This window comes from Alligator mississippiensis, chromosome 1 (assembly GCF_030867095.1).
Source record: "Alligator mississippiensis isolate rAllMis1 chromosome 1, rAllMis1, whole genome shotgun sequence".
In the NCBI taxonomy this organism is placed as follows: domain Eukaryota; kingdom Metazoa; phylum Chordata; order Crocodylia; family Alligatoridae; genus Alligator; species Alligator mississippiensis.
Genome location: NC_081824.1, coordinates 120,851,466 through 120,906,609, shown reverse-complemented (window position 1 = coordinate 120,906,609; position 55,144 = coordinate 120,851,466). Strand labels below are relative to the sequence as shown.

The following is a 55,144-nucleotide window of genomic DNA, read 5'->3' as shown; positions in this document are numbered from 1 at the left end:
AAATTCCTTGCAGAAAAGACAAGCTTAGTCAAGATTTTTTTTAAAATGGTTCCAATTCTGGATGCACCTTTTTTAATGCCTGCCGTGAGACCATTTAAAGAGACCAGATTCAGCTACAGAAGTCAAGCTACTTTATCAATGTAAAAATGAGGCACCCAAATCAGTCATCACTCTGGAAAATTTGTGTCTTTGTTATTTTTTGTAAAGTATTATGTACATTTAGAGTACCCTAAAAAGAAAGAGTCATATGCCTAGCTTTCAGTTCTTCTGCTTCTCACTCTAAACGTACTCCATAGTCATGTCTTTCAATGCAGTGGGAGGAGGTCTGCATTATCAAAGAATAGTGCCTCCACATTTCCCAAGTTAGAAGGGGGAGGAGGAAGGGCATAAAGCTATTCTCTGCATTTGATTACTGTATAGAAAGCAATGGCAGTTACTTAGAACTGCCTGTGCCAGGGATTATGTGCCAGTGCCAGGGAGGGACATTTATGTGTGGACCTCACTTTCTCATAAAGATAAGGTCCAACTGCTTTTTCAGCACCTTTCCCTTCAGATGTCACTGGACCCTCCATGATGCTTTCCATAGCAAAAGGGATTTGTGCAGAGGGAGAAACAAGCTGGGGGCATAAGCTGGAGGAGAAGGGGCAGGGCAAAGCATACTTCCTTTTGTGCCCAGTAGAATCTAGGTGCAAATATACAATTGCCCCCTCGATGTGTAGTCCCAAGGCTGCCACCAATACAGAAGTGCTGCCAGCATAATTGTAACAGAGCCACACTGACAAGTTGTTGGAGCTAAGGGTAGTTTCAAGAGCCCACTGAAAAAACAAAGGGGTTGTGCAGATAAGATCATCCTGCCAATCCTGAAATATGGGGGTAAGACCTAGCATCTGAAGAGCTACAGAGTGTGCAAACCTATTCTCCTCTCCCTGCAAGCTTTGCCACCACCAAGAGTGATCAGTTCCTCTGCAGTCATGCTTGGCTTTCTTCATCTTATCATGTGAAGATCTGGAATGTGTTCCCTGACTCATTACCCATATGTAGGCAGGGAAATGACAAAGAATAAGAAAGCAGCAGCTTTTGAAGCATGCCTACATCAGCCTCAGCAAACCATGCTAAACAGGTCCTCTGGTCTGTCTTATAATTCCAAAAATGTATGTATTATAGATGAAAGACTATTTTTGCTGCTGAACAAAGTACAATGTTCAGTCCACTGTAGAATAGTTGCATCTCTCTCATCAAGAAAAAAAGGTATCAAATCTCTTTAGGCAGTCATTGAGAAACACCCCCAAGAACAGCATATCTGAATAACATTCATGTAACCCACACCAGACCACCACTCTGAGCTAGCACAATTTACATTTCTGAGACTGGATGAGTGTTCACAGCTGTCTAATGAAATCAAATACATGAATAAGTCCAATGCTGATGAAAATTACATTTATCAGAGTACAGCTTATTAAAATATAGTCTTTATACTTCACAGAATTATTAGGAGATAACAGCCTTTCCCAGGCCTACTGGTTTCCAATAAGCACAAAGGTGCTCTTGGATTGGTTATAGCTCATCCTGAGGAGCTTCTTTGGGATACAGAGTTTCAAGAACCTCTTGTTAGCACTAATTCTCCTGTGATTACACGATTCTCTGATTGCTGGACAGGAGCAGGCGGAAGAAGTTATTAAATGTGAAGTTTTATAGAAGCAATTTTTTGTAGATGCATGCAAACTGCTTAACTGGAACTACTGTAGAGGACAGTATTTTAAAGGTAATGGAGTAAAGACATGATGAAATGTATTTAATTTAACTCTACTTATCACCTCTGCGTGATAAGTAGCAGGTTTATGCTGGTTTTCGAGAAAGCAAGGAGCAGAATTCTTTTTCACTCTCTGAGTCGACCTGGCAGTTTTCCAAAATTCAGAAGTGATATTTTTGGCAGTTACGTACAGGTTGTGTGATGCTATTACCCCTGCATTGTGGACATGTAAGTGTGTGCAAGTAGACTAGGCATGCACCATATCTGCTATATCAGAAAGTATATGGCTACATACGTGTGTGCAAGTGCATGTACATCATAAAAACATGACTAGCCAGGAGAAAACTCCATGAATACTGGAGAAGGGAAAAGAGGGAGGAGGATGACAACAACTGTAATGTTGTTTTTTAGCCCCAGTTGCTAAGTGGTTGATACAAAGCCAGAGGCCCAGGTTCTAGGTCACTCTCTCCCAGAGAGGGTTTGAATACGTGTCTGTCTGACTTTCCCGGACAGTGCTCTAACCCATAGGCTATAGGCAAGACTTAGCCAGGTTCTTCTCCCGCACTCTTTTTGAAGCTGGCCCCCAGGGATGCCAAGAGAGGGAGATATGTGAAACAAGATGCAATAAACAGGCTAGAGAATGTGTACCGCAGTGAGATGGATGATCCTCTGGAGGGGAGTAGGCTCTTGACTCTAACCTTGGTCTTTGCTTCCCACACAACAGAAACGTCTATACTAGTCTCCTATCTTTTCAATGACTTAAATGTAAGGTGCAATTGTTTAGCAGCAAAAGAGACACTTTAGCAGCAGAAGGGACCTGGTAATGCCTTCCCTGTGACTGAGCACTGTTCTGGGAAGTCAGAGAGGTACAGGGTCAAGCCCCTTCTAGGCAGCTTAGGGCCTAGAACTCAGCTCCCTGGGCAACTGTAGTAGCCATTCAGGTATCAGAGCTAAAATATGGGATGGCCCTCCTTTTTTTCTCCAGACTTCTACACACGTGTGCACATACCAGCCCTGTCAGTGCATAGCCTACTGCACATGTTCACCCTATACCAGGGGTGGGCAAAATGGTGGATCAGGCCGGTGGCCCAACTCCATTTTCCAGCAGCCCCTGCCTGTGTGGCTTGGGCTTGTTTCCACGGAGACCCCAGAATCAGCCATATTGTGATAGTGTGAGGCCGGGGTTTCTATGGAGACTGTCCCCAGCAGCACTGGCAGGGCATAGAGCTGCTCCAGAGCCAGGCTGGGATCTTGCAACAGTGACAGCGTGGTCCAGAGCCAGGGCAGAGCCACGATCTGCAGCCTGCACACCTCGGGCAGGGACATGCAGGCAGCATATTGCGGCTCTGCCCTGTCTCTGTCCTGGCTCTGGCCCACGCTGTCACCATTGCAAGATCCCAGCCCAGCTTCGGAGCAGCTCCCTGCCCTCCACATGCCCTGCCAGCAGGGGCAGTGCTAAGAGAGGTTTGGGGGGGCTATAGCCACCCCAAAGTTCCCCATAGCTGCCCCTCCCAAGAGCACTGCTGCTGCCACCACTACCTGCCCAACACAACCAGCGGCCGCTGAGTCCACCCCACTCCCGCCCACAGCACAGCCCCCCCAAATCTCTCTCAGCCTCCCCACCAGGAAGAGGCTGGTGCCGCTGTTGCCTGCCAGCACTGCTGGGGCTGGTCTCCATGGAAACCCTGGCCCCGCACTGTCACAGAGCAGGTGCTGCTAGGGTCTGCTTGGAAGCTGGCCCCAGCCACGTGGACAGGGGCTGCTGGGAAATGGAGTCCACTGCTGGGTAGACTTGGCCTGCCCCTGCTCTATACACATGCTTACGTATCCACAGGAATAATAAAATCACAACCCGTACTGAAGGGCCAAAAGCACCATGTATGCAACTGGAACAGTACAATTTAGGCCCACAAAGTAAAACAGAAATTCACCCAAAGAGCACAATCCAGTCACCTTGGCTTACCAAAGAGAGGAACATTATCCAAAGAGAAAACTATAAAGAGTAGAAGAGTAGCAAGGAGATGCTGAAAGGAAAAAAAAGACTCATTTCAATTAATTATCCAGGGCATACTAAGGAAAAGGCACTGAGACAAAAAATGCGTAAAGGGTATAGTAGCTGAAAATAATATGATGTAGGACTACTGAAAACTGAAGCAGAGGAGACCTTGACATAGGATATAAGAATTGCTGAGTAGCTGAATGAAAGGGGTTTTTTTCCCCAAGCTCATCATTAACATAAGCAGCTGATGAATACGCTGGAAAATTATGCTTTGAGCGTATGCATAGAAGTAAGAGATGAAGATGTTGGTGCCCATCCACACTGGGCTCAGACATGCTATGAACATAAACAAATTGTTGGATCTAAATGGTTCCTACTTCAGAATATTAAAGGAATGCTATCAAACCAATTAGCAGATGTAAGAAAGTCATGGTAGAATCAGGGGTATATTATGCAAGTGGAGATGACCTCCTATTTCAGTATCACCTTTAAAGAGGAGTTAATTGTGAAATGTTAAAGCATTGTCAACACTGGGGAGGCAGATCCTAAGTTGGTGTAAATTGTCATAGCTCCCCAACAGGCAGCCCCTGCACTGAAGCACCCTCATGCCCCGGCCAGCCCCGTCAGCATCTACACGTGCATTGCAACGAAGTCTCCTGTATATCAGTTTGTTTGCTAATGACCTTGGGCAGAGCTGTGTCTGCAGATGGGCAGATGACTCCTAAAGTGGATTTTTCATTAATGTACCATGTAACAGAAGGTATGCTTCACTGACTTGACTGAAATCAGAGCAGCCACACCGAGAAATAACTCTGGAGCTGCTCTGACTAAAATGCCATTGCACTCATGTGTGGTGCATAGACTTCTGGAAAGACATCCCATGGTTCCTTTACTGCAGCTAGCTGAGGTGCTCTATGTATTCTTTAATTGCAGGAGAACATACCTGTCCTTTCTGGGCACATTTCACAGCGTGAAAAAGTATGTGTATAAATGCCCTGGGAGACTAAGGAAGGTACTAGCAAGCTAGCATCACTCAAGTACAACTAGCCTGTTTGCAAACTGCAGGGTAATTGCGTTACAGACTAACAGTTGTCACTACCCTGAACTTTAGCCTTTACCCTCTAAATGGATGTCAACATTGCAAAAAAGACAGGTATGTACATAATGCAAATTGGCTAATCTGAGTTAGCCCACCTAAACTAAAACAGCAGCAACAACAAGATAACTTTGGATCAGCAGCTCAGAATCAAGTCTATAGAAGGAATCCGGGAGTAGCACTTCCACTGAACACCTGAAATGTCTTGTCTTTGCTGCTGTGTTAACTGAAATTAGCTAACAGAAGGCAACCCAAATTAAGAGCACCCTTCCCTTCCTTTGCCTTTTTTTAAGTGTAGACATATAGGCTAAGAAACTCAAGGTAAAAGTATCACTACCTAAGAGTTAAGGAATTGGGTGTGTGGGTGGGACTTGAGTTAGATGCAACCTTTGAATTATAACTTGAATTAATGCTGCAGTGAAGATAAGTCTAGACAATTCTTTAGAAGGATTTAGGCCTAAGTGTTTAAAACGTGATTTTAAAATGTCAAAAAATATACATATTTAAGGGGTTTTGCAGAATTGGAAGACAATATATAGTACCCCACATATAATGGCTACATAGGTACATACGTAGTTGGGATATGGTGATGGAATCTAGGATATGCAGTTGGTCATGCAGCCTACCCTGGTGCAGAGTAAAGTCAGTAGGAAGTTTTAGCACAACACTATAAAAAGAAGACTAGACCCGGCACATGGTAACCTTATTGATACAGAGTTGTCAGTTTGAAAGACATTCACAAGCAATGGTTTTAGCAAACAGTGTTTAATTGCTGGGGTGGGAGGTACTACATTATGAGCATAGTCTCAAAACAGTAAGGCAAACTATACATTCTTGGATAAAGAATGGGAAAGTACAGATATTTTAAGTGATTCATAAATTTAAATGACTGGTATCATGATGGTAGGAACTTCTTATTTAACTCAACAAGAAGACCAACAGAAAGTGCTGGTGCATCTTCTGACCTTACAATCATGACAAAAGAAGCTAATTATATCATCACAGCCAAAATGAGGCTCCTTTGGGCGTATCAAGTCCAGTTTAGGGCATGTTATAAATGAAAAGCTACTTAATTGTCAGCCATATTTTTTAAGGTAATTGCAGCTGGACAGTAGAATAACCAAAAAGTCCAATTTGCATACAAATAGCTGTTTATCAGCACAAAATACATACATCTTCTGTTCTGGGTTTAGTCCGTTCTGTATTCAAAAACTGGCACTAAAATTGGAGGTTTGTTCTTTAAATGTGGTACGAAATAAGATTTATATTTAACTGTAGATTGGAGTTTTCCTTTTATTTTAACTTTGGGTTTTCCTGATTTTATCCAGGTTTTCAAACAGAACTTGTCATGTGTATTAAATCGTTACAGACCAGAGGTCCTTCCAGTACTCAGCACTTACAGTCCCAATTACTGTTATGTTACTAAGCATTTTACTCTTCATTGGTTGGATCCTGAATCCAGTTATTTGGCTACGGAAAGAAAAGAAATGTTGCTCTTCTGTCTGTAACCACCAATATCACAAACATCTATCCCAGAGGTTCCCCAAATGTAGTCACTGGTGTTATTCAGACCACTAGCTGGTAGTTTTTGGAGGTCTAGTAGGTCATGTGGCACTGGATCAGATTCCTTTTGTCTCCAGCTGAAACAACAGATGGGAGAAAGAGATAAATGAGTAGCAAAAGGAGATAATGTGAGGCCTTTTTTTTCCTTTCCCAAGAAAGGACAAAACACATTAAAGACAGCTACGAATATATACCTGCATACCTTTGTACTATTATTTGACCTTGTAAAAATTGCTAGAGCTACCAAAAGAATCTTATATGGTCACAAGTGAGACAGGTATATTGGGAATGGGACGGCATGTGGCAAATGGTAAGGGAAGTTTCCGCTAAACAAACTGTCAATGAAGGTGAGGTCCACACTATGAAAGACCTTGAGATTTAGCCTATTAAGTCTAGTGCAGATTATTTGCATGCGTCTGCCTTCCATTCTAAAAATAAGCTAGTCAGAAGAAGCACTGTACTTCATATCATACAGCTTCTCTATGCAAAGTTAATCTATTATACAAAAGGTATCTTATAATGGCTACTCACTAGACATTAAAGTAATCTAATGAAGTTAAAGCAGCTGTTTTAAAACATATTCAAACAAAATCTAGTCAATGAGATTTGGCTGTCTGAATTTCATGTTGTACTAATAGGTATTTAAAATGTAGCTTTTAAGTTAAATGAATTCTTCACATTAAGTGAAAACTGGTTATTTGAACACCTCATTATACTACACATTAAAGATCTTTTTCATTCATATTAACCTAGTAAGGGTTATAGTGCTACCCAAATTGTATTCACTGCTACAATAAAAGGACAGTTGTAAAGCTGAAAATGATGGTTCTAATCCTGTAGGTCTTACTCAGGCAAAACTGTTTGTCTCAATCAGAGTTTTGTTAAGTAACGACTATAAGATCTTGTATTGTAACCCTGCTATAGCTGACCACTTGTAGAAACATAATTTTCTGCTGTGCCTGGAAAAAAAATCAAAGATTCAATCATTATTAAATACTTATGCCTGCTTATGCCTCTCCCTCTCTTCTGGCAGATCTCTTTTGAAGCAAAATGGGTGAATTAGCTTCAGGCTATTTAGCCTTAAAAGGGTCAACTTGAAAATCACATTTCTGTTACAAGTACAAAAACTTATATCTAAATTGGTTTATAATAACACCTAGAGACTGTTATAACTGAAAGGACTTAGCAAAAAATTGTCTGTCTCTTTGTGGTTCGTTTACATTGTGCATTTGACCATCATGTATAAGCTGTTTCATGATATAGTTATACTACTTGCATGGTTAAAAATTTAATTAGTTTATTCCTTTCTTTAAAAACAAACAAACAAAAACCTTATAAACATCATCAGTGGCATATAAACCTCTTATATTTTTAAGTATCTTTAACTCAAAACATATTATTTAAAGGACACTTTATTAAAACTGGATAATTTTAATTAACATATATACTTTTTTTTTAAAAAAGAAGCAGCTCATAGTATCTTTTTCAAATATTAAAAATAAAAGAGCATTCATCCAGGTTGCATAAAGCACATTTTATCTTGAATTATAGATGTTGGATATGGACAAAGATATTCCAGTTTCAACTATGAAAATAAATTCTGTTAATCCTAGTATGGAATAAATGGTGTTTTGGGCATTTAGTAGAAAGTCACCAACAGGAAATGCATGATTTCAGGGTAGGGGCATGATCCTGCCCTAATTAAAGTCGATGTGAGTTTTGACATTAAATTCAATGGGAGTGAGCTTCTCCTCTTTGGGGGGAATTAATTAGGTACAATGTACTTTAGCTAATCATTTCTGACACTCATAGAACTACTCTATGTCCTGGGAGAAAACAATCAGCTGGAAATATTTATGTACCACAATACCATGTATTGTCCCTCTTTTTCCCTTAATTTTTCCTATTTATTCCCATCACCTTCTGAGGCAAGCATGTAAAGGGCTAAATTAATCAATGGTGTAATTCCAATAAAGTCAATGATGTCACATTGAGGTAAGAGTTTGCCCAAGGCAATCATTCTTATAGGTATAAATAATGGATATTAATGCTTAATATGAAACAGAATCAATAATGAACCACAATGACACCTCTGAGGAGTCAAACAAAAATATAAAAAATGAATAAAATTCCAAGAAAACAATTGCTAGAAAAAAATAATTCTGGAATAAAAACAAACCGAAATGGCACAGCCACAAGGATTACCGTATTTACTCAAATATAAGGTGACCTTGACTAGAAGATGACCCCCCAGTACTTAGAGTTTCTATATGGAAAATTTATGAATGTATTATAATTTTCCAGGTATAGAATCTAATTATTGAAGGTTTGCCTTGAATTTCTCCCCCTTCCACTGCTACAGCAGAGAAGAAGATTCTATGGGGAAAGGTAGTCTCCTCTCTTCTCCCCCAACCATCTTCCCCCTGCAGTCATTTCTTCACCACCCTCCTTACTATCAGACCCTGCTCTCCCTGGGCACATAGTGAGGACCAAATTTGAAAACAGTGACCTTGAAATAAACATAATTTACCATGTAGGCAAATTACTGCGTGTACCCATTGACTTAGTTTATCCAGAATTCATAGATTCATAGACATTAGGGCTGGAAGGGACCTCAAAGATCATCAAGTCCAGCCCCCTGCCCCAGGGGCAGGAAGTCAGCTAGGGTCAAAGGACCCCAGCAAGATAAGCATCCAAGCATTTTTTGCCTGCAACACCTATTCCAGATCATGGGGGCTCAGACAGTAAAGACATTTTTTCTTATGTCCAGCCTAAAACAATCTTGTAGGAATTTATGACCGTTTGTCCTTGTTTTTCTTTGGGCTGCTCTGGTGAACAGATGTTCTCCCAGATCCTAATGAACACCCCTTGCATACTTATAGGTAGCCACCAGGTCTCCCTTGAGCCTGCGCTTTTCCAGACTCATGTATTTTTGATATATGAGTCTCCTGTATCATTGATGTATTTTACCTATTTTGAAATGGCTGCAAGTTTTAACACAGATACTACATAAACACTTTTAAGCACCACTTCCATAGTAAAAGCTATGCATGGTCTTAGTCCAAGCCAAAAGGCTCATGATTTACCATAGAGCCCATTGGGCCAGATACCAGCAGAACCAACAGCATTTCAAGCTATGGTGACCCCACAGCTCATAAGTCCTGGATTCCTCCAAAAAATTATATGCATGGAAAGCACAGGGTAGTCTGGTCTGGCTCCCCCTCATGGAAAGCAGGACCACACTAAACATGCCATGCTGAGAGACGGGGCAACAGAGGGATTCTGGCTGAATTGTTTGGGGCCCCATTAAATTATGTTTGCCAGACATTAAAAGCTGGTGAAGAAACAAGAATAATTGGAAACGGGAAACAAAGTCACAGCTCAGCTGTGAGTATGAAAAGAAAGCCAAAATGTATTCAGCATAGTAGGTCACCGTGACTTTAAAAAGAGTTGGTGCTGAGGGGAACTGCATGTAATGGCCACCACCATATATCTTATTCAGATGGGCTGCCCTGGTCTATTCTTGTGGTGGGTTCCCATCAGCATTTTTGGCACTGAGGAGTACAAGCCTGGTTTTGCAGTGCCTCTGGATCCAATGCTCATTTCCTCCTGGGGGAGCAACTGCCCGTTATTTTTCAGGGCCACACAAAAAAACAGGTTCCCAGAAGTATATATGCTCCATATGGGCCATGTGTTTTATAGTCATGCTCAATGTTGGCTGCATTTAATCAACTACTTAGCTGGTTTCCAGTACTGAGTACATGCTGCTTTTGGCAGCAGTTTAATGATAGACTGGGCACATCTACACATGTGCATTTACTATGGAGTAACAGAAATTAGTGGGCATGTCTACACGTGCACACCCAGACTAAACAGTAAATATGGCGACTTACTCTGACTTGAACACAAATTTGATACCTGCATCATACACCCAATTAGATACTGCCCAGTAAAGCACATGTAACCCAGGGGGCACTGCACAGTAACCCAGGGGGCTTCCCTGCTGGGTCTACCCAGCACTAGGGGTCTGGCCAGAGCCCAGCCCCAGGGCTCCTAGCAGGCTGCCTCTTCTGGCTTCAACTTGGGTCTAAAGCCTGGCAGCCATGTGCCCGGAGGCTGGAGCTCCCCCAGTGGCCACAGGAACACATGGCAGGCCGCTCTGACCTGAACTAAATTTAGTCCCTGGTCATCCGCACGTGTAGATGCCAGCCTATTCCCACTTACTGCACATTAAATTTAAGCATGTGTAGACACACCCGCAGTGTATTTAATGAGGGTTTGTTGTATGTGATTATAAGATGAGGGCCTGTTTCCTTCATGCTGACTGAAAGGAGAAAAACCTCATCTTAGATTTGAGTAAATATTCACAAGTTTATTAGTTATCATGGTCAAACATTTTTAATAGAGTCACTAGGACTCTAAATATAGGCAAATCCAATATGTATTAGTGCTTAGTTCAATAACCTCTTACTTTCCCATCACATTGTGTATAAACCTATCCACAGAGATAAGATTTCTAATACATGTCCCTTTGCTACTGGCCCATCAGCACTTTGTGAATATGGCACATAGTGATGCCATCTTATCCCAAATTGTCCTGGGAAAAAAAACACCCAAGTGTAGAATACAACAAATGGCATGTGTGCACTTTTATCCATGAGTGTGAGAACGTTGTTTTCCTGCTGCTGCTCTTTCACACACAAAAATGCAATGGTACCATTTGGTTGTTTTAGTGTGAAGGTGAAGAAAATAAAGCAAAGTCACAAAAGTAAACTGCCAGTGCAGCAAGTTTCTTAGTTCCCTGAAGAAACATGATCTGGGACACTGGGAATAGGTCTGGGAGTCCAGAAGTTATTTGTTAATGATTCCCTTCATTGGCTTGGTCAGTTTATTAAGCCTCACTGTAAAAATTAACATAATAATATTTGCTTGTCTCCCTTAAAGATAATGTTGTAATTAGAATCATCAGAGAATAAGAGAAAATTAGGGTTGGGACCTCAGGAGGTCATCTAGTCCAACGTCCTGCTCAAAGCCTGACCATCACCAACTGGATCATCCCAGCCAAGGCTTTGTCTAGGCAGCTCTTAAAAACCTCCAAGAATGGAAAGCCTACAACCACCCTGTGTAACCTGTTCTGGTACTTTACTACCCTTCTCTTGAGAAAGTTCTTCCTAATATCTAACCTAAATTTCCCTGGCTTCAACTTGAGATCATTGTTCCTTGTTCTATCATCTGCCATCACTGAGAACAGTCACTCTCCATCTTCTTTGGACCCACCCTTCAGGCAGCTGAAGGCTGCTATTAAATCCCCTCTCACTCTTCTCTTCACCAAACTAAATAAACCCAGTTCCCTCAGCCTCTCCTCATAAGTCATGTGCAGGGCTTGAATTACACTTCAACTCTTGGGGGGGTCTGCAAAAATGATTGGCCAGGGTCAAGGCTGTATACACAGGTCTCCACCAGTACCGCAGGGCTAGGACCAGTGGTGGTGGCAGCTGGAAGGAACCACATCAACCACTGCCTGGGCTGTTTGGAAAGGTGTGGGGTGAGCCAGGGGCTGTGTGTGGTGGCACATGGGCTCTGGGATGTTCGGGGGTGGGAGGGAAGGGGTGCTGATTGGACCATAGGGGGGTTCTCATCTCTTATGGAGGGGCTCAGCCCCCCCCCCCAGCTCCCCCATAATTTGAACCCTGGTCATGTGCCCCAGCCCTCTAACCATTTTTGTTGCCCTCTGCTGGACTCTCTCCAATTTGTCTACATCCTTTCTGTAGTGGGGAGCCAAAAACTGGCAGAGTACTCCAGATGTGGCCTTACCAGTACCAAATAGAAGGGAATAATCACTTCCTTCAATCTTCTGGCAATGCACCTACTAATGCAGCCCAGTCTGCCATTGGCCTTCTTCACAACAAGGGCACACTGCTGGCTTATATTCATCTTATTGTCCAGGTCCTTTTCTGCAAAGCTGCTGCTTAGCCAGTTGTTCCCCAGGCTGTACTGGTACACAGCAGTTCTAAGTGCAGGACTTTGATCTTGTCTTTATTGAACCTCATGAGATTTCTTTTTGTCCAATAATCCAATTTGTTGAGGTCTCTGAGTTTGTTGAGGCCCTACCCTCCAGCATATCTACTATTGCCCCCAGCTTGGTGTCATCAGCAAACTTGCTGAGGGTGTACTCCATCCCATCCTCCCAGTTGTTGATGAAGATGTTGAAAAAATAGGCCCTAAGACCAACCCCTGGGACACTCCGCTGGCTGCCAGCTAGGCACTAAGCCATTGATTACTACCCTTTGAGCTTTCATATCCCTTGCTAGCTATAACTCCAGTTTCATTTTGGTCTCCCTGATTTCATCCCTGCATGCCCCAGTGTGGCAGAAGGCTTGGTGCTCCTGACACTTTAAAGGCAAGCAAGCTATGGCTGCAACACCCTACAGGTGTGGCCTGGGCTGATTGCAGTCATCTGACCCAGGAGGAAGGCTGGGCTTAGGGAGGATATAAACCCAGGTCCTGATATGAGCCAGAAGTAACATAATGAGGCTGGTGAAGGAACATCACCCAGCAGAGGTGTTGCAGATCTGGAATGCCAACACAGGGAGGGAAGCAAGAAGCAGTCTGGAGGTTTGGGGAGGAACTAAGGGGAAAAGGAGGTTCCTAGAGACCCAGGGAAGGGTTGGAGTCAGGCCTTGGAAGCAGTAGATCTGGGGAGGCCACGTATTGGAATGGATAGACCTGAGGGAGACCAGGCCTTGGACCTGTAATCCATTAAAGGCCAGGGGCCTGTAACCTATTGAGGGGCTGAGAGTGAAGGACCAGAGAGGGTCCCCAGAGCCTAACAAGAGGCTGAATGTGTGGGACCAAAAAGGGTCCAGGAGCCCAGTGGAGGGGCAAAGTGTAAGATAACCTCAGTGACTGATTACCAGGGATCTGGGTTTTCTGTTTCATACAAAAAAATGTGGAAAATTATGGATCTTCCCCTTTAAAGAAGAAAAACCCAGATTTTCCCTTTTGAAGCAGGAAACTGCTGGCAAGGAGCAAGTTGTGGGCAGGGGGTGGTGGGCAGATGCAGCTGAGCTACAAAGGGCCAGCTGTAGAGCTGTGGCTTCACCTCACCCCCACAGGTAGGGGTTGGGGCTGGGGCTGGGGCTGCAGATGGAGCAGGCCTGCAGACCTCTCTTGTGCCAGGATCCTGATCCCACCACCATGGGAAAGTAGTCAGGACGAGAGAGGTGCCTGGCTCCCACAGAGGTCAAGCAGAGCCTTCCCACCACAGCACTGAGACTCCCAGCCATGCAGTGGATCTGCCCAGCCCCCCTACAGCAGTGGGGCCTGAGCAAAGCAATATGCTTCCTGCACCTCCTGCCATTAGGATGGCCATCATAGAGGACAGTCCAGTTGTCCTCTGTCCTCTATTGATACAAAACCAGGAAAAAAATAGAGAACATAAAGGCATCGGGTTTCATATCAATAGAGGACAGAGGACAGAGTAGCAGAAAACCGGAAGGTCCTCTACGTTGGCCACCCTACCTGTCATGCTTGTGTCACAACAGCCTGGACCTGACAGGCTCCTCCACACTGCTGGGCTGGGCTCTCCCCAGCTTGCCCTGGGGGAAGGAAGGGGTCTGATCCCAGAGAAACATCCTCCACCAGGCATGCTACATCCTTCCCCCTCCCACCCGTGGCCTTGGCCACGCAGAGCCTGGCCCAGGCCTGAGACAGGGCTGAGCGCATGACTGACTTGGCCCAAGGAGGCACCACTGTGACTGAAGCAGGCAGTGCCAAGTGTGAGGGGTCACCACTGGCCCCTTGTGCAGTGAACGTAGTCCCAGGGCATTCCTGAGGGGCACCAGTGCAGCAGGGATCCCGGGGCAGCGTTATGACTGCAACAGCAGCCTCCCAGGCTGGAACTGCTGCGCTGGCACCTCTCAGGAATATCCTGGGGCCATGCTCAGCATGCAAGGAGCCTGCAGCGACCCCTCAGACCCAGCACCACCTGTTCCACCTCCTTGTGCTGAAGCAGCTGTGTGCTCAGCCCTGCCTCAGGGCTGCGCCAGGCCCCATACAGCCCCAACGCCATGGGGAGGAAGAAGGATGTAGTGTGGCCAGTGGAGACCATGCACTGGAACCAGCCCCCCACCCTCTTCCCCTGGTGTGAGCTGGGAAGGGCCCAGCAGAGTAGCATGGAGGAGCCTGCCAGGTCTGGGCTGCAGCGCCATAAGCACGGCAGGAAACACAGGGAGCCTAATGCCCCTGTCACCCTTCTCAGGCTCCACCACTGCAGGAGGGCCAGTCAGACCCACATGCAGCTGGGAGTCTCTGTGCTGCAGTGGAAAAGCCCTGCCTGATCACCAGGGATCCTGGTTTTCTCTGATTAAAAATTCCCCAATTTTCAGATTTAAAAAAGTAACCTAAAATCCACATTTTTCGGTGATTAAAATGAAACACTGCTATAGATATATATCTATATATTAGTGCTGTTTCATTTTAATCATAGAAAAATGTGGATTTTGGGTTCCTTTTTTTAATCTGAAAGTTGGGGATTTTTTTTTAATCAGAGAAAATCAGGATCCCTGCTGATCACTGTGGGAGGGACTGGCACTTCCCCTTCCTCCCCATGGTGATGGGATTGGAATCCAGATACAGGAGAGGTCCACAACCCCTGCCCATTGGGACAAGGGGAAGCCACAGCTCCACCTCTGGGCAATGCCACCTAGGGGCTCAGCCACACCCGGCACGCTCTGGACCAATGGCCTGGGACCTGTGCAGCACCAGGGTCATGGGCAAGTGGGGTAGAGGCAGGGGCTGGAGTTTGGGAGTAAGGGGCACCAGCAGGGATGGGGGAGCTGTGGCTTGTGAGTGAGGGTCATCAGCACATCAGGGCCACTCAGCACCACAAAGCAGCAGGGGAAGGTTGGACAGCGCCTGCATCCTGGTGAGCGCAGGGGGAACTCTGGATAAAAATACCAAAATCAAATGCCAAAATATATAGGTATTTTGAATTTATTTTATTATAATGATTGAGGCACTGGTAGGCTTCCAAATTACTTTAAAATTGTATATATATCAATAAAACATTGTGTTCAACAGATAGATAGATAGATAGATAGATAGATAGATAGATAGATAGATAGATAGATAGATTTTTTTATTTTAATCACAGAAAAACATGGATTTTACATTTTTAAATCTGATACTTTGGGGTTTTTTATCAAAGAACGTTGAATGTTTTTAACAAAGAAAACCAGGATCCCTGGTGATTATACTTGCAAGGCATGGGGCATAGTGTAGGGGGTAAAATGGGGCCATGCAATTAGCCCATAAAGCAATGACCATGATCACCTGATGGTCATTAGACAGAACAGCTTGGGAAGCCCTGGGGGAGCCTCCAGTATATACAACGTAACAAGACTTGGCAGGTGAGATGAAGGGGCAACTGCCCAAAGTAAGCAGAGGAAGCCAGGGCTGAAGAGACTCCAGGGGCTTCATGGCCACCCCTGACAGTGGTGCCCTGTTACACTGAGCAATACCCTTATACTCCTCCCTAGTTGTTTGTCCAATTTTCCACTTCTAAGCTTCCTTTTTGTGTTTTAGGTCACTAAAGAGTTCCCTGCTGAGCCAAGCTGATTTTCTGCCATACTTGCTAGTTTTCCTGAGTATCAGGATGGTTCATTCCTGCACCCTCAGTAAGGTTTCCTTAAAATACAATCAGCATTCTTGGACTCCCACTCAGACCAGCCTCTCAGGGGATCCTACCTATGAGTTCCCTGAGTCAAAGTCTGTTTTTCTGAAGTCCTGGGTCCATGCTCTGCTACTCTCCTTCCTTCCTCTCCTCAGGATCCTGAACTCAATCATCTTGTGGTTGCTGCTGAACAAGTTGCCATCTACTAGTACAGTGTTTCCCAACCTTTTCCACCCCACAGCACACTTACATGGCCTCCCCCACCCCAAGGCACATTGTCCAAGTGGGGCGGGGTAGCGAGCAACCAAACGCCGCAGAGCGCAGGGTGGGGCGGGGGGGATCAGGTGGCAAGCAGCTGAACGCTGCAGACCAAGCACGGCGGGTAGTAAGGGGTGGAATGCCACAGAGCAACGGGAAGCAAGTGGAGCGGCATTTGAATCCCCACCCTGCGGCTGGCTGGCTGCCCACAGCAGCAGCAGGTCTGGGACATGGCTCCAGCCAGGCGGGATGGAGGGTAACTTCACCCCAAAATGCTGCGGCACACCTGGACGTGCCTGATGGCACACCAGTGTGCTGCAGCACACCAGTTGGGAAATACTGTACTTGTACATTCCCCCGGCAATTCTTCCCTGTTTGTAAGCAGAACATGGCCACTAGTTGGCTGCTGTAGCACTTGCACCAGGAAGTTGTCCCCAGCATCCCCCAAAAACCTCCTGGATTGCCTGTACACTTCTGTATTGCCCTCCCAGCAGATGCCAAGTTGATTGAAGTCCTGCATGAGAACCAGGGTCTGTCATCCGAAACTTCTGCTAGCTGTTTGAAGAAAGCCTCATCAACCTCATCCTCCTGGTCTGGTGGTGTATAGCAGACCCCCACCATGACAGCACCCTTTTTGCTCTCCACTCTGACCCTAGCCCAGAGACTTTCTCAAGTTTTGTACAGGAGCTTGGAGCAATCATATGGTTCTTTTACACAAAGTGCAACTCCTCCTCCTCTTCTCCCCTGCCTGTCCTTCCTGAGCAGTTTGTACCCATCCACGACAGTGCCCCAGTCATGTGAGCTATCCCATGAAGTCTCTGCTATTCCAATTATATCACAGTTCTGTGACTGTGCAAGGACTTTCAATTATTCCTGCTTGTTTCCAAGGCTCTATGTATTCACGTACAGACACCTGAAGTAACTAGCCAATTGCCCTACTTTCTCAGGTTAGGACCAGTTAGTTAGTTAGGTCCAAGTGCTGTCCTTGGTAATAAGCACACATGATTTTCATTGACTTCAACAGGATCTGTACATAGCTATCAGAATGCAGAATTTGGCCATTAAAGGTTAGACTTTGTACTACTTCTTGAAGAATCAAAATCCCAGTGTTGTTATAAGTTTATTAAGAGGAATATGAAAAAAAAGCAAAAGTTGAATACAAAGCTGCATTTACTCAGTCACCCCTCTTAGAAAGAGGGGAGAAAAAGACAAACTTAAAGTAAATGGAGTAGGGTGTTTCCTTTAAATTAGAACAAATTTGCGTGCCAGAATAAAAGGTGGAACAAGAAGCCATTTACTTTCAAAGGAAAGTATGTTAAGTGCCAGAGATATTGACTAAATTGTTCAAGAACACTCCATGCTTGCTTAATGACTGATTACTCTCTAATGTTGCCAAGGTCAGCAAAACCTTGGTTATCTGTCATCTGAATGCCAGTTCTATGAGTTAAAGTGACCAGAAATGTAGTAATTTAGCTGATGTTTCTAGAAGTGGCATGTTATTTTATTATTCGTGTATTTATTTAGACATAGTTAAAATTTGCATTTCCTGTGCTCTACTATGCACGTTATCTCTGAAAAGCATGTATCTAAAACATAGACCTTCTTAATTTACACACCTAGATTTAAAAATCTCTTAGAAACCTCCCTCTCATTTTCTCTTCTTTCCCAGACTGGACTTAGCAGAATGCCCTAAAGGTCAGCAGATTTGGGCTCTGGCAACTAAATGGAAGAAGCAAATGTCATAGTCAAAGATCCCTATCCTGGATGTGCCCTGCCTCTAGCCCCCTCAGAAAGCTGTGAACTCAAGCCTCTCAGATATCATCAGGGCCACATAATCACGTGTGGAGAGAGGCAGTCCTTGAATTAACTAGAACAAAGTGCATTTAGGGCTTTAGGATTTCATACTAACCCCTCATCTTACAACTTGAAACACATCAGAAGCCAGTACAGATCACAGCAGAGAAGTCTAACATGTTCTGTTTGAGAAACCTTACTTAACAAGAGGGTAGGCACATTCTGCACCCGCTACAGCTTTTGAGTACTCTTGTGGTGCAGCAACATGAAGAGCACTCTGTAGTCATCTAATCATGACGTAACAAAAGAATGGTTCACCGAGGTGAGGGCCATATCTGAAAGGAAGTTATAAATGGTAAGTGCTCTCATACACTACTGCTATATGAACATCTAGTAGAAGCAAACAAATGAATCTAAGTAACAAAAGGCTGGCATGCTCCTTCACCTGAGGGTCCTGATATCAATCTTGCCATTTCTTCCAGGACTCTGAAAGAATCTTCTTCCAGTCCCAGCCAAGTGCTCTTATGAATGAGTTACAAAGACATGCTTCCTCTTGCTTGCATGAATCCTGCCTTCTTATCTACACAGTGGCACAGCTTCAATAGGTATGGTGGAGAGTGGTCCCAGCTCAACATTAGCAATAGCCTGATGTTTAGGCCCCTCTCCTAGGAGATGAGAGGTGTTAGGTTTAAACCCCCACTCAAACTGAGGAAGGCCCAGAATTCTGGACTCCCAATTTTTGGACAAGTACTTTAACCAATAAGCTATTGTGCAAAAGGTGAGTATCATCACCATTGCTCATTCATGTCAAGGGTTTTTGAACCCGAAAGCTTGCTTAAAAATGGTTTTCCAACTATTTAAGTTGGTCTAATAAAAGATATCAGATTCACCCAAAGAACCTTGTCTACCAATGTAGCAGCTGTGCTTTATACTGAATTCCGTGCTTTTGCTGTGTGTTAGATGTGCTCCGAGTATGCCCCTTAGGAGATTTAGACATAGGGGCACCTAGTTTGGAAACCATAACCAACTTAAGTGAGTGATAGGAACTAGGAACCGGGATGGTGGCATCACCAGGACCAAGACAGTGGTATGTGCAGAAACTCCTAAGGATGTTTTCTGGCAAAACCATAGGTGCCAACCAAGGGATTTTGGAAGTACTCATTGGAGTCGATGGGGTTCTTTAAATTGCTTTATTGGACTTAGATTCTTAAATTCCACCCAACTCTTGTTTTAGGCACCTAAGTTCCTCTGTGAATCTTGCCCCAAGTCTCTGTGTGGATTTAGCCTTATATCACCATTAGGCCCCGATTCTCCAATTAACCCTGCACTGGCAGAACCTTATGCTAATATGAAGCTCCAGTTATATCAGTGCAGCATCAAGCAGGTGCCTCTCAGAACTCATTGCCCTAACACACTTCATTGCAAGTAGGTTTTTTGTTAAATCAACTGACAAAATCAATCTTCCTGCCTAATATAGAGACTATTCATAGTACATATAAACTTCTCTCTTTCTCTCCCTCTCTCTGTCCATACACAAGTATAAAAATAATACTGAAAGAAAGATTAATGCATTTTCTTGCATACAATATTTTTCCCTCCAAAAACCAGCTGCTAGAATTGGAGGGTGCATTATATGTGAGGCAATATGGTAGCTTAACAGCATTTTTTGCTGCTTAAGCTTTGACTGAGCAAAAGCAAAAATAACGTATGCACAAGGAGAAGAATAAAGAACAAGCTCAGCTCCCTATCTGCTGCTACCTACTATAAGGAAAGAACTTTTATTTCTTCATTCTTCCTTTCAAAAACCCAGTGTATCTCTTATTCTGAGGCGTGTTGTGTGCAACAAAATACAACATTGTTCATTACTTTGATGTCAATGTGGATGATAACAATGTGGAGGATAACTCTCATACTAATTCAGTATCTCCCAGCAACTATAGGTTGATTCCATACTGACAGTAACATTCTTGGGCTCCAACCTGGAAATTGCTTAATGAAGAGGTTCCCAAATTTTCCTTACTGTGTACCCCTTTCCAGATTTACCAGCTGCCTGTATAACGTTACAAGCATACATTTTATATTTTAACACCTCCAATGCCAAATATTATTATAATGAAAATTAAATCCTCTGTTACACAATGTCTACCACATATTCTTCAAAGATGTCTTGCGTACTCCTGGGGGTATGCCTACCACAGTTTGGGAACCCCTGGCTTAATGCACAAGGTTAAATGTAGGCACATCCCATTGACTTTATGGCTTAAGGTTAAGAATTAGGGCTGCGCAAAGCTTTGGGTGGTGATATAATTTGGAGGAGATTTGGCCTGATTTGGTGGCTGAATCTCCAAATCTGAATCAAATCAGGGGACCAATTAGAAGTCTGAATCAATTCGAAGCTCTCTAAATCTCCGGAAAAGATTTGGAGAGCTTTGATGATTCAAGCAGTCCCCAGTGGCTGCAGCAGGGAGCTGCAGCTGGACTTGGAGCTTGTAAGTAGGGGAGGGGACCATGGAGGGATGCCTGCCAGCCCCCAGCCCCTCCCTGCTCCCCCAGCCCTCCCCATGGCTGCCCTGCCTGCCCCAGCTCCCGGTGCTTTAAAAAAAAGCCCCACTCACCAGGTGCTGCCAGGCGGGGGGTGATCCCCATTGCCCTCCACTGCCCCACACTGCAGGGGAGGCTCTGCCACGAGACCCCTGCCCCCCCCCCTGTGCTCCCCCAGGCCCCCCACAGGTGCTTTGCCCAAGCCAGCTCTGGCCCTTTAAGAAAAAAAAACAAGAAACCCCCCGGGACTCACCATTCCTGCAGCAGCCTTGGGGAATTGGGGGGATCATGCAGAACCTCCCATGCAGCGCAGGGCAGCGGGGACAGAAGGGATTGCCTGGGTAGGGGGGTTGGGAGGGCAGGCAGGGTCAAGGGGCTCATGCAGAGCCCCCATGCAGTGGGGATTGTCCCCTGCCCGGCAGCACCTGCTGAGTCAGGACTTTTTTTTCCAAAGTGCCAAGAGCTGGGGTGGCTGGGGCAGTCATTGCCAGGCTTGAAGAGCAAGTGGGGGATAGGCCTGGGTGATTTGAAGTTTCAGCAGGAGCTGAATCTCCAAATCACATTCAGCCAAATCAATTCAGGACAGTGATTTGAATCACCGAATCAAATCGCTGTCCCCCAAATCGGCCAGATCCGAATTGGAAGCGAATACTGACCACTTTGCACAGGCCTATTAAGTATACCCATAAATGTGTGGCTTTGACCTTGCTATTGGCTGGGAATAGTAGAAGCTGAGTAGATGAAGTGACCTGGCCACTAGCTCTTTTGCTATGCCATTGAGATTCTCCTTGGTCATAATGGACATTTATAGACGTGCTCTGGGAAGCAGGGGCGCACTTTAATTAGCAAGCTGTGCTGTGCTAATTAAGAGCACCTGAGCATTACATGTATCAGTATCCCCACGCTGAAAAAATGTAGTGGGGAGCATTTTTCAGTGTGCAGATGCTAATACATGTGATGCTGGAGGCTGCTAGAGCTCATTCATTTCTGCACTCCCGCAGACTTGATTGAGTCTCCTCTGATGTGCTGGATTTGTAGTGCAATGGAAGAGCCTCCTTGCAAGTAAGTTCCCAATAAGGTCAAGTTTACAGTACAAGCCCTTTTGCTTGGATGGCTACACCAGTATTTTATACCAGCAAAGTGCTGCTTATGCAGATGTACCATATAATGGTGCTTTTAAAATTTGCTTTTAATGAAGTTAGCTTATCCTAGCAAACAGCCCTTCTACCCCCAAGCAAAAAAGAGCTAAATCACAATTTCAGTGGTATGGCCACACATTCCCTTTTGCCAGACCAACTAGGGCAGTCATGGATCATACTTCTTCATACCTCCAACCAGCGTAGCTTTGCCAACAGAAGTCTGTAAACTAGATAAAGCCTAATGCTGCATGCAGTAGGCAGTTACTGCCCAGAGAGCTCCTGTTTTGTTGATCCACCCACGGGTGCTCTGGAATGAGGTATTATTGACATTAGTATAAACTTTGCAGTGAAAAATGGAGGCAACCCTCTCTCTTTTATTGCTGAAAGGATATTGTTACCCACGAGGTAATGACTAACAATTACTCAAATGCTCATTTTTGTGTAAGGCTCCTTCAGTGACCACCTTCATGCTAACTATGGGCTTGTCTCCACATGAAGTTGATCCTGATTAAGTTCTTAATTAATGTCACACCTGGCAGGGGTGTCTACACATGGTGTTAATCAGGAACAACTACATGTATAGACAAGCACTCATCCCAGAAACTATGAATGCTTGGCAGCTCACAAGATCAGGCCCAGATATGCATTCCACTAAACCAAAAACTAACACCACTGCTAATGGAGGGATTCAGGGCTGTTGCATTCTGAGCAGATTGATGCACCTCTTTGCAGTCCTGCCAGGCATCTGAAGGCAAGATATAAGACTTGCCACGGTCCTAAGTTTCCTACTGGCTCTCTCTAGCTGGCTGTCTCTGCTACAGTTTTGGATCCCATCCTGAGGTGCCTAACTCACCATGTGCTACACAGGGAGCTTGTTTCCTAACACAAGGTTCTGGATTCCACACCAGAGACCAAGTACATAAAAATTAGGCACTGTAGAACCTGACTTGTAGGTGCTTAAGTCCTTTATTGGATCTGGTCCCTAGGGGTATGTCTACTGTATCCCTAGCACTCCCAGGGAATAACAATCGTGAGCATCTCCTGCTTGCTAACTCCTGCTTGCATGTACTGCACCTGGAAATGCACCACTGAAGCTGCTCCAGGCAGCATTTCTTTGCTTTGGAGATTTGTCTCTGGTGATCTTACCAGGAGTCACAGGGGAACCTCTCAGAGCCCTTTCATTGCTACATTCCTGCATTTAGTCCTTCCCTACAAACACAATGGACTCAATGTAGACATTCCCTAAATCATTTATTGAGTATGGCTCCTAGTTGTCAGCCCTCAGCTTGTTGCTCTTGTTCTCAGGTGTCTTTCTTGACTAGGTGTTTCTTGTATAAGAAGAATTTTATTTTTCCTCAGCAGGTTTATTTTTTTCCGGGTTCAATTATATATCACATTAAAGTGAACCAAGCAGTTATTACTCCAAGCACCACAATTCAGAAGTGGTTTCTTGAACAATTATTTACTGTTTTGTTTTGTTTTGTTGTTTGGTCTGCTGGGTATCTACAGCCTGTTCTGGCACTGCATAGAATTTAAAGAATAATTCTCAGTGGATGTTATTAAACCAATGTCATCTGAGCACTCTGGTTTTCTTATTTATATACACAAAACAAAAATCCCCCAACTGTTTTTTTCATTATTAGAATGGAAACAGTCTTGGTAACAGTTTAAGCTCTTTAATTTATTATTAGAAATAACCCATATTTATTTTGATGGAGACCCTATCTAGTAATTGTTTATTTTGCAGATTATATCTTTAAATGTTTCTTTTTTATGATGATTCAGAATACGAAAATTGATTTACTTTACCATTCATAAAAACTTAAAACCCTTATGTAAATATAAGCTCGTGTGGCATGGTATCTTTATTTCCTTCTTTTATTATAATCTCATTTGTAAGCTTTTTATCTTTCTTTTTCAACTGATTGTTTAGTTTATATGGGAAATGATATGTCTGCGTGTTAGATGTGGTTTTAGAATGCTCTCTATATATCAGTTGTTTTGGACCAGGTGTTGACCGGTCAAATTACAGGAACATGAAGTATAATTTGTACTTGTCACACAGGCAGCCCCTGTTTAAAGACATTAAGTACTATCTTTTTCACCTGATTCAGTGAGAGGAGATCTAAATGTGAAGCGGGCAGTTACACCCTCTCAATATGCCTCCACCCACCCCACCCCCTCGCCCTGTGGGTAGGGCTTTGTTATCTGAGCACTGGAATTATGCTGGACCCAGCTGGTGAAGCAAGCAAGGGAGGGCTGGCTGTAGGAGGGGTAGAGCTCTTACAAACCACTCATGGGTTTGTAAATAGGAAAAAAGCTATTTCAAATAAGATGATGCAGTTTCTAAAAGTGATTAAGCAAGAGAGAAACAGGACTTGAGACATATCCAAAGAAAGGACTTACATTTCCTTTCAAAGGAAGACTTTGAGCACCTAAATTGATATTGTAATCAGGCATTCAGGCACTTGAGTTCACTGGGCCTGTTCCTTCCCCCTGAAAAATCTCTGGATACTCAAGAGTTGCAGTTTTGCACATGCCTATAACCACCTAAGTCTCACCTCTAAGCAGTGCCAAACTCCTGTTTGTGTTGCGTTGGGATCCAGAAACTGGGTGGAACAGGGTGCATCTACACATGCAATTAATGTGCCTGAATTTTCTGGCAAAAAATTCAGGTGCATTAAACTGCACCCCCGCACATATTTGAACATATGCCCATCAGGAGCAAATTTGCTTCTGACAGGGAGCTTCAGGCTTCCCTGGATGCAAGCCTTTGGCTCGCAGGGAACACCAGTGCTGGTCCCAACCTCCACAGGGTGAGGGAGAGCTGTCCTGACTGCCAGGCAGCTGCCTGCCAGCCCTGTGGAAATCAGGACCCATCCTGGTTTTCACGTGGCTGAAAGTCAATCTCCACAGGGCTGGGAGGCATCTGCCTGGCTGCCAGGACAGCTCTCCCTGCCCCATGGAGATTGGGATGGGTCCCAATCTCGATGTGGCTGGCAGACAGCATCCTGCTGAGCATCTCCCCGCCTCCTGTCACCCCCTGCTGCCTAAGCTGATCAGGAACAATTTACTCTCAGTCAATGTCTACACATGCAGTATGATGCATTAGTTTAATGCACCAATTTCTAGTACCTGTATTTACAGGTACTAGAAAATGGTGCATTAGACTAATCTACTGCACAGTAATTGCTGTGCACATGTAGACAGTGATGCTTTACTGTACATTAGATTAGTCTAATGTGCAGTAAAGCATCTCATGTAGATGGACCTACAGGCCGTGTCCAGACAAGCGTGGCCAGCACCACATAAAGCAAATTTAAATGTTCTCCATGCTGCAAGGGAGTGCTGCCCATGCGTACACTGCTCCACGATTTTTTTTTTCTGCAGGTTTTTTTTGACCCCTGGAGCCCCATGGGGAAAAAAAGCAGAGCCGCGCACGCCCCTCAAAAACGGAGCTGGGCCATCCGGAGCTGCGTTGCAGCTTCTGGCCAGGCTCCACATGACACAATCACCACTGCTGCAGCAGCCCCGGGAGGCTCAGAGGACCCTAGGTAAGGCTGCTGGGGCCAGCCCAGTGCTGGCCCCAGTCTCCTCTACCCCACATGGGGTAACTTGCCACATGCCAAACCATGCATGGTACAGGCATTACCTGGGGACAAGTAGTGCAAGGTGAGCCACTGCTACTTGTCCTCAGGGAATCAAATGTCCACGCTTATGTGGATGTGGCTAGTGTCTAAATCCTCTGGTCCTGATCAGATCCAGAAGGCGCACTCAGAGTAATGGAAGTACAAACCAATAGATTAGGCCATGCACAAAATGCAGACAAAGGTGCTGAAGGAGTTCTGGCCATTTGTATTGGTTCCATGGCCTCCTTGGCCTGAGGGGAATCAAGTCCTCATCTCCCGCCTCAAAGGAAAGTGCTCTAGCCATCAGGCTGGAGGCAAACTGGAAAGGTTACTCTTTGCCCTTCTTGTTGACTCTGTGCCACTCTGCAGAAAGGAAGGCAAAACTCACAAGAACCAAAAGGACAATCAAGAAGAAGCCTGACAGTATTGACCAGTGATTAGGGCACTGAGCTGGAACTGAGGACTCCTGAGTGTTTTTCCTTGTTCCTAGAACTTTGTAATGCAGTTTCTGTTCAACAGTCATTTACATAAAAACTAAAAATAATCCTGGAAGTAGGATGTAGAATATGGTCATGAATGATGAGGAAGGAGCTGAACATAGAATCCCCTACTTCCTGGGTGCACATGCTAACCATTAATCTACTGTACACAACAGTGGTGCTCATCCTTTTTTTTTTTTTTTCTTGAGACAGTCTTTGTTAGACTCAAGGCACACCTCATTAGACTCAAGACCCTTCTCAGGATTTTTTCCCTCTGTTTTTGCTCTTTTTTTTTTTAATACAGGAAAATACTAGAGCAATTCTTCACTTGAAAAGGATTAAGAAAGACAACACCAGGTCAGAATGTTTTTAACACTAGAAATTCCTATCTGAAATCTCAAGGTTTATCTTGTGAATTGTGTTTGCACACCTAACAGTGTGTGACACCCTTGGAAGGCTCTCAAGGCAGCCCAGAGTGCCACAGAACCCTGTTTGAGTATCACAGATACAGAAAGTGGGCACAGCAGCTGTACAGCCGCCACCTCCTCTTTCTCCCACTGCCACATTTGAAAAGAAAAATAGTGACTCCTGTTCAGTTTTTCAAAGAATGGTAGGTGCCTACGCTCAGGAGAAGAATTTGAGAACTGGATCCTGAATAGATAAGCGCATCTGCCTACAGCTCTGACTCAGGTACCTGAGCTCTGGAGTATAGGTGGATGCTCAAACACCCTCCCTTCTCTAGGCTTAGAATCAGAGAATCATACAAAATGAGGGTTGGAAGGGACCTCAGGAGGTCATCTAGTCCAACCCCCTGCTCACAGCAGGACCAGACCCAATCAGACCATCCCAACTAAGGCTTTGTCTAGCTGGGTCTTAAAAACCTCCAAGGATGGAGATTCCACACCCTCTCTGGGTGACCTGTTCCAGTGTTTTACTACCCTCCTAGTGAGAGTTCTTTCTAATGTGTAACCTAAACTTCCCTGGCTGCAACTTGAGACCATTGCTCCTCGTTCTGTCTTCTGTCACCACTGAGAACAGTCTAGCTCCATCTTCTTTGTAACTCCCCTTCAGGTAGATGAAAACTGTTATTAAATCCCCCTCAGTCTTTTCTTCTCTAGACGAAATAAGCCCAGTTCCCTCAGCCTGTCCTCACAAGTCACATGCCCCAGCACTCTAACCACTTTTGTTGTCCTCCACTGGACTCTCTCCAATTGCTCATATCCTTTCTGTAGTGGGGGCCCAAAACTGGACACAGTACTCCAGATGTGGCCTCACCAGTGCTGAATAGAGGGGAAGAATCACTTCCCTTGATCTGCTGGCAATGCTCCTCCTAATGCAGCCCAGTATGCTATTAGCCTTCTTTGCAACCAGGGCACACGATTGGCTCATATTCAGCTTATTGTCCACTGTAATCTCCAGACCCTTTCCCGCAGAGTGGCTGCTTAGCCAGTTGGACCACACCCTGTACCAGTGCATGAGATTTTTCCATCCTAAGTGCAGGACTTTGCACTTGTCCTTATTGAACCTCATGAGGTTGCTTTTGGTCCAATTGTCCAACTTGCGAAGGTCACTGTGAATTCTTACCCTACCCTCCAGCATATCCACCACTCCCCATAGCCTGGTGTCATCTGCAAACTTGCTGAAGGTGCACGCCATCCCATCTTCCAGTTCATTGATGAAGATATTGAACAAAACCGACATCAAGAAGAGAAGAAGACATCAGCCACAGGGTTTGGCCCCAGGCCCTTGGGCTTGGGAGACTGGCAGGCCCTAGATTGAGTTTTGGGCTTATCACTTCCTGTTGGATAGCTCTAGTTAGTTCCCTGCTTAGGTTGGGGAGTGGTGCATGGGGGAGGGGAATCACTGGTCTGAGACACTTAACAGTCTGCATGATCTAATAGAGAACCTATATGTTTCAGAATTCATTTTGACAACAGGCATCTACACAGCCTTGTGATACCTAGGTTGTAGGCATCTTAAGTATTTTACTGCATCTAACCCTTATTGTTCTTCCACTGGAACTACAGGAAACATAATGATCCCTTCATACAGATTGGGCCAGATTTTCAAATGTAAGTCCCAAAATTATACTCCTAAACTGTCAGACAATTTAAATAAAAGAGTTGTAGTTTTCCGAGGAGCTGAATGCCAACAGCTTCCATTGACTGGTTATCTTTGAGCTCTTTTGAAAGATAGAATAAATATCCAATTTGCATCCTATTACTAATCCATTTCATGGCATGATATGGGGTATGCTACTGGGTACACAGTTGTGAAGGTATTTAGGCACCTAACTACCACTGAAATCAATCAGTTAGTAGGTATTAAATGCCCGAATCTCTTCATGGATCTTGTCACCTAGTTTTTTTTCCTACTTCTACTGCTGTTTTGCTAAGTTAACTCAGACAAATCAGTAGCCTGCCTGTGCCTCTGTTTACCCATTTGCAAAATGGGCATATTACTTACTTCAAAGCTAATGAGGACTCTTTCATAATGCTTAGCTAGTTAAAATGTGTCTCACTCTGTGACTTTTTGAATCTCAGGCAGAAGGGGCCAGCCAGGTGCAATGTATTTTTCCACATTATTTATTCTATTTTATGTGTACTGAGAGTGATTCTGCAGCAACTTTGCTTATGAACCTCCCATGGAAGTCCATAGGAATTTGTGTAGGAAGAATCACTGTGGAAGCAGGCCCACTGTAACATTAATTGACAAGATTCACCCACAATGGTCCTTCTTAGTCATTAGCAGCTACTTCAGCCATTCCAAACTCTTTTGTCATTGCATGGATTATTCAAATGTGTCAATGCAGCATCAGCAAGAATTTTTTTTAAAGTTAAATGCCAAAAGGATTTCTTTCCTTCAAAATAAATTGAATACCCAATTTGACCCTTATGTGGAACATGCCTATTGATAATAGAAATGGGTATGGAATAGCCTCCCAACTTAAACTGTCATAGGCTCATCCTCTGGGTAATTGAAAACTAGATTGTACAAAGCAGTGGAGTATATACAGCAGTATAGGGAATAATCCTACATTAGCAGGGGAGGTAGACTGGATGACCTAATGTGTCATTCTCATCTTTAATTTCTATGATATAATCTCATTTCCACTTTCCAATTTTTGCTGAAAGAAAAGAAAATATATTTTTGGTTCACAGGGAGGAAACAAATATTTCAAAACTAGACTTCCTTTACTAGCTCTGAAAAACTTCCAGATGCCTAAGAGGCAAAGGAGGAGTCTGGAAAGAAAAGTGAGATAGTGCTTTTGTTTTATAAAATGTTTTCATTGCTGGAAGAGTGGCAGCAAAGCCACCTTCTGTTTCTATTGTACTTGAAATGTTTTAATTTTTGCCACCTTCCTTAGCAATTTGTTTTTATATTTACTGTTCCACACAGCAATTATGTATTCTAAGCAGGCCTCCCTAGCAGTGGGAATTAAAATTAGATTATAAAAAGAACCTTAAAAACCAAAGGAGATTTTAAATGGATCACTGAAACCCACTGCAAAAATCCTTCATCACAAGAAGGGGATACTTTCAAAACCTGCCTTAAATTAATTCAGAAGGAGTGTTAGGCATTTCCAATGAATCTGATTTGTAGGTCTAATCTAAGGCTAATACTAAAAAAACTCAACATTGTTTTAAACCTTTCCATTCACCAAATTAGAATTCTATGAATTTAAAGCTTTGGGGAACAGAAGTGGTATATATAGTACCAGCCTTATAATTGCCCCGCAAGGGGAGCAGGTTGTAACAGGGAGCCGATCCCTGGCCCTGTTATGTGCAGGAGCATGGCGATGGCCAGGCGTGCCACTTCCTGGGTCAGAGACCTGCACCGGGACCCAATTTTCCCTGCTGGGAGACTTATCGTGGGCAGTGGAGAGTTGGTCCCTTTCCTTAGGACAAGCAGGTGGGGGCCTCAGGGGTCTACCAGACCTTCTCACAACTCAGGAAGGTCACTGGCTGTGCCTGGCAGACATGACAGGTGACCTGAAAGTGCCTGACAAGTGAACCTGGAAGTGCCTGAAGTCTAAATCTAGAGATTCCCCAACTACAGGGAGTCATGGGGAAAAGGAGCCAAAGGTGATTGGACATCAGAGGAGCTGACCTGTTTTAAAGTAGGAGGGCAAAGGCCCATTCTTCCCCAGAGAGGGGATAGAGACCACTACCTCCTAGCCAGGAGTGGTGCAGACGTGTGCAGAGGCACAGAAATGTGCCTAGCAGTGGTGAATTAGGACCGTCGGTCTGTGCGGCTTGAGGACTGGAGCTCAGCAGACAAAGATGTCACACTGAGAAAACGTCAAGGTCAGGACTGTGGCCAGCTGATGGAGGATAGCCAGCATAAGGAACTTTAACCATTAAAATTGGGTTTGGGATGCTGGACTCATGGTAAGACTGTTTATAAGATTTGGTCCTGGAGACCCCTCCAAAGGACTTTCCCAGGGTTGACTGGGAGAAAGTGGGGTGCTGACCTGGAAGGGCACATTTAAGCAGTTACCTGGAATTGCAAATGAGAGAGAAGGTGTGGGGCCTGAGAGGGCACGAGGCCAGTTAGATAGGATCTGCTCCAGAGCTGACCACTTGGGGTATAGGTGTTGTGGAAGATCTTTCATTCACCATATGGGGTGGCAAGGACAGGGTGTAAGGGAGGACGAACCCTGTGAAGAGGATCTATCTATGGGAAGTGGTCATGACCCCAGGTTATTTTGTTTCCAACAATCAGCTTCCCTGTTTCTTTCCATCAAGGTGTGGCGGGCGAATAAAAGGAAGCTGGCTGTGGCTCGGACTCAGAAATGCAGGACAAGAATCTCCTGCAACACAGGCCCTAAGCTACCATGCAGAAAAAAATCAGGATGTGAATTGTTTCCTCTTCTACTCTTGCTGCCTGAGGCAAGGGAAGTAGGAAAAAATGTTTCAAGTTATTTTGGAAGAGGAACTGCGGAACCTTTGGAATTAGCCCCTGAATTACTAAAATTATCCCAGGACTCCCAAATATATGGGCCTTCAAATAGTGATTTGTTTTGCTTGAGATTGCAGCTGGTTCTAAATAGTGTAAAGCTAAATTATTTCTTGCTAGGAAAAGCCAACAACAAACAAGCAAACCAGCCTCCAAAAGAATGTGATTTGGGGCAGAGCAGTTTTGCCTGCACTTGTGGTTCTCTGAGATCTTCCAAGGATGACAAGGCCAGCACAGCTCCATCGGTGTTGGCAGTGCTTGAAGCCCTACTGCAGATGAGGCTCCTCTGTTGCCAGCATTTTGAACACTGTCATTGAGCCTTCAGACTTGGACAGCAGAGTATTAAACTTTCCAGTGAGTCCCTTAACTACACCAGGACTCAAGTATTTCAAACACCGGTAGAGCTGCAACAGTCAAAGCAATGTTGAGAACTCGGAGCCAAAAAAATAAAGGCCAAATAGCCTAGACGCAGCATAGTCAGGTATTGCTTTGGTTTGATGGAAAATAACCCCCCATATGTCACTTCTTTCTCCAGGCACTGATGTAGGATGGTGTTGCCTACACTCAGTTATAAGTGTTGTGATAGCTGGTGTTTTTCATAAACCACCAATTCGTGAAAGCAGGAAAACCAAGCTTCCTTTCTTTTCGGTTTGTTTCTTTTTTGAAAGTCATCATCTAGCCTGGTGGTGATGGACAGGAGTTTGAAAACATGACCCAAGCATATCCCAAAGGCTTGAATACCAAAAGACAAAAAGACTGCATCCCCAAAGTATCATTTAAAAAAATATATCATTTTTCACCTAATTTTATGATTTTACTGAGCCTGACTCATGATATTGGAAAGCCTGAGATGAGGTCAATAGTGTGTGAAGGGATCTAGACTTAAAGCAGCCTCACTCCCTTCCAGTTCTGTTGCTCAGGATACCCCAAATAGGCGAAGTGGAACATGAGACCTCAAAAAGCAAAACAGCTCAAGAGTGCAGGAACCCCAGCAGCTCCGCCTACCCATCGGCCCTCAAAGCAGTGAGTCACATTCCCTGCTGGAGGTGTCAGTGTCACAAGTCTCACAATGTTGGTGGTTTTCCTAAAGCCCAGCTCTGAGCATTAGGAGATTGCCTGAGAACCTCAACTTTCATTTGGAAAATAAATTAGTTTCTAGCCCCCGGGGCTGTGAAGAAATGCATGTAAGTGGGAAGCAAGTGAACCCTGAAGGCACCCAGGAACCAGACAGCAAATAACAACAACCTGACATTTATTATATCCTTTAAAAAAACCCATAAATCTCATCATTTTTAAAGCAATTCATAATTGTGGGGTGGTTCTGGAACCCCTGGGGCTGGCAATACTGTAAGTGAGTGGAGGATGCACTTGCAGCTGGTTCTGCCCTTGAGTGAATTTGCCTAGGGATGCCCTCCTAAGGCATGTGTGTTCTTCTTATCCAGCTGGAAGCATCCTCAGCATGGGCTTGAGGGAAAGGTGGAAGCAGGATGCACAGAGCCAAGCTACTGAGCATCCCCTGCTCACACGCCTGCAGTTTCCCTGCAAACCTAGCTGTGTTTGTCCTCTGTGTCCTCAGCACAGCACCGCTGCCTCCTGCTAACGCTGCTGTTTGCAGCTGCTGCAGGCAGGAACATCTGCTGCTGTTATACAACAGTGGGAAGGGCAAGCCACGCAGCAGCCCCTTTTCCTCTCCCCCCACCGCTTTCTTTCAGTCAAGGGTGGAGGAGGGAGGGAGATATAAAGCAGGCAGAGGGTGGTGCAGGCGCCCCACCTGTTTGTGCAGCAGAACAGGGTGGTGCAGAGAAGACAGACCGCAGTTCAGCATCTGCTGGCTGGGGGGAGGGAGGCATCCACTGACAACAGTGAAGAGGGAGTGGGAGCTTGGCTAAGGAGATGGGGGTTGATGCTATGGCTGGAGGGGTTGTGAGCATGAGGCTGATTCATCTGAGGGATGTGTCCTTGAAGGGGAAAATAAAGCCTGGCTGGGTAGAAGGGGGCTGGGGAATTGGAGGCGGGCGTCAAAACAGCAGTGTTCGAGGGATGTGTGGCTGAAGGGGAGGAAGGGGGCAAGAGAAGGCTGAGGGTGGTCAGGCCAGGGTGGGCGAGAAGGGTAAGAGAATTTACTGAAATGGGGCTTGAGATGTTGGCTGGGAAGTGAAGTTTCATGGAACTAGAGCAGGAGCAAAATCTTAGGGCTATATGGCCAGTTAGTACCATCCGACCAAGCAAGAGTACCTACTCCCATTCCCACCAGTGAGGGAATGAAATGATTCAAATACTCCTTCACATTGGCAATCTTTGCTAACATGCCTGCACAAAAAATGAGCCACATGAGTTGCACTGAGAGTTAGAAATGAATTCTTAAATAAATGAGGGAGTCTGGCTCTTTGAGCTGGGCAGATGAGTGAAACTTGTTACATGTTAGTCCTGGTACACCTCTGCAGGGCCTGCTCACTGGGGAAACTTGATTTCTCTGATTTTTTTTTACCTGCAAGTGGCTGAATAAGATGCCCCTGGAGAGGTTTCTAATCATGCCAAAGGAATCAGTCTCTTGAATGTATTTAACCTAAAAACTAGTTCCTCTCTGCAGCACCATTGCAGCAAAACAGGTCTAAATGCCCCCCTATGTTTCTGGGTCATGTTGGGATGACAAAAGCTTAAAAAGAAGCTGTTGAATAATGTTACGTAGATCAAGAAACATGTTTATAAAGGACACTAAAGTTAGGGCTTCGTTTACATGCTTTTTATTTTTTAAGCAGAATTTTATAGTGGCAACAAAATACTGGATAATGGGGAAGCAGTGGACATAATTTATTTAAACATTCAAAAGGCTTTTATAAAATCCTTCACAAGAGGCTATTAAGGAGCACTAGTAACCACAGAGGGAGAGAGGTAAAATCCTGTCATTCATAGATTAAAATCTAGTTAAGAGACAGTGGGGGGAAAGAATAGGAATAAATGGTCAATTCTCATTGTGAAAAAGAATTAATAGTAGGGTGCCCCAGGGATCAATATAAGGGCCTGTTGTTTAATATATTTATTAAGGACCAACTAGAGAGGCTATATAATGAGGCAGTGAAATTTGCTGGCTACACAAATGATTTAGGTTAGACAAGCCTGGAGAGGGTTGTGAGGTACAACAGAAGGACTTGACAAAACTAAGTAACTGAGTAATGCAGTGGCAGATGGAATTCAATATAGACACGTGCAGAGTAATGCATCTTAGAAGGAATGATTTAAACTGGGGGGGGGGGGGGCAACCTTTTTGGCAGGCATGCCACAAATTAAGCCTGCACCCTCCCTGAGTGCCACTCTGATCCCCTTCACCTGCTTTGTGCTCCATGCCCTGTGCCTGATTTGCCATGTGCTACACATAGAAGCTGCCCATGCCATTTGTGGCACACATGCCACAGGTTGACCGCCCCTGATTTAAATTATTTGTACACGCAGAGTTCTGAATTAATTGTAACCTTTCATCACAAAGAATTAGGCATCCGTGCAGACATCTCAATGAAGATGTCTGCCCCGTGTGCCTCTGTAGTCAAAAATGGCGAATAAGACATTAGACTGCAAGAAAGAAACTGGAATGCAGACAAAAATAATAATACAGACAATAATGTATTGCCATTAAATGAAATGTTGATAGTACATTTGGATAACCTTGTCTTAAAAGGGATGTGGGAAAATCTGCCTGGGGAATAAACTGAATGACATTTTAGGACTCAGCGCTACAAAGTGCTGACTCCAGCTACCAGAGACAACATTAGAAGCTGAGGTTCCTAATCCCTTCCAGGATCAGGACCTTAGCTTGCAAAGAAAAAATATGAGAAGGTATGTATTATAAAGATGGAAGAGATAGTGCTGCAGCTCAATTACTTCTTTTGTCCTTTAATAGTAAGAGAATAATAGATGTTCCAAAGGATACAGTTCTTTCTGCAACATATAATGTGAAACTTGTTGTCAGAGAACATCAGGGAGGCAAATGGCTTAGCGTAATTCAAAACACAAACAAACCAGCAGGCCAGATCTTCATCTGGTATAACTCCACATAGCATCTTTCAAGTCAATGAGAATATGCTGCTTGCACCAACTGGTAATCTATCTCAGTATCTGCAGCCACACAAAAATAATATGGGCAAGACCTATCCATCTACCTGTTATAAGTCATAACTGACTGCCAGCTACATTAAGGTGATAGTCAGTTGGTAAACATTTGCCATTATATATATATATAATGCATCTGGCTCACTGAACAATATCATACCAGGGATGGATGGGGAGAACGTCTTCTTGGCCCATATGTCAGAAGAACACAAACCTTCCAATATACAATGACTAGCCACTTATTATATATCTATATCTATAATCCATAATATCCTTATCTATAGACATAGTTCAGTCCAGGTGCATTCTGGATCACTAATAGATGCAAGTGGTATATGCCACTGCTGGTAGACACATACCAACTAACTGTTCCTCTGCCTTGATCTGTCATAGCACTATCTATGTTTAGTCAAAAATATCTGTGACTGAATCTCAGATTTGCAGCTTTTTTTTCCCTCCTGAAATCAAACCACCAAATACAAGGCTAACAAAAATAAACCAAGGATTGTTGACAATAAAGCATGAGCAAAAACAAATCTAATATTGTGGTTAAAATAGCATTAATCTGAATTAATAAACTGAATTTAAGCTGGTAACACACACAGAACTGTTTGTTTTTCTGCATCATAAGTAGTCTGTAGGGAATCAACTATCCTTGAGAAGTTATACATTCAATAATGATTGAAGCATTAATGAAATGTTGTAATGTGACAGAAGATGTCTTTGCAAATGTGAAGACTTTCAGAAAATATATAAATACAATTATAAAACAAAATGTTTGTCAAGCACCTGCAAGATCAAAAGCTTTATACAAATGCTTATTACTTTATTAAAAATAAGCCTTTCCCCTACTGGGAGGGCAGGGAAATCTCATCAGGTGGAGGAGTGGGCCAGGTTAGCCCAGTTTTCTTAACAGTAGCTTTCACTAAAATTCCTGGAAAATTTCCTGAAGAAAAGTTCCTGTGAACGGAAGAGCCTTAGAACAGAGGTGCCCAACCACCAAGCCACAGCCTGGTACCAGGCCACAGTGGGTTATGGCTTCCACCGCCGGCAGTTATGTGTAGGGTTAAAGCTAGGCAGTGGGGCAGCCCCGAGTGAGAGGCAGTCAGCTCCATATGCCCTGTCCCACTGCCACCACCAGGGCCATACCTGGCAAGGTGCTGCCCATGCAGCAGTTACCAGGGCCCGTGCCAGACCAGACAGGACCCGCTCACAGCTGGGAGTGGGGGACGCAGGCAGGAACATGCCAGGGGCGGAAGCTGTCCCAGGAAGCTGCCCCTGGCTTCCCAGGCAGCCCTAGCTGGATCCTCCTGGGCCATGCCCTGCGCAGTCCCCTCCCCTGCAGGGTCCCCTGGTGCTCACAGCTGCAGTGCCCCAGCCCAATCCAATCCTCACAACCCTCCCCCACACATAAAAATTAAATTTAAGTATGTAAATTAAATTTAAATATGCATGTTATATTTAAATATGCAAAGTAGACAGTTTACCAGTCCACAGTATAAAAAAATTGGGAAACACTGCTTTAGAATACTTTCTTCTTGGGTGCCTATACACGAGCAGAGAGGCTGCATTTGACTAGCTTTAGATAAAGCACCCACGCCACCATTTTTATGCACAGAAACACTTATACACAAGATGCTTGGGTGCTTTAATTAAAGCGGCTTTTGGAGCCAATCTAATTAAAGCACCCTCCCCACCCCCCCACACACACTCCCAGAGCACATGTATAAACACCCCTTGTGCCTACATGACCTGGACCCTCAAAACAAGCTATGGAACTAGTTTGGGCTGGTTTCATTTGTTTGCTTTGCTTTGTAGGGCTTTCAATATGGGTAAAAGTATGTTTTGTGGAAGAGTAGGGCTAGTGTTTGGTGAGTGAGCAGGCAAATTGATTGTACAGGACATCCATGGGGTTTATTATGAGTGTTTGTCTGAAATGCAGGGAACTGGACACAGATTATGAGACGGGGAAATCTGAAAAACATGGTTTTACTATGGTGGATTGTTCTTGAACTTCTACTGTTTGCTGTGTTGGCGATGTTTTTCTACATGGAGTTCCAGGTAAACTGCAAGAAATGGGCCATTTGGAATTGAAATTGCAGTGAGTCTACTAGCAAGGACTGCAAGACTTGAGAGTTATCTTGGAGCTAAGAGGAAGCAAGGCCCCCAAACGGTCACTGCAGGCCTCATTTGTTAGGTCATGGGAGGTGGAGTATTGGGATGCACAGAAGAATAAGAGGAGAAATCAGTCTGTAAATCTGTCATTGAGGAAGCGAATGTAATATAAATGAGAATTAGAAATGAGTTGCAGTATGGGATTAAGTACATCAGGTGACGTCTAAATTGCAAGGGCCAAGAAACTCACCCATGCTCATAAGAAACCAATGTAGTCTTAATTTAATTAAAGTCATAAACTTGTAATAGTAATATGCAAGCTAATATAGCAAGCTAATGTAATCAAAAATATCTAGGTCCCATGCAGTAATAGGTAACAGATACTATTCCATTTTGCAGACAGGGAAACTGAGGTACATTTGAAGTTAAGGGTGAGATTTTCCAAAGGAGCTAAGCAATTTCTATTGATTTTTCACTGGTAAAATTGGGAAAAGAACCCAGATATCCTGATTCCCATTGCCTTGCTATGTATGTCATTAAAACTCATTTACCTCTCTTGATTGCACAACAGCTATTTAAATCTATCAAATGCTTCTCCTTTATAGAGTGGAAAAGAGTGTGTGTTCATTTCCAGAGTAATTAGGTAATGTCGGTGTTATGCTTTGAAGCTATAAAGTGCTAATTTATGTAAATGCTAAGGAGTAGTATTATTAGTGCTTGAGTATGATATCATCAGGCTGACGCACATGAACCGCAAGTGTGAAACATCATGTAAATCTGCTCTGTGTGCCCAAAAAGTAATCTTAACAATTTAAGATGAAATTAATTGATCAATTAAAAATAAATTAAAAGTAATCTTAATATTGAAGAACTGCCTAAGAAACATTCAATTATAAAACAGATTTTGCTTTTACCTTTTGAAACTATTGTTATTAATAAAACTGGGCATTTTTTTAATTAGCAAACATGAAATACTTTATTTTTATTCTATTTTAACTATTTATTTTTTTTAATATATTTATTTAATTGTTTTCCAGAGGGCCCACCTAAGTTACTCTACCAACATAAAGGCAAAAATTAAAATATTTCTATATTTCTTCTAAACCAAACAATCTTGGACCTTACAGTCCAAGAACAAACCTCTTGAGAAAATGAACATAGGTACACACAAAAGTCGTCCAATAGGAAAAGACAGGAGGAAATCGAATTTTCCAACAGGAAATAATCAAAACAGAAAAGTCTTGCTACAAGTCTTGAGACAGTACTGCAGAAAATCTTTGTATGTATTCAAGAAGGGGGGGAAAAGATAACTTCAAAACTGAGAGTGCCCTGCCCAGACAAGATTAACTCTTACAAAAGGGAATCAATTACTACTACTTTGGAGTCAAGATAACTCATCAGATACCAGATGCCTGAGAAAGAGAGAGTGGGGAGTACAGCATTCAGCTGAAACCTGACCTAACACACAAAGCCTGAAACCTAAGGGTTTGCAGTAAAAAGTGTTACAGAGCCTCAAGTAAAGAAATGGAGTAAAGGGCTACTAAAAAGACTGATCAGATCGGGATGTTCCTCAGGGCTCATAACTGTAAAAGGAAACTAAATTACCTGGAAAAGTGTGAGAGAAAGACACACAAAATTCTCACTGAAGAAACAAGTAGGCTCAGAGCCTATAAATTCCCCTGAACCACAGCATATTCCTAATAACCCTGGTATAAATGCTATTGCTACTGCATATTCACTGTACACCTTATAATTATTTCATTTTTTAGAAAAGCAATCAAATTGAAGGAAAATATGTGACTAAGTCTATAATTGTCAGCAATGTGTAAGGCACAGCAACCACCTTGCTTTGCTAGAGGTACATTGGGAGAATTACTTCCCTATTAATAAAAAAATTAAGATGCAGAAGCACTAATGACCGTAGTGGCCACATTTGTGCTACCATTAGGAAAAGACTTGGAGGAATTACTTGATTCCATACTTGGACCCTGATCTTACACATGCTTCTACACAGTTCAATTTTGAGCATATTGAAATCAATCTTTTGTGTGCAGATTAGAAAGTTCTGCTACACATGATGTTGTGAGGTCCAAGCAGTATGTGCAAGTAGGTACTTATCAAGAATCTGAAGCAAGATGCAATATAATCCAAAAAATTGTTTATAGGCCCTAATATATTATTGTCCTGGATAACATTCCAATAGGTATGTTATATTAGAAATGTAAAGGTAAAATGAGCCTTTGACTTTAAAACAGAAACAAAAAACACTCTGGACCAGATGCTCATCTGTATATCTCCACTAACTTCAGTGAAGTTGTGCCAGTTTATACCAGCCGAGATTCTGGCTTCTTGAATTTAAAGAGGGCATTGACAATAAAATTTTGGAATACAGTTATGATGGGCCAGATTCTGCCAGGTTGGCAGTACCATTTCCCTTGAGTAGTCCTTTTATAGCATACTATACAAGATATGCAGGAGTAGGCTCTAGTGTGAAGTGATCAAGAAAAAAATGCAGTAGTTACATGTATAAATAGTGCAGGATTGGAAACTCTGTTGCAGCATTTTGTTTGCTATCTATTTATTTATTTATGGTAGAACATTGCAGTCTAATAAAAAGCTTCATTTATGTATTCAATGAATTATTGTCCTGGCCTTCATCACATAAATAACTTGTCAATGAATATTTTTCTAGTATTCAACCAGTTCTAGAATATACTTGGAAAGATATAATCTGCTTTCTAATAATTTGAGTCAAATAAAATATATCAGACAACCTAAAACTATTATTTTATGTGATGATTTTTGTTTTTAGTTCTGCAACAAAAACAGAAAATCAATTGTTTATACAGCCCTCCTGCCAGCTACATTTTAGTCACTATTAATTTGTGCTGAATTTGAACGCTGTGGCCTAGCATTGTATTTTAGAAGCTGTAGCAATTTCCCAAGTATGAAGAGAAGTTCTGTTTTTTTGTTTCTAGTCCCCATTTAATAAAAGTACTGAAGATGTTTAGCCTGGGATTCTGTGTGACAAGGCAAAGTGAATGATACTCGATGGGAGATTGTTTGGATTACTGTATCTTCTTGAACCTCCTCAGGAAAGAATTTCATTTCTCCTCCTCTGTCCCACTTTCACAGAGTTAACTTTTAAAAGAAAATGGCTTGTGATAGAATTACTCCTACAAAAGGAAAATGTCAAGTAAGATCCTTCCACTGTCAAGATGTGCTGGAAGGGAAGGCAGTGCAAAAAGGAAGGTGCCTGGCAGCCATCCATCATTCCAGGACCACTCCGAACAAAGGGACACAGGTTTATGGTGCAAAGGACACCGGCATTAATTCTAATAATTCCTTTTTACTATCTCAGGCTATCCAGTCAAATGTGAAGAAGGTGTGTGAAGGGAATGCAAAAAATTAGCTCAGTTAGCAAAATTATTCTATCACCTGCCCTTCAATCTAGAAGGACCCCTGGTATAAAACACATAGATAATGCAGGTTTCGGAAGCCCACTAGGTTCCCCAACAGTCATACTGTGTTGGCTCCCTATTATCAATGTCCTTAGTCCTCCTGACCGTGTGCTTGTACAATGACACTCAGCAAAGTAAAACTGAGCCCCTGTACCTGGCCAGTGCATAAAACACTCCTTATTTAAATATTTTTCTTTTTGTCCCATGGTAACTAGTAGGGGCTAACCCAACTGTACTGAGCCTGCCTCTTGCAGTTTTTTTCCATCAATCTGTTCATCCTTTAGCATCACAGCACCCCAGATTTTCCCCTGAGTGACTTATCCCATGCCTGGGTTATCTGGTTGTACATCAGGGTATATAGACTCTTTCAGTGTGGTGAAAGGATGCTCTAAAAAGGAGGTACTGTGGTAGCTCTAGGGAATTCTGGGCTGGTATCTGGAACCAGACAAGTGACCTATGTTGATTATATGAAGAGTTGCCTGGCGCCAATCCGATTCTGTTCCATTGATTGATGAAGCCCAAGCTTGCCACAATACCGTTCTTTCAGTTGTATAACCAGGGAATCTGGAGCCCAGGCACCTAACCATCTTTGCAGTGCAGACCCTAGCTTTGGCTGTTTCATTCTTTTCCAGACAGACCAAGTAAAAGTACCAGGTTCCTCACTAGAGGGGGCCAAAATGTGGAAATCCCTTCCTGTAAAAATTTTGCATTTGCATTCCCAATCAGGATGATAAGTCAGATATACATATATGGTGGAGCTGGAAGACAGATGGGGTGGATCCAGAGTAGGTGCACTGGCACCCCCCTCTCCCCACTTCAGTTGACATTACCATGGGTACAGCAGCTGGGGACTCTTTTTAAGTGTCCAAATTGGGTAAGAATTGTCTTCCCTCCCTTTGCCTCCATGGTGAGCAGCACATCCCTTCCCCCTTCCTTCCTTCTCCCCCACTGCCATTGTCCCCAGCTATCCTAAGGGCTGTGTGGGAGGCTGCAGAACTACTCCAGCCTATTCCATCTGGACTCCATGGTAAGCCAGGCTCAAATGGGGGCAGTGGCAGAGGTGGGTTGGTTCCCCCTCCCTACTGCATCCCCCTGGTTGTTCCCTGCCAGTCCAGGAGCCTTCCCAAGAGCAGGCCACCACTGTCTCTGGCCAAGCCTAACTCTACATGCAGCCTCACTGGAAGGAGACAGGAACAGCTCTGGAGCCATCCTTCCCTCCCCCTGCCCTCAGGTCCGTGGACACAGTAGGGACGGTGGCAACTGTGGGCAGGGGAGGGAGAAAATGGGAGGGAGGAGAGGGGATGTCCTGCTGTGCACAGAGGGGAAGGGTGGGGGAGGGAAGATTGTTACCTGATTAAGGACTTTTATTAACGTGCCAGTCGCTGATCCCGCATCCTCCTTTACAAAATCCTGGATCCACCATGGAGACAGATATCAAGGCCCAGCACCCTGCCTCTCATCCTCTTTAAAACCCAGACTGAAAGGGCCTTGGCAGTTGAATTTACTGTCTGTAGGAACAGAGAAACATTAAGAAAAGAATCCCAGGTGGGCATTTTACAAAGCCAAAGGATTCCATTCCAGTCCTCCTAAGCAGAGGACTGAAATCCCTTCCCCCTTCCCAGAAAAAACCCTCAATTTAGGAGCACTGAAATTGAATGTTTTGGCTTTGTAAAATGCCCACCTGGGATACTTTTCCTAATTTTTCTCTGACTACAGGCAGAAATGAGCTGACAAGGCTTTTCCAGTCTGGTTTCTAAAGAGGATGAGGGGCAGGGTGCTGGTCTGAGATATCCATCTCCCAGCTCTACCAGTAGCTGCATAGAGTAGGCCCACTTTTGGCTAGGCTGAAAGCTGAGGAAGCAGAAAATGATAATGAGAAGGACCCACTGAGCATGAACTCAGTTTGATTTTCTGGATGGAAATTTTTTCTACAGAAAAATTTCAATTTTGCATAAAAGACTTTTTTTTCCAGAATATTGTTCTCAAAGCAAATTCCCAGCTAGCTCTGCTTCTCAACTCACATAACCCTAGTTGTTCTCCTTCAGATTTTGCACATTGCTAAGGTGACCATAAGGAAATCCAGGACACTGCCCCAGCTGCCCCGAATCAGCAATGGTGCTGCAGGCAGTGGTAGAGGCCAGTGGGCAAGAACACAGGTACAGTCAGGTAGGGAGGCAGAGCTGCCTGGAGCACCATGCCACTCTGCCCCCCACCAGACTGCATCCTGCACTCCTGAGATTTGAGGATGCTCGTTTTAATTTTCACTGACCGTCCGGGACTGGCCTTTGAAATCCAAGACCATGCCAAGGTAAACCGGGATGTATGGTCACCCTACCCATTGCCCTACACCATCAGCTGATGGAACACCCACAAATCAACCTCTGGGAGGGTGCCACATTTCCACGGGGTTAATCCTAGCTGATATATACAGGGCTTTGTAAGGAATGTGGAACATCGGGCACTGCAGAACAAAAGGTCCTGCTGATGTCCCCACAGAGTGGCATTTAGTAAACTGCTTCTTCACTTTCTCCACAACTGCCCAGTTGTCCACAGTTGCATCTTCTCAATTTTCTTTTGACCCACAAAGTCACCAAGCATTAAGGGGAAACTCTCAGGAGAGGTGCATGGTCTCTTCCAATCACACCTGACCCAGGTTACGGGCCTGACTACATACCATGTTCCCTGAAGCCCAGAGCTCCAAAAGTGTCTGGACCTGATGATTACCTCCATCTGGCCAAACAGCATATGAGGTGGCAGATCCCTCACCCCATCCCTGCAGGCATTGCAGCTGGTTGTTGATGAGGTCACTTCCTGAACAAAGCTGTCACCAGGTCCTTGCTCTTTCCCCCCCCCCCCCTGCACTTTAGATTTGTCCTTGAAGCATTATATAGGGGGCTGTGTTTCCTGGCCTACTTCTGCTTGCTCACTAGCTCTGTGCCAGCATCCTGCAAAATCAACTCCCGCCTCCCCCCCTTCCCATTAGCTCTTTGGGTAAACTGCCTCTTCCTTCACCTGGCACTTACAACAGGATGTGGGACAGGGAAATACTTGCTCCCTCAACCTGCTCTAGAGGGCTACCAGGGGGACCATCCCTTCTCCAGCAAGGTGCCTACTGCCTGCCCTATCCAGCAACATCCCTTCCCCCCTGCCCTCCTCCGTGATGCCACTCCTTGCAGAGGACAGCAGCGCAGTTTTGTCCTTGCACTGGCAACTGGAAGGGACGGAGGCATTTCTGCCTGCTAGTTGATGGCTGATTTGTTTGATCTGAGAAGGGGTCTGCCCTGTTCTTTGTCTCCTCCAAGGACAGCTGCTGTAGAGCTGCTCTGCACTTCAGTGGACAGCGACACTGCACCCCATGCTGGTGGGGGGGGGGTGCGGTGATTAGCAGTAGGGGAGGCTGCAAATAGGACAAAATCCAACTTCACTGCAGAGGGCTAGTCCCTTCCCCCTCCACCGCCAGCCTTCTAATTCAGTGCAGCTGCCCTTCAGAGAGGAGGAGGGCGTGAGTCCTGGGCTAGAGGTGCCTTCTGCCAGCCCAGCACCGCTGATCTCGGGGTGGCTCTGTGCCCCGCAGGCAGGGGGTGCTCCGAGGGGCGGCGCCGCCTGGCACACGGAAGAGCTGGGCGGCCCCGCGATGTGCCCTGGCCCGGCCCAGCCCGGCCCGGCCCGGCCCCGCGGGGCGCCCGAGTTGAGCGAGCGAGTCCCGGGCGGCGCGTGTTTGTCCTTCCTGCGCGGGCAGCCCCGGGCCCCTGCCCTGCCCTGCCCTGCCCCCCGCCGGGGGCGTGTGGGGGGGCTGTAGGGACGGAGTGCGCGCCTGTGTGTGTAAGACACGCTGTAGAGACACTGTGTGTAAGAGAGACCTTGTAGGGACTGTGTGTGTGTGTGTGTGTGTGTGTGTGTGTGTATGTAACCCTGGAGGGGGTGTGTGTAAAACCCTGGAGGGAGTGTGTGTGTGTATGTGTGTGTGTGTGTGTGTGTAAAACCGTGGAGGGACTGTGTGTGTAACTGTAGGGGGGGTGTAAAACCCTGGAGGAGTGTGTGTGTGTGTGTGTGTGTGTAAAACCCTGGAGGGATTCTGTGTGTGTGTGAAACCCTGGAGGGACTCTGTGTGTGTGTAACCCTGTAGGGAGCGCGCGCGTGTGTGTGTGTATGAAACCATGGAAGGACAGTGTGTGTGTGAGACCCTGGAAGGACAGTGTGCGCGCGCGTGCGCGACAAAAGGTGGCTGCGGGGCAGGAGTCTCCCCGAGTTTGTTTACAGAGCAGAGCCGCCTCCGTGTGAATGCCAGCGCTACCAGGAGAAGTAAACGCAAAGTTAGCAAAAGCGCACGTCCGCGGAGCAGCCGAGTGTGACACGGAAAGCGCGGCTCGGATCTGGTTTGCCCAGGCAGAGCAAACAACATTCCCCGCCAGACCCTGCCCCTCCGCTCCCGCTGGTCACCTGCAACAGCTGCCTGGTGCCGTGCAACAGAGCCCTGCACGTACAAGGAGGCAAACGCGGGGGGTGGGGAGCCCCCTTCCTAAAAAATGAAGAGGTAACCGGCTGCAAAGGCTCTCCCAGGCACGTGCTCGTAGCTGCATCCAGGAAGCCCAGCGATGCTGCTCGTGGCAAGAGCCAAGCTGTTGAATCACTCGGAGCAGATCCGGCTCACCCCAAGCCATGCTGCACGAGGGGCGGGGGCATCATCCGCGGGTCCATGCCGGTGTGGAGCAGGCTGATGGATCCGGGCCGGGAGGAGAGTGCCAGCACAGGGCCATGATGTGTGACAAAAAAAAAAAAAAAAAAGCAAACCCGAAGCCTATTAAGTTATTCTTAGCCGCGATCGCAAGGCAGATCGCTCTGCTCCAGGATCTGTTTTCCCTGCCAGTCTTCTAGCATCAGGGCTTTGGGTTGGTTTTCCTTTTCCCCCAGCCACATCAAGGCGATCTATTTGCAAAGCCCCCCCCAGCCCTTCCCTTCCCTTCCCCCCCTCCCCCCACCAGCCCCTTTGTCTAAGCTATAAAAGACTCAAGCAGGGATGCGGCTCCTTAGCAAGAACTGATCCGGAGACGCTGCACAAGTGATCAGCAAACACACGTGTCGCTCAACCAGAAGGAACAGGATTCCTTGGATGCTTTCCAGATCCGCCTGGCTTTTTCTCTCTCTCTCCTTTTTTTTTTTTCCCTCCCCTTTCCCTGGCTGGCTCCAGGTTTTACTTCTGGTTGCCTGCGAGGACTGCTTTTGCTCCTCCCTTCTGAAATCCTATATTAACTGTGGCCAAAGCCGGGGAAGAAGCACAGCTCATTGTTGGCGAGGGCTGATGAGCCTGGCGGAGGAGTGAGGAGCGGCGGCGGGTCGGAGGGGCCGGGGGAGCCCTCTGTATGCGGGGCGGCTCCCGCTGAGCGATCGCGGAGCCCGAGGACCAGAGAGGAGAAGGGGAGACGAGGCAAGTGTGCAGCCGGGGGGCGGGGGGTGCTGTTCCCCAACGCCTTGCGCTCCCTGCACGGCTGGGGAGGTGGCTGAGCGGAGCAGCGAGGGGACGTCTCAGCATCGGGGACTTCTAATCCCTTTACATCTGCGTTACATAAAGAGGAGGACCTGGAGGACTTAATTCCCCAAGTTGCTGACAGCGGCTAGGTGGGACTTATTTGCAGGGCAGCAGCGTGCCGAGCAGGGCTGTTGGGGTGGGGAGGCTTGGCTGGACGTGCAAAGCCGGGGGGGGGGGGGGGGATTGCACTGCAGAGTTGCTCTTTTTAAAGGCGATTGGGACTCGTAGTAGAGAGGATCTCTTGTATGAGACCAACAAGATTTTTGCACCCCCAAAAAATTGTCTTTAATTGCAAGCTTTTAAAGGGGCTTTTGGGCGAGCTCGCCCCCCCCCACCCCGGCGGAGGGGAGGCGGGCTGCCCGCCGGGCGGGGCGGACACCTCTGGCTGATGCAGCCCCCACCCCCATCTTCCCCCTTGCTAACTTTCTAGGTGGGCAATGGCAGAGCACATGATGGCCATGAATCACGGGCGCTTCCCCGACGGGCCCAGCGGGCTGCACCACCACCCTGCCCACCGGATGGGAATGGGGCAGTTTGCTAGCCCGCACCACCACCACCAGCAGCAGCAACAGCAACAGCAGCAGCAGCACGCCTTCAGCGCCCTCATGGGCGACCATATACATTACGGAGCGGGCACTATGAACGCCACGAGCGGGATCCGGCATGCCATGGGGCCGGGCGCCGTGGGCGGGGGGCACCCCGCCGGTCCGCTGCCCCCCGGCGCCAGGTTCCCCGGCTCGCAGTTCCTGGCGCCGCCCGTGGCCAGCCCCGCGGGGCAGCTGACGGCCAGCATGCAGCTGCAGAAGCTCAACAACCAGTACTTCAGCCACCACCCCTACCCGCACGGCCACTACATGCCGGACTTGCACCCCGCGGCCCACCAGCTCACCGGCCCGGGCCAGCATTTCAGAGACTGCAACCCCAAGCACGGCGGCGGTGGTGGCGGCGCCTTGCCCGCCCCCGTGCCCCACGGCCCCGCGGCCATGCTGCCTCCCAATGTCATAGACACCGACTTCATCGACGAGGAGGTGCTCATGTCCCTGGTCATAGAAATGGGCTTGGACCGCATCAAGGAGCTGCCTGAGCTGTGGTTGGGACAGAACGAGTTTGACTTCATGACAGACTTCGTTTGCAAACAGCAGCCCAGCAGGGTGAGCTGCTGACTGACTGCAGGCAGACAAAGGACTTGGGAGCCCGTGCGGATGACAACATTCCCTTAGACACAGGACCTGGCTTCCCCGCCTGCACAGGCTGAGGAGCTGGAGCCCAGAGTCAACTAGAAGCTTGTAGAAATTGATTTGGGGTTTGTTTTTGCTTTCTCTCTCTCTCTCTCTCTCTCTCTCTCTCTTTTTTTTTAATGCTGCCACACTTCTTTTGTAGCTCTGACACTCACTTCCCTGCCTGTAGGACTAATTCCTAGCTAACAATGCCTTTGGCCATTTGTTCCCCTCTCTTTCTCTCCCCCTCTTTCCCTGCCTTTCCCTTTCCCCATCTTTATCTCTCCCTTTCTCTCCATCTTTCCACCTTCTCTTTCTCTCCCCCTTTCCCTGCCTCTTTCTCTTTCCCCATCTTCCCCCCCTTTCTATCACCTTCTCTTTCCCTTGCCCCATCTTTCCCCCTCTCTTTCTCTCTCTCCTTTGCTTCCTCTCCCCCCCCTCCTTCTTTCCCACCCCCCATTACTTTCTTCACAGTAACATGTGCATCATGTCCACAGGGCTGAACTGTTAGATATTAACCTTGGCAAATTGCTTCATCTTGTGGATTTTGTAGGTGATGATTTCCAAGCCACTCAAATTCCGCGTGAGCAGGGCCAAACCGTTGCATTAGTGGGTTGCATGAACTTTGAAGGGCAGATATTACTGCACAAAACGCTGCCATCTTGCTTAATTTTTAACTATGCATCGCAGTGCAGGCTATTACATTTATTTTTATTATTTTTCAGTGCGCTTAAACTGGAAGCTTAACAGCCTTGGGCCAAACCCTCTCAGATCAGGAAGAGTAATACTGTTAACTTAAAGTCTGCTCCCCATTCCCCTTCCCCCATATGTACAGACAATAATATGGTGTGGATGGAATGTTGACTAGTCAGTGGCAAACATTTCACAGACTTTTATTTTGTTCCGTCTTCAGCATTTTGACACTGTGCTAATATAGTTTATTCAGTACATGAAAAGATACTACTGTGTTGAAAGCTTTTTAGGAAATTTTGACAGTATTTTTGTACAAAACATTTTTTTGAGAAAATATTGTTAATTTATTCTATTTTAATTTGCCAATGTCAATAAAAAGTTAAGAAATGCTTTAGTTTTTCTAGAAGTCATTTCCCGATTTTTTCCCCCCCCCCCTCCCCCTGCCCTTAAACTTCCCCCTTCCCCTTGGTAAGTAGAACATCTACCTGTAAAACTGTGTTGGTGTGCAAGAAAACATTCCCAAATAGAAAGTGCACTGCACCCATGTATGTGTCATGGTGAGCTCAGTAGGACAGCAGGATTTAAACAGAATTACAGCATAAAGCCTCATTAAATAACATTGTAACATGCCTGTCAATGTGGTATTATCAGAAAATAAAGTTGCCAAGAAGCAACTTTTTTGTGACTTGCCAACATACTTGCTTTAAATGTAGTTGTCCAGAATTATGATGCATAAAGTATTTATTATATTTATCTATTAAACTTGTAATTTTATAAATCCTCTTTCATTTATATAGTAGACTTTGTTCTTTTGTATTTTTATTATATCCTGCTTGAAGAATTACCTAAATTGGTTAGGATGTGGGGTGTTGTTTTTTTTCTTCCTATGCCATCTCCAATCACTTGGTTTACATGGAAGTTTGCTATATCAACCTACAAGACTTGTATCACATCAAAACCATTTGCAGTGACTTGGGAAATAACCAGCATTGATCAGTGAAAACATTCCACTGTGGGACAACTAATCTATTTTTTTCAGACATGACTGCCAGCTAATCCTACTGAAATGAATTCATATTAATTTACTTCGGATCTTTGGAAGGAGAACATCCTTGTGTGACAATAATGCAATTGGTACCTTGCTCTTGAAGATCCAAATCTTGTGGTCTCTTTGGCAAATCTGCCATTTAAGTCATTACTTCAGTGAGGAGTGCAGGATCATGTCCTTAGTAATGCTTATAATCCACTTAGTGTATCCAAAATTTAATACTGAAATGACACCATTCTCTCCCATTTGTTTCATTGGCTTTTCCTTTTCAGTTAAAAAGAAAAACAGCGTGAAAATGGAAAAGAATAAAGCTATGATGTGGCTGTCATGTAAACCCAGGTGTGCAAACAGGAGAATATCCCCACATGGTGTGAGCATAAAAATGACAGTAAAACTTGGAATCAAGCTGCACATTCTAAGCTGATTAATATTGGTAACATTGTCCCAGCTGGTGGTAAAAGTGATACTTGATTTGACCCGTTTTAAAAAAATGCAGTAATAAATCTGACTTTATCAATGTGGAAAATCTTGCTGATATTCATATTGGTTAATATTTATAAAATACATACATCATCAAAAAAGGCAGACTGGTCTGGAACTGGACAAAAGTGGTGTAATGATGCCCTTCTCAATATGTGTAAATTTATACTTAGGCCAGTCTCAGCATTTAAATATTTTAAAAAGGCAACTGTATGGTTTCAGACATTACTTTTATCATCGAGTGATACTAACGCATAAATTATCAACTTTCCGGTAACTTATAAGGTGTTTAAGAGAATCTGTGATGTAGTCTGAAGAGTTGTTGCCTAAGTTGGCACTAAAGAAATCCCTTTTTTCCATTTCAAAGCTGTTTGCCCTGCACATTGCATCATTGGCTCTTCTCATTAGAATTTTGCACCCCAATTCTAATCACCTGACTAAGAAAATTGCTCTTCAAACTATTCCAAGTGTGATCTTGAATTGGTATTTAAATCCTTTTTGATGGTCTCCTAAAAATAGGAGACAGTCTTCTGGGGTTGCTAATATGCATTTTTGCCTTATTCACTTGGTAAATACATTAATTTTGGGGTAAAGCATCACAACTTTCTGTGTTCAGCATTAAATCCTTTCATATTATTTTTTCCATAAATAGCCAGGTTTATGGGCACATAAGAAAAATATCTATTCCCTTACACCTCATTGTACAATTGCTGAGATTCACTTCCTCTGAAAAATGGTCGGATAGAGGGCTACCACAAGCACTGGTTTTGAGGAAAAACTGAAAAAAAAATGTGGAACCATCATATTGCAGCACAGAGAAAACTAGAACATGATCACATCACCCACGTTGTCACTTAGCTTCTAACACAGTACACAGTGGATGTCATCTCTTTATCTCTAACACAAAAATCTCTTCATCTGCAACACTTTTACATAGTATCTACCAAAGCAACCTGTGGGGCCTGTTCCTGATGTTGCCTTGAAGCCGGTGACAAGATTCTCACTTGACTTCAATTGAAGCAGTAATAGGCCCTTGAGTTGATCCTATTTGGATTTCATGGTGTTTATAAATTTGTTAAAATTTATTGTTTGAAGCAAGTGATTAGTGAAATATGTACAACTTTGTACTTTACCAGCTACTGTACTGCCAGATATTTACAAGCCATGCTGTGATCTTGTGTCCTATTAAGTTGCTTATAGTACAGGAAACTTGACCTCTGTACTTTGGCTGCTTTTCAAAAAGTTCTAATATGGTACATGAGATCTGCAGTTGTTTAAGCCATGTCCATAAATAGCCACACTGCTTTATTTGGAAGGGAGATCAGTGATAAGCTGCAGCACAACACAAAATACCTTCATCAGAAAAAATAGGTGCTGATTAATAAAATAATTAGGCTTTTGATTGAAAAAACATGTAGCTGACATGCTGACTTTACTGGTGCTGAGAAAGCCATTTCAGCACTAGATGGGTTTTGCAAGAAAAGTTGCTGTTCATGGGTTGCTGTACAGGGTACACCAAGAACAGACATCTATTGTAAACTTTATAGTCCCAATGACTTTTACAACTGTAAAAGTCTGGGTTGGATATAAATTGATGTCAACAGTAAAGGCCAGATCCTTTAGAGCAAAATATTAATCTGCTAATCTGTTACGGGTGGTCAGTTTTGAAATGCAAAACTGTTTTAATTCCTGCATATATTAGGCATTCACGCCCCCTTGTGGATTGTGTACAAAAGGCAAGAGGAATTATTAACTTTTTTTTCAGCATTGTATTTACCTGTGGAATGACAGTTTTAATGTAAATAAATGTGTCCATGGACTAAAGGGACTCTGTAGACAAATGAATAATAAACAAAGTAAGAAGCAAATTACAACTCAGAAGAAAATAACTTTATACACCAAAAAGCTTAAACAGACTGTAACTATCAACCTGTCTTCCTTTTTCTGTGAAATTTTTCATTCAGAGACCAATGCTATGGTACTCTACAGAACGGTCTGAAAATGATGCATAGTATTTATAGACAGGGAGTCCAGGTTCTAAGGTGGCATCTGTTCTGTGCACTAGGATCACTACCTGAGGATGGTGGGGGATGAAATGTATAATAACATAATCATCTGCCCCTGCAAAGAGGAAAAAAATACCATCCCCTGGCTCGAAATGTGGTTTTAAAAAAGTTGCCATAAAGGGGGAAAATGAAAAGTCATGTATTTCAAAGGAAACAGTTTCTTTTTCCATTGCCTTAGGCAACTAAAATTGAAATGACCTCTCTTGCAGTATTGTGCTGTTTGTTTATTTTTAATGTCTCTCAGCCTGGCCAATGGAAGCAGGAAGGTAACTTTCTATTCAGTTATACTTTCACTAGAGCAAAGCTGCAAAGTCTGTATTGCAAGTACTGCAGAGAAAGTTTAATTGTTCAAAAAAGGTTTCTGTTGTGATTAAAAAACAAACAAACCCTGAAACCATTTCTGTCAATCACAAGTGTCATAAAAAAAGTATTGGTATACAAAACAGGGGTCAAAAGTGTCTGCCATTTGGATTAATTGTGATACAGGTTTGGAAGCTTCCCAAGTCTGGATTTGTGGAGTTTCCATCTGAATGTTTCTTTGCAAGTGACTGTTTTCTACCAACCCAAGTCTGGTTGGGAGTTTATACTCCAAAACTTTAGGAGAGAACAGGGAAAGGTGTGGCGGTCTGTATGGTAACCCAGGCCTGAGTAAGTGCTTCATGACATTTCTGGCTGCCATGGCAATATCCTCTTTCAGAAGCCCTCCTGTCCCTGCCTCCTAATTACTTTCTGCCTGCTTCCCCTATGTATCCTGGGATCCATGAGGGATAATGTAAATTATCCCAAAAAGACCAATATTCACTTAACGCCAGAAGCCTTTGCTTGCCTGGAGGAGTAAATGATGCAAGAGAAAATGACCACTGCCCACGGTTCATCCTTCTCATCCTTGGAGCCTTCAATTCCTGCAAAATGTTTGCTAAGAGGCTATCACAGTGCTAGACTCATGTTATCAGCCTAGCTTATGCTTTACCGTAACCCCAGGCATAACATGCTTCACCTGCTATTATTTCATCTGTTGGTAGGGAACTAAGTAGGAAGGCACATTTGACCAAACGAGGGTTACTATTCACATGATGCAGGGAAAAGTATTTATTTTTTAATATTTGGCAGATACCAGAAACATCTAAATACATTGGGAAATTAAAGGAATTTGAGTCCTGAAACTGGCATTGTCTCAGAGTTTCATGTACTCTTAAGTGCATCATTTTGTTAGAAAAAGAGGGTGTTTCAGAAACTGTATTTCTATGCTTTAATACTACGCCACAATAGCTAAAAATCAGACACACACAGAGGATAATGCAAAGTCCCAGAAACCGTAACAAAAAAGAACATCAAATAACTGAACAGATGAACCACTATCACGTTTTTTTCTCTGTCGTTCTATTGTCTGGTTTTCTCTTTGTCTCATTAAAAAAAAGATATTTGTAACATCAGGATTTTAAAAGGTATGAGTCGGGTATTTCAATACCAGCCCATCTTGTAACTTTGCATGCACAAAAATATGTAGGGCAGTTTGATCAGTCTCCAATATATATATTACACACACACACACACTTACATATGGTGACACACGTATGAAAACCTTAAGAGCTAAGATTGACATTCACTATTACCGTTACTCATCTCATATTTTACCAATTCTTTAATGTCTTTTGTTAACTCTTCTTATATTAGGCTTTTTACAAGGAAATATATACTTTACTACTAGTAAAGTAAAATAAAAGATTAAAGGCATGATTTTAAAACAACAGCTGAAGTTAATGGGAAATGTGTGCTTAAAAATCAGGCTTCGTTTAACAGAGAGATGCATCAAAGTGCCATGACCAGAGACCTCATCTGCATGATATTTCCCACAAAGAAAAATAACTTCATCTCATAGGCTTCACACCTTGTCCAGTTATTCCCAAACCTGGATCAGTCACAAAACTGTCTTGTGTTATAAGCTTCTTGAGCAGAGTACATGGCTTAAAAAAACAAACAACCCCCTTCCCCCCTCCCCCAAAATCACACGCATCTTGCTAACCTTTTTAACGGAACATTACAAATTAAAGACAAAAGAGTGTAGGTAATCATCAACATTTATTAAGGATACATTTAAACTGTCGAGGCTGCAACTTAAAAGGGGTTTAGATTCAATTCCTAGATTACATATTGAAACAGAAGAGGAGTAAATACGACATACAAAAAAAATCTACTTGGTTGGCTACAGAAAATACTTACTATTTGGCCATTAGGTGGCACTGAAGCTCTGTATTCTGAGGCTTATAGTTAGAACTACAGAAAATGTGAATTGATTTATAAATGTACTTCTAAATAAAGTAAAAGGAAGTTAACAACACATAAACTGTGCTATATGTTTATGGACTGAAGTCCTTTTCAATAAGAAAATAATTCCTTAATATAATCACAGAAATTAGATGAATACTGAGGTCACCTATGGTGACTTCTACCCTACTAGTACAAGATTATTCCTTAGATTGTTCATTTTAGTTGTAAATATTTCAAGCAATGGGATGGATTCACATCACTTCCCAGGAGAGAATCCCAGAATCTCTGGAAGATTTCAGAACTTTTTCTCCAGGTCTCTCCTCAGAGTCTCTGCAAAAACTGGGCTCTGCAGTTCCACACTGGAGAAGTGCCCCCTAAATCCAAAGCTGAGCACGTCACTTCTCCAGTTCAAGACATTATAGAACAATTCTAAGAACTCCTAAAATGTTCTTTTTTCAGGTTTTCAGCCATCGCTGTTCGTTGGCCACTATACAGTAGTCAAGCAAGTGAAACAACTCTGATCCCAGTCCCTTTGGGTTAATATAGACAGAGCAAAGAAACATTTGACTTGATATAAATTATCACCAAAATGTTTATTCTCAGTTTCATTGTTTTCATCTTCAGATGACTTCATGTCAGCAGATACCCACATACTGAGTAATTGGGGGGAGGGGGGTGTAATAAATATCCATTTATGATTTGGCCCTTGATAAGAACCAAGACTTGACCAGCTTTGTCTCATAACCGCTTCTGAAAACGCTGAGATTCAGATGTCTCTGACCAGTATTTGAAAATGACAATATTACTACTAGATTGATGGGTTGGGGGCTTATCTGTGTCGTTCATATGAAGTGCAGGTAGTTTCTCATGCCAACATCGCATTAAATACACTGAGCTTGATTCTCATTTACCCTAAGGTGGCAGCCTTACACCACTCCATCAATGTCAATGTAAAAAAATGACAAAATTTTGCCCAAGTCTATCAAGCTATCATGGCCACACCAGTTTCCACAGTGCACAAAGGAGTAAGGTGCTAGTATAATAGCCAGTCAACCCTGACTTCTCAGCCACAGTGATTTGGTACTCACTGGCTGCTTCTACATGAGACCCTGACTGTGTAGTTGTTACTGTTCCATCATTTAGTACTTATATAAACACCTAGATTAACTATGTATAAACAAATACTAAATGATTGTGCAGTAACCTGAGTTACTGTGCAGTAGCGCTGACAAACATCTTTTCATGACACTACTGCACAGTAGCTTAATCCTAGTCGTTGCCACAC

General features: G+C 44.3%; 1 protein-coding gene across 1 annotated transcript; it reads left to right on the top strand.

Annotated features, from left to right (window-relative positions):
• The first annotated feature begins 45,603 nt into the window (after nucleotides 1-45,603).
• Nucleotides 45,604-48,789, top strand: CITED2 (Cbp/p300 interacting transactivator with Glu/Asp rich carboxy-terminal domain 2). The gene is made up of 2 exons (XM_006267454.4): nucleotides 45,604-45,985; nucleotides 46,518-48,789. Exon 2 carries the CDS (start codon nucleotides 46,525-46,527, stop codon nucleotides 47,248-47,250), a length of 726 nt encoding a protein of 241 aa, XP_006267516.1. The 5' UTR covers nucleotides 45,604-45,985; nucleotides 46,518-46,524; the 3' UTR covers nucleotides 47,251-48,789.
• Nucleotides 48,790-55,144: the final 6,355 nt, after the last annotated feature.

Coding starts and splice junctions, on each gene's coding strand:
- CITED2 (XM_006267454.4), top strand. CDS start 46,525: ATGGCAGAGCACATGATGGCCATGAATCACGGGCGCTTCCCCGACGGG.